Raw genomic sequence first — 72,089 nt, forward strand, 5'->3', positions numbered from 1 at the left:
GGTACTCCCTCCCACCCCCTAGGCTCGCCGCCAGGGAGCTCGCCGCTCATCGGAGACGACGACGTTCACACGCCGTCGGATCTCGTTCTAATCCTACGGCTTATATTCTGCGTACCGTTTCGCTGGTTAAAACGCCGCTGACAGGTGGCCCCCACCTCGTCAGGGCAGCCCACTCGCACCCGTGGCTTGTTGGGCTGCGCAGTGAATTTAAATCCCGTTTCGGCCCAGTAACTCTTCCCGCCTAAGCCCACGATTCAAATATGGATTTATTCATATTTCAAATTGTTCTGCAGATAGTTTAGTAATTTGTGAATAGTTTGAAATCTACCAAACAAAATTTAGCAAACTTTATACCGTTGGAAAGCCCATGAAATTATCAAACTAATGCCACTGGTCCCACCTCCAAATTCAAAGTAGAATTAATCTGATAAAAATAACAAGACAGGGACTTTTGTACATTCAAACTTTATTTAAAATTTAACCATAATAGATTTTGAATTGATTCCAACTCTAATAAATCACAAATGATGTCCTCTAATTGATTATGCAATAATATAGACATGTTATTTGTAGGATCATGGACTAGATCAAATTAGTGGCTATGTAGCCATTACTAGTGCATTAAATCTTGGAATTCAAACTCAACAAGTAATATGAGAGCTACTCTCTCATTTAAATCTTGATCCTAAGTAATATAACCAGGGGAAATGACTTAGGCTAATGAACCCCTGATAATTATTACTTAGAGATTTTAATTCATTTAAATGTTAGTATTAAACTATGTGAAGTGTAGCACTTCAATTAAATTATACTCACATATAATAGATATGGAATGTTGACTTTGGTCAACCTATATTTCATACCTGATTATTATATGAAGAGATTAAATCTTAATAAGATGTAATGAGAAGAAATTAATTTCTCTAAGGATCTAAATACCAAATTAAAGAAATAGGAATAATGAGAGGAAATTATTTTTCTCCTAAATAAGAACTCATCAAATAATCCACCATGCCATGTTTGATTGATGATAGGATTAGTGGGTGGATTCTTTTGAGTGTTTCTAGTTTAGTATGTGAGCTTGGTTTAGTATTTATACCTCGTATTCGTATATAGACGCTAGTAACGAGGAGTACCAAGAGGAGGAGGCCTACTCTCAGGAAGAAGAAGAGAACTTCGATAACTACTCAGCTCAAGGCAAGCTAACCCTTGCTAAACACAAGTGCTTAGCTCTACAAGAGCAAAGGCACCATCACCCTTTATTTTTATGTATTACCTATCCCATGTTTTTACTTACATTTACTTTTGCTTATTTATTTCAAAGTACTTTTTGATTTATGATTCACTTGGTCTAAAGTAGAACAATACTTGAAGTTAGATTAGCACAACTCAAGGCTAGATAGCACCCCTCATATAGTTGCTAGTGCTAATGAATTAAAATTGACTACTCTAAATGGGAACATGGTGAAGTGAAATGACTTTGAAAGAAAGTAAAGTTGAAGGTGGATATGAACAAGAGAAGATGGTGATTTTTGATAAAATTGATGATTGGGTTTGAATGCGATACCCTTCCAATTATACAAGTACCCCCATAATACCTGATTATGGGTAGGGCTTAACTAGAAACTTGTGTATTTTAGTATGGGTTCCCTCTAAACAAGCATCATAGGGGTTACGCCGAGGCTGCCTCCGTTAAGTGTGGAATGATGTTAAAATGGGGTGAATGTACGGTCCAAGCCCTGTGCAGTTCCCGGGTTGACTGCAGTTTTCACCGGGAGGCCAAGCTCATGGGGAGAGGTGCTCATACTAGCATATATAAGTGAACGGTTATGGTTGATGATCCGCGTACTGTGTTACGATGATTCGGGGTTATCCTCGACGGATGTAATCAAAAGTTGTGGCACAAGAGTACAACCTCTGTAGAGTGTTAAACCTATTCGAATAGCCGTGTCCACGGTTACGGACGATTGGAAAGGCCATACTATCTCCGTTATCATAATTTTTGACCTTAAAAAGGAATGATGAATTGAAAGGTGATATTGAGGTGAATCAATATGAGTTGTGGGAATGACACTAATGTTCCCACTTGAGTTAGTCTAGCACATGATAAGGCTTTACTAAATGTTTATCAAACTAAAACTTGGCTTTATGCAAATGAACCTAGAGCTTAGCACCCCCTTACTACACTTAATAAGTAATTACTGTAGAGTTAGTTTGCGAGTACTTTAAAAGTACTCATGGCTTTGCCCTGGCTATTCAAATGCCAGACTATGAAGGAGAGCACCAGTATCAGGATGACGGACAGCAGGACGTCTACGATAACTAGGATCGTCTTCTAACGTCAAGCGTTGCCTGTGGAATAGATAGTCCACTACTACTTCGCTTCCGCTACTATTTGTGATGTTGAACAATATATTCGTGTAATATTGGATCATGTGATCTATGGTTGTAAGACAATATGTGTTGTAATAAATGATGACTCTATGCTACTTACTATTATGACTCGCAAAAACATTATTCCTGGGATTGCGATATACGGCATAATAGGCATCTGGACTTAAAAACCCGGGTGTTAACAATTTTGCTACAAGTTCGATGCACTTAGCGCTTTACCACTTAGCAGCCATGCCTAGGCATGATCGAATGAATATTCTTACAAGCGTGTGATGTAAAAACGTAATCCAAAGTCCAAACACGTTTAGTGTGTACATGTGCATCATGCAATGCATACACGTGCTTAGATTGTTCATAAATGGAAAAGACACTCTCACGGTGACCTAAGACTGTTCCAACTGGCGTAAAGTGCACGTCACATATTTTTCCGTTTTATGAGCATTTTAATGAGAGACATTTAAAGGACAAAGCGTTTTCTCATTAAAGGACTGTGTTTGGCTATATACTACTGGTTTTTAAAATGTGTTTTAAATGCTTTCTAAGATATCAAAAAATTCTGACAAAAAATGTCTCCCATAAAACTCAACTTTATATGTGTTCACAAAGTCATTTAAAGAAAAACCTATATTTTTTCTATATGCTCACAAAGTTGTTTAACGAAAAATCGATATTTTTGTGTCATTTGTAAAAATATAAAATTCCATACTTATAAAAAGTTCTTCAAGAGACATTTATTTATCTTTTTTTGCACAGTACATAAACGATGTTAGTTTTCCATAAAACTTGGCGTGCAAACAAAATATCAAGATGTATGTGCGAAATTTTGTGCTCGGTATTTGCTAGATATTTAAAGTGTTTTCTCGGGTGGAAGGAGCCTATGCACCCAACATCAAAAGTGAACTACAGGAAAATCGATATTTTTGTATCATTTGTAAAAAGATAAAATTCCGTGCTTATAAAAAGTTCTTCAAGAGAAATTTATTTATCTTTTTCTGCACGGGACATAAACGATGTTAGTTTTCCATAAAACTTGGCGTGGAAACAAAATGTCAAGATGTATGTGCGAAATTTTGTGCTCGGTATTTGCTAGATATATAAAGTGTTTTCTCGGGTGGAAGGAGCCTATGTACCCAACATCAAAAGTGAACTACAGATGACCCAAGGCAACTGGATCTCGGCTCGTGCCTCCTGTCGGCGCCGCCGTTGATCGCCTCGTCTTTGTGGCCTTTGGACCATGGAGGCGCGGTGGATCTCGGCCCTCGTCGATGGGAGGGCTCCGCTCCCTATTTCGAGGGATTCCTTCTTCGTTTTTAGGGTCAAGGTTTGTAGGGGCGGCGCTCAGGTGGTGGTGGGGGCGTCTCATGCAATAAGGTCTTTCCGGCTTCAACCCCATCTCGGCGGCAACATCGAGAGGCTTGTGGGAGTGGTGTGGTCTTTGAGGATTTCGTCTGGCTGTGGGGATCTTCGGATTGTCAAGGAGCTTCATCGGCAGTTCTTCCTTCTTCTTCGTCTCTGGGACGGATGTGATCTTTTTGACCCGTTCGGCGACTTCCCGTCCGCAACCAACAACGTCAGACCGACTCAGGGAGGAACGGCAGCGGCGGCGCACCGTCGACACGGTCTGGAGGTTGAAGATGAAAGGCTTCTCAAGAACCTCATTGTAATTTTCGTTTTTCTTGGGGTGCTTTGTACTGTTCGTTATTTCTTTTAATGCCAAAGTCCTATTCGCAAAAAAAAAGTGACAATAGGTGACTGGCTGGTGTCACAAATGGGCCAAAGAATGTTTTCACTGAGCCCAATATAACCTACACTTAAATCGCCCCGGATAACCAGGCCCAGGATCTATGTACCCAAAAACCAACATATTCGATCATGTAAGCATCCATCTATTAAAAAAAAGTACGTGCATCCATCTATTATCTACTACCGAGTAAATAACGAGCACAAACTTACGCAACCGAGCAACATGATTAACCGATTGAGTCCCGTATGCTCGACAAATTTCTCAACTCGCCGTAATAGTTCCCACGCCGGGCGCGTCGGGCTACCGCGGCCGGGCGAGTGGAGGAGTCGTGACTCCTTGGCCGTCAGGGCAGTCGGCATCGTGCATGACTGCTACGCAATTGCAGCATCCACAGGTTCGTGTGCCTCGCGCGGCCGTGATGAAGTTCGGCGCGTGTTCTTCGTATATTCGCATCATTCATCTGCTACAGGATGCGACGATTGTTTAGCCTTTGTGAGCCCATAAATAAACGATTATTTTGCTACAAGTTCGATGCACTTAGCGCTTTACCACTTAGCAGCCATGCCTAGGCATGATCGAACGAATATTCTTACAAGCGTGTGATGTAAAAACGTAATCCAAAGTCCAAACACGTTTAGTGTGTACATGTGCATCATGCAATGCATACACGTGCTTAGATTGTTCATAAATGGAAAAGACACTCTCATGGTGACCTAAGACTGTTCCAACTGGCGTAAAGTGCACGTCACATATTTTTCCGTTTTATGAGCATTTTAATGAGAGACATTTAAAGGACAAAGCGTTTTCTCATTAAAGGACTGTGTTTGGCTATATACTACTGGTTTTTAAAATGTGTTTTAAATGCTTTCTAAGATATCAAAAAAATCTGACAAAAAATGTCTCCCATAAAACTCAACTTTATATGTGTTCACAAAGTCATTTAAAGAAAAACCTATATTTTTTCTATATGCTCACAAAGTTGTTTAACAAAAAAACGATATTTTTGTGTCATTTGTAAAAATATAAAATTCCATGCTTATAAAAAGTTCTTCAAGAGACATTTATTTATCTTTTTTTGCACAGTACATAAACGATGTTAGTTTTCCATAAAACTTGGTGTGCAAACAAAATATCAAGATGTGTGTGCAAAATTTTGTGCTCGGTATTTGCTAGATATTTAAAGTGTTTTCTCAGGTGGAAGGAGCCTATGCACCCAACATCAAAAGTGAACTACAGGAAAATCGATATTTTTGTATCATTTGTAAAAAGATAAAATTCTGTGCTTATAAAAAGTTCTTCAAGAGAAATTTATTTATCTTTTTCTGCACGGGACATAAACGATGTTAGTTTTCCATAAAACTTGGCGTGGAAACAAAATGTCAAGATGTATGTGCGAAATTTTGTGCTCGGTATTTGCTAGATATATAAAGTGTTTTCTCGGGTGGAAGGAGCCTATGTACCCAACATCAAAAGTGAACTACAGATGACCCAAGGCAATTGGATCTCGGCTCGTGCCTCCTGTCGGCGCCGCCGTTGATCGCCTCGTCTGTGTGGCCTTTGGACCATGGAGGCGCGGTGGATCTCGGCCCTCGTCGATGGGAGGGCTCCGCTCCCTATTTCGAGGGATTCCTTCTTCGTTTTTAGGGTCAAGGTTTGTAGGGGCGGCGCTCAGGTGGTGGTGGGGGCGTCTCATGCAATAAGGTCTTTCCGGCTCAACCCCATCTCGGCGGCAACATCGAGAGGCTTGTGGGAGTGGTGTGGTCTTTGAGGATTTCGTCTGGCTGTGGGGATCTTCGGATTGTCAAGGAGCTTCATCGGCAGTTCTTCCTTCTTCTTCGTCTCTGGGACGGATGTGATCTTTTTGACCCGTTCGGCGACTTCCCGTCCGCAACCAACAACGTCAGACCGACTCAGGGAGGAACGGCAGCGGCGGAGCGCCGTCGACACGGTCTGGAGGTTGAAGATGAAGGGCTTCTCAAGAACCTCATTGTAATTTTCGTTTTTCTTGGGGTGCTTTGTACTGTTCGTTATTTCTTTTAATTTCTTTTAATGCCAAAGTCCTATTCGCAAAAAAAAGTGAAAGATAATTAACTTGGTTATTGCTTTATATGCATACAATAAATCATCAAATTACAATTCAATAAAAGTGTATTTTTGAAGTTTTTCCAATGTAATGACTTTTTTTGAATAGTCGTGGCAACGCACGGGCATTCAACTAGTAACTATAGAAAACTAGCAGATATTGAAATATAATCAAACTCCATGCATAGGTTACATATAGAAGTGCCATAAATCACACTAGCAACTTCAAGTGAAGCTACAGTAAAAAAGGACTTCCCTTTCACTTAGCTAGTTAAATTGATAATTTAGCTAAGTAATAAAAGTGAAATAAATTGTATCAAAACATCTTGCTCCATATAGCATCCAGGGTTCCTAAATTCTGAACCTCTCTACCATATGAACAATCTTTAAATTACTTGTATTAATCATAGTATAATGCAAGTGTATATATCACTAGTAAGCATACACACATGTGTTGCTTTACTCCTATACCCGGGTGGTATGCAAATAACTCAAAATGAATCTCCTAAGAGCAATCAGTACTACCGATTTTGGTACTGAAAGAAATATAAAAGGCTAACTATATGGGCTTAGCAATGCATGCATATAGAAAACCCTCATGCGTGACCTTTGCTCCATGCTCTATACACTATTTGAGATGCCTTTCTAGTCAGCTGACTACAAACGAAACAACCTTACAAATAATTTAAGAACATGATTAATCAGCTGATCGAATATATGATGCATCCAACACATGCACGTTGGCTTGTACTTATCATACTAGTACAATTCTAATTCTGATAGATATGATATGATAATTCAAAGAAGACGACGGCGAGGAGGAATTAGTCTTTTGTATATTTTTCAATAGTCATATGATGTAATCCTTTGTAACGGATACGATGGAATTCTTAATTAGGGGTTTTCTCTCCGGAGATATAATTAACAATTAACGGTGCTTTTATTTAAATGTAAAATTTCTGAAAATAAAGTACCTGCAATGTTGATCCCTTTTATTTGTCTCATGCATTTACGCATTTAAATTATACTATCTGCCTCTATGACATGGACGCGTACATTAGTTATTTTTGTTGCCGCTATTTTCCCGTCATCATTGTACAAAAGGAAAGATGGCACCATTGATCTGGATGGGCCGCTCGCAACATCGGCAAGGCGCCCTATCGGCAATAAGGCTGCGAAAGCCGCCTTGCAGGACGAAACGGCGAGCGAGAAGACGCAATCGTCGATCAACAAGCGCCCCGGCGAGGTCCCCTCGACTCTACTCATCCTTGATAAAAAAAGACCGAAGAAAGGTGGGTGACGCTGCTCAAGAGGCAAGAAGAGAAGATGGAGCTCAAGAAAGCAAAGAGGACTTCTCCCTGTTGACTGCGTCGACAGTTGGAATGGATCCCCGAATGCTGGCGGGGCACAACTACTACAACGTCATGATCCTCGATGAAATCGACGCCAAAATTGTGGCGGTCGAAGCAGCGGCAGAAAACCCCACCTCCGGAGGCAGCGGCGGCACCAGCAGGCGCGTCCACAACAGCGTCGATCAGTACACCTGCATCGACAACAGCAGGCGCGTCCGCGACAGCGTTAGCCAGTACACCTACGTCGGCAACGGCATTGACATCGCCATCACCGACGGAGTAGCTAGACGTCATGCTTGACGAGCCAGCGTCGACTCAGGATGTGCCATCGTCGTCACCAAACTGCTTCTTCTAGTTATGTTCAATTGATCGCTGCTACTTTGATCGCGACGACTTCAGCGGAAATAATTGCTTTTGAATGTCAACTATTTGGATTTATGTTTGGGGCGGTTTTAGGGGATGCGGCTGGGAACGGACGCGCCCCAAATGCGGCACGAGGCCGCGGTGTCCCCCATTCGATCAATCTGTCGCGTTTTGAGGTCCACTTTGGGGGCTCATGTGGTAGGGTTTTCTTCGGATAGGTCGAGGATGTGGCGAATTAGAGCATATCCACTCGCCTCCCATAGCTCCCCAGCACATCTTTTTTTCAAATCGGCGGAAATTGTTTCTCCCACCCATTCTCCAGTAGCTCAATTTTCGTTGGATTGGGCATGTTATTCGCCCGATCCCAGGCTGAACCCAGCACGTCGGGTGCGTTCGGGGAAAGCGGCGATAGGAGAAAGGGCATGTGGGCCAGCACTGTCGGCGACGCGGAGCCTGTTTCCCTCCATTTTTATTTGGCGCCCTCCATTTCTTTCCTCCATAACCACCCTCCCCGGCCTGCTCCCGCCATTTCTCGCATGCCCTCCCGCGAACACCTCCTAGATCCGCCCCCGATGCCACCCAAAAATTTCACCGGCCCAAGGTCTGTCGCCGCTGGCGGCGCGGAGAAGCCGCCGAAGCAGAGGAATCCCGGTGAGCGCAAGGAGAAGCCGGAAGGCATGACCAACATCACATGGGCGGCTGAACTGAAGCACCTGGAGGTGGTCACGTCTGACCAGAGGGTGAGGGCCCTGAAGGCCAATGCTAGGAACGTGGCACAGGATGAGGAGGAGGCAAAGGCACGGGGCCAAGCAGCGGGCGGCGTGGGCGGCCTTACTGCACGTCGTCGCCGGGTGGGCTAGCCAAACCACCGGCGCGTCTCCGTCGAGCTATTCGTCGTTGTCCCCGGCTTTCTTCCAAGAAAACTACAACCATGCGACGCCGAGGTCAAGGTACGCCATCTCGCCTGACTACCACGACGGACGATTTCGACTGTAACGTCTTCTTCCTAGCGCACTGCCCTACGCACTTCAGGCCCTCCCATGGATCTCCGGCCTTCGACACTTCGCTGGTGATACACCGTGAACGTCCCCCTTTTGACGTGTGCAATTGTTCACCGGAGTGTAGGTGAGACGCTCATGCATCAGATAATCGCGTCCGGCTGTACGGCGGTGTTCCACGGCCCTAGCTTCTTCACCTAGGAACACGCCCGAGTCTCCGCCGAGTCTGGCCTGGATTCACAAGATCTGGAGGCCAACCCGGAAGAGGAAGACAAAGCCGAAGAGGAGGAAGAGGAAGCCAAAGAGGAGGAGGAGGAAGTGGCGCCGACGAAGGGCAATGGGAAGAGGAAGAGGAAGCCGAAGTCCGCAACTCCCCTCGAGCCTCGATTCAAGTGGACGGACAAAGAAGACGTGTGCCTCGCCAAAGCATGGAAGGTCGTGAGCAATTGAGCATGGACCCGATCACCGGCGCTAACCAGAACTCCGAGAACTATTGGGCGAGGAGGAAGGCAGCGTTCGATGAGCGCAAGCTTTGCGACCCCTACTTCGTCGGCATCCACATGGATCGGGTGAGAAGGCCATGGCGACCCACTGGGGCAACGTCTAACACGCGTGCAACAAATTGCATGGGATCCAAGAGGAGATCGGTGCCCAGCCAGAGAGCGGCGCCAACTTCAAGCGCACGGTGAGCAACATTTCGCCCAAACCTCGCCTAGTTCTTTGTTGATTCATTCGTCGAGATTCATCTCTTTGCTGCAGATGATCTGCATGTTCCAGGCCTACCGCGACGACAGCAAAGGTGTCGATTTCAAGTTCCTCATTGTTTTCTCGAGGATTGAAATGAGTGAGAAGTGGAAGAAGACTCGCCTGAACCTCGCCAAGAACAAGGACGGCATGTACAAGCCGGATGTGGCCGTCGCCCCCGTGTCCGAGGGGAGGCTGGAGCTCAGCAACAAGAAGTCCAAGGTGGCGAAAGCCATGGGACCTCCGGGCGAGCAGCTGCAGGCTTCGATCGACGTGCCAATAGCAGACGTCAGGGCCCACGTCGAGCAGAGGCAGGCGAGAGCCGACGAGAGGTGGAAGTTGCATTTCCAGAAACAGAACGTGAAGATCGAGCTGCTCAAGGCCACTGCCGCAGTGACGAAGAGGAACACATAGCTGCCGTTTCTTCTGTGGGGGGTGGGGAACACGGCGAACATGAACAACGCGGTGAAGGTGTGGTACATGGCCGAGCGCATCAACATCCTGGCACCGTAGCCCAGCCATGATCCCGCGGCGAGTGCCGAGCCCATAGCAATGCCGAGCTATGTGCATCCCACGGCATCGTCAAGCTCCGGCGCGCCGGTACCTTCTTCCACGCCGAGCCCGGAGGAGGCAATGCATGGCCGGACGCCGACACCTTCTATCACGCCGACACCTTCTATCACGCCGAGCCCGGAGGAAGGAATGCATGTCGCGACGCCGGTTGCAGAAGCGTACTAGAGCGAGGCTACGCCCACCATGATCGTGTAGGCTACCTTTCGTCGTCCGTGTAATTTGATCGCTAAACTATTGCTCTGATTGGGTAGTGTTTGCCAAATTCGTGATGTTTTTTGCCTAGCGGGAATCCGAACTTTCAAAAAAAAAAAGTGTCCTGTTTGTGATGTGTTGGGGCCGAAGCTGGGGGCGGCTGGGAATTTCGTCCACCCAAGCCAAAATTAGCGTTGGCGTGAACGCCGAAATGCTATCGTTGCGCCCTGGAGGGGCAAACGGCTGGAGACGCTCCTAGTACACGGAACCGGCGGGAGAAGATGAGACCAGCCCTCCTTAGCTAGCCCGTCGCTGCCTCCATCTAGAGGACACTGCCAGAGACTAGTGTTGGACATCTTCAGATAACACCCCCTATGACTTCCACAGGGCCACGCAGAGAGCTCTAGCACAGTGACCAGGAGAAACGAGGAAAAAGAGTTGAGACCAAGGCTCCACCACGCCGTTACTCTCCATGGGAAGGAGAGAAAGGCACCAACCTTCCATGGGTCCAGCCGCCAAGCAAAGGCCAAGGCACCAAGCAGGGAGAGAAGAGCTTGGGAAGGAGAGCAGTCAATTCCTCTTTTCGGCTCGATGGAAGGCCCCTCCACGTCGCTTTAACCATCCCACGCCAGGAAACAAATGAGAATCTGAAGACTAGGGATCATGGGGATAAAAGAGAAATAAAGCAAGTAAGGAGAGTCAGAGAGGTAACCAAAAGCGATAAAGAATAATACCGGAAAGAGCCGGTCAGCACAGATTTTCCACGCGAAAGAAAAGGAACATAAATCCTAGCCGCAGTAGCACGGAGCACATCTACACGAAAAATGCCAAACGCATCGCCAAATGATTGGCGCAAATTGCCATCTACAGTTGCCCAAAACTATCTGGTAAAAGCAAACTTTTGTAACTTTTAAAATGGTAATAATACAATCATAGGGGTTACATTACATGATACACAGCACGGTGGCAGCTTAATAAGACATCAGACCAGCACCTACACATTTAACTGCGGAGGACAGGGGCAGAATTTAATTCACGAGCGACGAAGTTGGAACGTATATATCGATCTCATCCAAGGATGGGTGGTCGCACAGCTTCAAGCTGTGTTCATTTGCCAGATGCAAGAGACAGATGAAATAAAGGTGTGGCGAGATATCGGTTGTTGTTACATCTGGGTTACTGCACGGAAGATCATGCAGTACCTTCGTCAGGCACAGGGATGGTTCCGTGCCCTCTCTTTCCTGCTGGACCAACCAGGAAAATGAAGTTAAAACAATTCTGTGCCCAAAGACAGGATAACAATTCTGACGAATCAGCAAAGCCTGCTGCAACGAAGGAAATTATATTACCAGTGACAAATGTAATATAATGTGCACACGTGATCATGCTTTTACACAGCTTTTTGCACACGTGTTCTATTTCCCTTAATGAAATGTACGTGTGTTCTAACATGTTACTCCCTCCATCCACAAATAAGTGTACTTATACCTCTTGTCTTAAGTCAAATGTTTTAAAGCTTGACCAACTTTATAGGAAAAAGTGACAACATTTATGGCACCAATTTAGTATCACTAGGATCATCTTAGAAATCCATGCAGAATATGTTATATATGTTGCTACTTTTTTAAATAAAGTTGGTCAGAGTTTTAAAACTTGACTTAGGACAAGAATTAGAAGTATACTTATTTGAGGACAGAGGGAGTATGTAACTAGGGTTATTTTGCTCTCAAAAAGAACTAGGATTATTTTGAAGCAATTTAAATGATGTAAGGTGATATTTCAGTATGCAACTTTCTAAGTATTATGTGCATATAAACATAGATTGGTCAATCTAAGTTCCTTTTTTCAAAGTCCCATGGTTGGTTGCAACTCAAATTCCTCAACGTTTTTTTAAGTGAACTTTCCAAGGCAAATGAAAGATATGTGGCACTTGAAAGTATGTAAAACCATGACAAACTTATTTTCATTGTAGTTCTACAGGTATCTAAATTTCTGTACTTAAAATGTTGAACCCACCCAAATCAGTTTGCAACATCCACTGGTGAGCGGTAAAATAATGCAGGGGTATTACTTGTTACAGAAAGCCAGAAACAAAAAGAATATCCTCTCTTGTTTAGAAATATAAAAGATACATACATGTCAATGCTAAAGCTCAGATCCAAATTGTCACCTAAGTCAAAGAACTTGGGTTTCAGAAAACTTTTTGGACCAAGAAAGTCAGTAAATGGTGATAGCATGATGGGGATAGCATGGTTGTTACTTAGTATACATTAGATTAAGTGGGGTTGCTAGAAATGGCATCATGCTAATCGAAGAGAAAAGGGTTGTAATCATGACAGGCACTTGTCATCAATAAAACTGACAGGAATTGTTGTGGTACGCAAATACTTCCAAAAGGGGATGTCACAGCTAATCTGTATACAAAAATGACAAGTAATCGTAGTATTTTATGACCGTAATCAAAGTTTATAGCTTACCAGATCATCAGTCTCAGCAGATGTATGAATGTGATTCCAGAGCACCTCCTTTAAGGCATGAACATCGACTTGTTTCGATACCTTGTCATATTTTATATCTATCTTATTGACCTATGATTCAGAAAGGAAATAGACATCAGCTCAGATCTGCAAACACAGGCCCAAAGTACCAGACATGAATAATCATTGATTTGTGAAAGTGAAAATATCAAAATACAATTGAATGATACAGAAAATATGTCCATACTAAGAACAATCTGGGACTGTATCTAAAGAACAAGAGGAAAACATGGACAACATCAGCACAGGTTCGTGTTTTTACTATATAGACACATAACATGTCATTTTCTTGTCTAGGGGACTATTAAGCAGCACAAAGCAAAGCTTATGCGCAGGTTCATTATGAGGTGAACAAGTTAGCTCATCAGGATCATAGATAAATCATCCCAATTCCTTAAATGGGATCATTTGGCCTTCAACCCACCTCCTCTTTTGCACAACGCAAGTCCACTAAGTGTTGTTTTACAATGTAAGACGTGAGGAAAAGTAGCATAGATGCCACAATTGTTTCACTTCCTGCCCCTGCTTTAATGCAGTATAAGAGACCAAATGGTTCTTATATGTGAAATAGGGTGGTCCAATATAATATATATTTTCTTCAATTATGTTCCCCTTTGTTTAGTGCATACTATGGCATGGACATATATTATGAAATCGAGTACTTCAGTAACGTCTGGCTGCAGTTTACACTTCTGTGTATATACTCTAATTCAAACAACATGCATCTACCAACACACAAATCAGATCCAGATTCAGATTCAATCCACACCAAGAAATAAGAAAGAAGATTTTAATGGTGCATAGTACTCCTTCCATCCGAAGAAACATGTCTGAGATTTGTTAATATTCAGATGTATCTAGATACTGTTTAATGTCCAGATACAACTAAATTTAGACAAATCTTCGACATGTTTCATGGGGCGGAGGGAGTACTAAATATTGCAGCACGAAAACACTGTTCATTTCAGATTTGTTAGAGTATAGACTTAATGGTTAGTGCACAAAGTGGACCAAGTCACCGTCTTGCACCTCAAACAATTAATTGAAGTGAAATGGAACTGCATAGCTTGAAGGTTCAAGCCATGAAGCAAACTTCCAACATATTATTTCAATATTGTTTGGTCTAGATGTATTCACCTTTGATCATTATATCACAGTAAAGTTATATCATATAATAAGGCAAGCTACACAAGCATTACATACAGTAGAATCATAAAGCTGCATCTTATGAACAAACAAGTCAGACAGCCAATGATAGTATTGCTCAGTCGAGATCAGAAACAAAATATTGGAAACCACTATCTACCAATTATTAAGTCTATAGTAGTGCAACAAATTTAAGATCCTTGTTAAAATATTAAGCCTGAGTGAAAGGTGCTGTTATTGCATTGCTCATCAATAATCATGAAGGTAGGAGGGCTGTATATAGCCATATCAACTGAACTTTCTTCATATGCACATAGAAAGATAAAAAGACAGAAGCACATCCCAATATAGTATACAAAAACGAATGTCTTAAAAGCAGAGAGGAACAAGGATGAACACCTGTCTTGGTTTAGCAATAAGATTTACTGACTCTTCTACATCACTAGCCGCATTTCCTTCATCAAGATGATCATTGCACAAATTATCATCATCCCAAGGTCCAGATGCCATAAAGTCATCATTGTTGTCCCTTGAATCATCTACAAGGATGGGGCAAAGGTGCCATGGTTACCATCATATCAAAAAGAGATAGGTGAGCATTGTTTTAGCAGAATCATATCAACAGGAATATAGGCAGTCCACAGTTGGTACTCTGAAGACATAACCTAGTATGAGACCTAGCTCTGTTGACATTACAGTGGATTATGATAATGCCATTCATCTATCCAGCTTTTGCCTATTTTACCTTCTTAGCCAAGTTTTTTACCTCTGTTCCGGCAGCAGATTATAGTTCAGCACAGCACAGTTCGTCAACTGCAAACAGAGCCCTAGTTCTAATAGGATCCTACCTAAAATCTGTCATTGTCTAAGAGATTAAATCTTGCTTGGATTATGCAAAATAAAAGATTAAAACCTAAAATCAAAACCAGTGATTTCAGACTGAAACATAAATAATACAATATGATCGACAGCACAGTTTATTTAGGAAACAACTTGAACTTGAAAAGATATCAGAAACAAAAAGGAACTAGAGGAAAGCAACACCAATAGTGAAAATTAAAGCTATATTGTTTTAGAACAGCAATGTCTACCAAGGACCTCTAACAAATACCAGGAAGGGAAATACTCAATTTAAATAAATAAAGCGAGAATGTAGCAAAATTTACCAAGTGGTTTTCTTCTTTTCCGAGCCAGGCACTATAAAAAGATCAATAAGTTATTACAATAAACCTTAGATCCATATTAAGAACATTTTTCATGAAAAGTTAGAATTACCAGAACATCTGGAAGAAGAAATAATTTAACAAGACTTTCAGGTTGGTAATGACAATCCACTGGAAGTTTATTGTTGCAGCTACCCTTATTTGCAGGCAGCAGCAAAGATTTCGGGTTCTTGGGAGGTGCAAACACATTTTCCATCTCATATTCCAATGCATTGGTGAAATCGATATCAGGTTCCTCTTTGCCTCGTTTCTTCTTTGTCTTTTTTGCTACATCCAAATCACCAGATGAAGTCCGGGCAGTCTCGAGATCTAGATGAAGGTAAACTCCAACATTAAGCAAGCCAGTCTGAAATGGAACAACAAAAGAAAACAGGACTAACTGCACAGATTTACCTTTAGCTTTTCGATATTTCCAATGCTCAGGTCCAGCCCAAGCATTTGTTTTTGACGAAAAGCCCATGCCAAGTGACAATAGATCTGTAATTTTCTCGAACCTTCGGTCTACATCAGGACCATCGGGGTCCTGAAAAGTGTACTCATCGGTTCCCTGATACACCAATACAGTCAAGACAACCAGAGAATCAGGTTTGGAGCTCTAAGGTTGTAACAAACTTTAAATGTTATTCAACAGAATAATTGCCTCTGCACAACCCTAAGGCCATCTACAATGCAAGGTGTTTAGAAAAGTAAACCAGTTTTAAATTAGGCACCACTGCTTATTTATGCAAGGAAAGTGCTTAATTAGGCACCTCCACTGTAGAAATATGCACTGGTGCTTGAGAAAAGAACTGGTTTATATTGTAAGCACCTTGCGCTGTAGATGGCCTGGAAGTGGGTATTTTCACCAGAAGAGGAATAATCATTTGTAGGCATAAGATTTAACAACAAAAGAAATGCTTGTGTGCAAGCTACAAAATATATGAATCAATAATTCTACTGGATGACAATGGACTTAGCTCACATATTTTCAAATGCTCTTTCTGTTTCAAAATACTAGATGCCTCATTAGAGTTGGGAAACAATAATTAACAGTTTGAGTGAGATGTACATATTCCCATTCAATTATCGCCATGTCCATCTCTATTGTCTACCAAGGAATTAAATTACCCTGTGTCATCTTAAAAGCAACACATGCAATGCAAGTAGAAGAAACTAAAATGGAATCTAGTTTGAAACCGAGGACGTACATAACACACAAGTAGACAACAGATGTTCCCCTCAGAAATGTAGCTATGTTCTGTATGTAATTTTGTCAAGTTTACAAGTACCTCTTCGTAGTTTGTTGAGTTGAAATTCATCGAATTGCCGTTTTCATCATATGCAACATCCTGATCATTGCCGCCACCAAAATCCCATGTTTCACAATCAGGTTGCATGTTGTCATCATTCTCGCTGTTATTACTGTCAACCATCTGATCTTCCATCACTGGCATTTGCCCGGAAGATGCATCATGTGATGGCCTTTTATTTTCTTCATCAAAATGAGCCACAATATCCCTCAAGGTAGGAGAGATATCATTGCACAGAGGCATGTGAACTATCATTTGCTCAATTTGTTCTATCAAAAAAGTAGCAACTTAGTGAAAACGCATTGGGAGCAAGATGTAAAGATCATTCGCAGCAGAATGACAGACTGATATTACCTTTTGCAAATGAAAGATCAATCACCTCAGCCTTCTCTTGGATATCAGATAAGATAAAATTGTCTGGTGCTTCAAACGAATCAAAAAGCACACGACAACTGCCATACACTCCAAGATTGTACAATAAGAGACCCTTCGCTCCACCTTCATCAAACTGAGCCGTGGTCTGGTGGTATAAAGGATCCACCGTGAAGGCAACTAGAAGTGCAAATAAAAGATCTTATGATTTCAGCCCAATGATCAAATAAATATGACCTATAGAAGCATAAAGAGAAAAGACTTGGAACATACCATCAAACTTCTTCACATTAAGAGCCTCAAAAGAGGACTCCAATGTCGAAGCAGGTGAAATCTGCAGAGACAAAAACATCGTAAGCAAAATAACAAATAAGTAAAATAAAAGAAAGTCAATAATCAGCTCAAAGATATGTACCCTCTTATCCGCATCCTTTTTGTTGATGCCTTCCTGTGCAGGCTCTGCATCGCCACCCTCTCCCAAATCTTCAATGATAATTATCGAATCAGGACATTGGGATGTAGAAATGTAACTTATATTTTCAACATTTAATTGTGAACATGAAGTTAAAAGTTCACGGTAAGCAGCTAAGGAATTCCCCAAATACTGCCGTGAGAATATAAAAGCAACAAGATGTACAAAATTCAACCAATGCCCTTCTCGGAAGGTTGATACCCATCTAAAGTGCACACTCCTTGTAAACCAGTGTAATATAGTAATGTAAAGCTGAGCAATTTCCCAAGAAAATGGTAACGTGACACTATTTTATTGCCTTTGGACAACAAAAAAAGATGAGCTAAAATCCTGACACTGCAGTTTTTTAATAGAAAACTTAAAAGATGTTTCTATTTTCCTTTGGATTTAGAACACGGTCTTCTTCAGTAAACCCCAAAATCCTTGTATTGCAACTTACTTCTGAGTTTCGTTTTACGATGTCTAGTGGTTTACAGTATAAAAGGGACAAATTACACTCCAAATTAGTTGTAAGATATTAGCAATGATAGTGGGTACGTACCAGCCTCTTCCCCCCTTCCTGCACGGTTGATCCCACCGAGCACCTTGTATGCCTCAGAGTGCACCGAATCCACACGCAGCGAATATATCTTCACACCCGCCTCCAGCGTGCAGCTAGCCTGGAACGAAAACCATGATTTTTTTCCGCCAAACATATCTCTACTATTAAGAGCAAATTGGTGAATGCCTGGTGTCACATTTTCAGGATGGATAATAATACCCCCCACGTCCTCAATTCATATTTCCTCCCTCAAACCACCCGGTCCGCACTCCTCAAAAATAGCTAACCATCTTATCTTATCTTATCTTATCTTGCTAATAGGAACAACTACCATGATGGAGTTATCACAGTTTGACTCAATTTACCACACGCATATCATCATGGCAACCCATCGTTTCCGACTCTGGTGGCGTGGCATCGCCGCACCGATGGGTGGGACTGCCATGCGCAAATCTGGAAGGTGTAGCAGTGCGAGTCGGCTTTCCCATGGTGCGTGCACGTCGCGGCCGCCGGTAGCTCTTTGGATGAACGGGGCGACTGAATTTTTTCGGCTCTTTGGATGGAGGAGGGAGGGAGTAGATCGAGGGTTAAGCAGCGACCATGGCGTGTGGTCTACCGCGTACGCCTTATTTGCCGTGCGCAAGAGAAATTGAGAAAAGAGATGAGAATAGCTGGAGACATAGATTTGGCTTGTGTGTTTACTGCTGCTGCCGCTGACTGCTAGCGCGCGTGTTTGCCTGCCAATTGCAAATGTGTGTTTCCGCTTCGTCAATTTTTTATGGGTAATATCAGAAATTAATTTTGTATCATATAAAAAATATGGCAATGTCAGAAATAAATTTCTATCATATGAATTTTTTTGTTGTGCCATGAGAATGGGAAAGAGCGGAGAAAAATGAATGGTAAAGTTTGTGTATTATAAACCAATTTTACGGTTCAAACTGATCTATTGAATGATTCTGGTTCATGCCATATTAATTTCCCATTCTATCCTGGACAGAACTACATCGAGGTCGACCTTGTTTTTGCTTATAGTCAGGTCACCGAAACTATCCATTTGTGGTAAAGGAATATTTCCAAAAATAGTAATAGTGGGCCCGCATGGGAACCAAAGGAAAGCACAGGCAACTCTTCAACGGCGGAGTAACAACCGTGCGGCTGATGGAGGAGTGGTTTAGCTCCGGAGGGCGGGGAGGTCGGCAGCCTGAACCGTCCGCCGAATGGCAGGGAGGCCGGCAGCCGAAACCGTGCGCCGGGGGGTGTGGAGGCCGACGGTGAGTGGCTCACGGGAGGATGGGATGGACGTGAGAGAGCTAGCCGTGGAAGGGCGCCAAACAGCGAGTGACCTTGGCGGCGTGTGTGGCCACAGGCGGCATGAGTAACCCATGCGGTGGTGTCGGGAGAATGTGAAATTGGGAAAAGTTTGTTATTTTAAAATTAAAATTAGGGAAATTTGGGTGAGGAAGAAAGCAGGATTGTCCGACTTTTCTCAGTACTCCAATACCAACAAGCACTGACATGTGGTTTTCATTGGTTATCATTACAAAAAAAGTATTATCATCCTAATGACCAAGAGATAATAATATTTTCCATTTATTTGCAAAAAATTGTTTGGTTACTTAGTATTTTCTTTTATGCTTTCATGCAATAAATGATTTGTTCATCCAATTTGCACCGGGAGTACTTTATGTTCACATCCTTATATTTTTATGAAAATAAAACTTCATGCTAACTCGATAGATTGATTGTGCAGGATGGCTACGAGTTGACAAAGAGATTTTTGATACACATACTCAAGTACCTTGCTAATGACATTGAAAATAACATACAGGATGTTGTGCGAGCATATGTTATTCACGATCAAGAGAGCATGGATTTAATAAATAATATAAGAAATAATATGTCGGTCTCGTTGCCTTTTATAATTATTACACTAAATTATGTGATATGATCTTATGATATTTTAAATATTATGTGGTTATTTTTATGTACTTAAATGTTTTTGCGCATCATTTACACTTGTAATATTTGTGAAACTACATAAAGTAGAGATCGATGTAATATTGTGACTGGCATAAGGTAGGGAGCCGTGGCGAAGCACGGGCATTCCACTAGTTTTAGAAGAAAAGAACAATAAATCTCCTCCCGATTTGATAAAGACTGGAAATGGAACATCTCAGCACACAACGCACTTTCTGGAAGTTAGTCTCGTCGTCATCCTCTTCCCCCGCCTGGATGATCTCGCTGAGGTGGTCGATGAGCCCCAGCTCCCACGTGTTCTTCTGGTTGATTTTCTACCAAATTTCGCGGAGGAGAGAAAAAACAGAAGTTTAGTAAGAGCGAGGGAACGACCTAGGGTTTTGAAGGTGGGGAATACGTACGTTCTCCGAGGCGAGCTTGATGCAGTTATGTAATAGGTCCATGACCTCGTCCCGGTTGAGGAGGTTGGGGTGTGGGGCCTTGGGCGCTAGCGTGGCGGCGAGGGAGCGCCGGCGTACGGAGGCCGCGCGGGCCATAGCGCGCGCGCGGGCGCGCTCTTGCTGGTCGTCATTGGAGCCGAGCGGGAACGCCGGCGGCGGCGACTGCAGCAGCAGCCGCGAACCGGCCGCCGTCCCACGGCCGAGAGGCGGGGTCGGCGCCGGCGGGGGGGCGGTAGCGGCGGCGTCCTCGGCTGGCGGCATCTCGGGATGGACGGCGGCAAGGGAAAGGGGATCGGATTTGGGGAAATTGCGGGGCCTTCTGCTTCGCGTGGAGTGGGTTGCCCTGGCGGGGGTGATTTCAAATTTTTTGGGATGCCGCTAAAAGAGGATCTCAGCCCATCTAACGGGGCCACCCGTCCCAACCCAGCGTGTCCAAATGGGTTCAAACCGGCCAAAAAGGTGATCCAGCCTGAATCCATCCAAAAACAGATGGCCGCGGTATCCAAGATGATTGAAAGTCGACAAAAATCTGGGCATCGTTTGCGTGGCCGTGGATGCCGGGCGCTGGCCGCTCGCGTTCTTCCCTTGCTCCACGTGTCATAGAGACATAACTTCACTTTTTATTAAAATTAAATATATTACATTTTTTAATACTACATACTAATAGCCTAGCTACCGAGGCCTCGCTGCCGCGGCTGTGGATTTCACTCAACGTCGGCGGACTCTATGCGTGAGGATTCAACTCCAGCTTACCAGCTGGGTGGCCCGGCGGCGGCCTTCCTCCGACGTTCCTTCGCGGCCGCCCTCCTCTTGTCTGCCCTTGCAGCTTGGGCGCGGCCGCCCTCCTCTTGCCTCCTGCGACGTCATGGTCTGCTTCTCGCTCAACTCGCGTGCGGCGGCGCGTTCCACAACGTCCCATGCCTCGAGGCGGATGAGGCCGGTGTCCCGAGCCTCCTTGTTCCCATGCTAGCGTAGTTGCCACTCTTGTCGGCCTAGCTCCGCTTCCACACCCGCCTCATGGGCGCGTCGGTCGGGCAAGGGTATCTGGAGGAGGCGACGGGTAGCCTCCTGGGCGATGAGCTCGTTCTTCCGTCCGATGAGGTCGCCTAAACGGCGGCGACCGGCCCGGACGGAGGCCTCGTGCTCCCTTCTCTCGCGTGTGAGCTTGGCGAGACGCGCCTCGATGGTAGCATTGAGCTTCGCCATCTCGCGGTGGTGGACTGCGTCCGCCTCCTCCTCAGCGGCGTCCGCGACGGCATCCGCCTCCTCCTCGGTAGCGGGGTCGGGCGCCTCCTCCGTGGCCTCGTACCAGCCACCCACGTCTGCTTCGCGTCCTCTGCCTTCTTTGCCGCCCCCTCGGCCGCGACACGGATCGCCTCGTCGGCGGCGACCCAACGCACATCCGACCGCTCCTCCTCCACCGTCCGCGGGAACCTAGCGCAGGCGGTGAGGAAGAGCTTCGCCCACGTGGTCTGCAGCCTGCGCGGCATGGCGATGGAGGAGGAGAGGGCGCCGGAGAAGATAGAGGGTGAGAGGGAGGTGGAGTGGGTGAGCTCTGAGAGGCCGCGCGTGTCGTCTTTTATAGCCGGCGGCCTTGGCGGGAAACTTGGGGTGATCGCGCGCCCTAGGCCTTTTCGCGCGCGTGGGAAACCTGGTGCGCGCGGGAACTTTCCCGCGCCTTCTCCCGCCATTGTTGTCCCGTCGAGGCCTGCCATGGCGTAGGACCGTCCAGGGAAGAGGAACCACGTGGCGGCTTTTTGTGTCGCCGCGTTGGGCGCAACATGCGACCCAAACGGACACGCGGACGCGAGGTGCTATCCGCGTGTCCGCGTGCAGCCACGCAAACGGCCGAAACCGGACCGCGCGGGCACGCCCGGTTTGGGTACCAGCATTGGAGATGGCCTCACACAACTAACTGATAGATTTGCTAGCTCCCGTGCATCTCCAACAGAAACGCTATAAAAAACCGTCAATTTACCGCGCCAAGGCGTGTTTTAGCCGCTCCAGCAGACGCGCTAAAATCCGTGATGTGTAAATAATTTTTAAATGTGCGTTATTTTTACAATCGCGTGCACCAAATATGCCGCCCTCGCTCCAGCGCGCAGCAAAAGCCACAACGAGCGCGCGAAGAGCAACCGCTAGCTGAAAATTCCCCGCGTGCCCACCCGCCTCCACCCCTCGCTCTCGCCGGCCATGGACACCGAAGGCGCCGCTCCCTTGACCCCTCCGTACTCCATCCCCGGAGCGTCGTCGCCTCCTCCGCCGCTGGTGCCGTCGCTCCCACCCGCGGCCTCTTCACCACCCTACGATTGTCGGCCGCGCCGGGCGCCGCTCCGCCGCAGCCAGCCTCCCCCAAGGCCGGCAAACGGCAGACCTGCACAGCAACCGCCGGCGCTCCTCTGAAAAAGGGCAAGATGTCCTCCGTGAAAGCGGGCGCGGGCAGGTCGGGCTTGTCCAAAGTCGACGCCACGCGGCGGGCGAAGCTTCCTCCGCCGCCACCGCCTCCCCAATTTTAAGTGTCGTCGCCGCCACCGCCTCCCTAAGTGATGCGGGGTGGCCTTCGGACACCTCCACCTCAAGACCGTCAAGTGCAGCCCCGCCTATCGTCGACGCTACACCATGGCCAAGGAGTCCCCCAAGTGGACCAACAACACAAACCCCCGCCATATATGTCAAGGTGAACCCTTTCCTCTCTATGGTCGACCTCAACACCAACTTGAATGGTATGCTACCTCATGCCTATCATTATTGTGTCTATAGGTGTCGACATCGACAAGGACCAAGAGAGAAGGAACTCCCATGGTGCAAGGAAGAGAAGAAGAAGAAGGAAAGAAGAGAAGAAGGAAGAGGAAGAAGAGGCGGGAGGAAGAGGCCCAGCCTGGCCGGTCCAGGACCCGGTCAGACCGGACCCACAACCGGCCCGTCCGGTCCCAGCCCGGTCAACCGGGCGCCCAACCAGGCGCAGCTCCCTCGTACCGGACGAAGACCGGAAACCTCGCAGATTCCCGGTTGGCGCCCGGTCGACCGGACCCAGGACCGGACCACCCGGTCATAGGCCCGGTCAGACCGGATCCAAACCGGGTCTAACGGGAATGACCCACCAAACTGCCTTAAGTTATCCATTCGCGTACCTGTTCGCCCTTGCTGGCCATGTGTGCCTATATAAGTAGCTTGGACCCCTCCTTTACCCCTTAGACTTGTTTTGAACTCAAACCTACCTTTGAGCTTAGTCTCCCTTGGGTATTGATGCGTGCAGTTGACACGTCCGTTGGGAACCCCAAGAGGAAGGTGTGATGCGCACAGCGGCAAGTTTCCCTCAGTAAGAAACCAAGGTTTAATCGAACCAGTAGGAGTCAAGAAGCACGTTGAAGGTTGATGGCGGCGGGATGTAGTGCGGCGCAACACCAGAGATTCCGGCGCCAACGTGGAACCTGCACAACACAACCAAAGTACTTTGCCCCAACGAAACAGTGAGGTTGTCAATCTCACCGGCTTGCTGTAACAAAGGATTAACCATATTGTGTGGAAGATGATTGTTTGCGAAAACGAGAACAAAGATTGCAAGAGATTGTATTTCAGTATAGAGAATTGGACCGGGGTCCACAGTTCACTAGAGGTGTCTCTCCCATAAGATAAACAGCATGTTGGGTGAACAAATTACAGTTGGGCAATTGACAAATAGAGAGGGCATGACCATGCACATACATATTATGATGAGCATTGTGAGATTTAATTGGGCATTACGACAAAGTACATAGACCGCTATCCAGCATGCATCTATGCCTAAAAAGTCCACCTTCAGGTTATCATCTGAACCCCCTCCAGTATTAAGTTGCTAACAACAGACAATTGCATTAAGTATTGCGCGTAATGTAATCAGTAACTACATCCTTGAACATAGCACCAATGTTTTATCCCTAGTGGCAACAGCACATCCATAATCTTAGAGGTTTCGTCACTCCCCCATTCACGGAGACATGAACCCACTATCGAGCATAAATACTCCCTCTTGGAGTTACAAGCATCTACTTGGCCAGAGCATCTACTAGTAACGGAGAGCATGCAAGATCATAAACAACACATAGACATAACTTTGATAATCAACATAACATAGTATTCTCTATTCATCGGATCCCAACAAACGCAACATATAGAATTACAGATAGATGATCTTGATCATGTTAGGCAGCTCACAAGACCCGACAATTAAGCACAATGGGGAGAAGACAACCATCTAGCTACTGCTATGGACCCATAGTCCAGGGGTGAACTACTCACTCATCACTCCGGAGGCGACCATGGCGGCGTAGAGTCCTCCGGGAGATGATTCCCCTCTCCGGCGAGTGCGGAGGCGATCTCCTGAATCCCCGAGATGGGATTGGCGGCGTCGGCGTCTCGGAAGGTTTTCCGTATCGTGGCTCTCGGTGATCGGGGTTTCGCGACGGAGGCTTTAAGTAGGCGGAAGGGCAGGTCAAGAGGCGGCACGAGGGGCCCACACTACAGGCCGGCGCGGCCGGGTGGCTTGGGCCGCGCCGCCTGTAGTCTGGCCACCTCGTGGCCCCACTTCGTCTCCTCTTCGGTCTTCTGGAAGCTTCGTGGCAAAATAGGACCCTGGGCGTTGATTTCGTCCAATTCCAAGAATATTTCGTTACTAGGATTTCTGAAACCAAAAACAGCAGAAAACAGCAACTAGCACTTGGCATCTTGTTAATAGGTTAGTTCCAGAAAATGCACGAATATGACATAAAGTGTGCATAAAACATGTAGATATCATCAATAATGTGGCATGGAACATAAGAAATTATCGATACGTCGGAGACGTATCAGCATCCCCAAGCTTAGTTCTGCTCGTCCCGAGCAGGTAAAACGATAACAAAGATAATTTCTGGAGTGACATGCCATCATAACCTTGATCATACTATTTGTAAAGCATATGTAGTGAATGCAGCGATCAAAACAATGTATATGACATGAGTAAACAAGTGAATCATATAGCAAAGACTTTTCATGAATAGTACTTCAAGACAAACATCAATAAGTCTTGCATAAGAGTTAACTCATAAAGCAATAAATCAAAGTAAAGGTATTGAAGCAACACAAAGGAAGATTAAGTTTCAGCGGTTGCTTTCAACTTATAACATGTATATCTCATGGATAATTGTCAACATAGAGTAATATAATAAGTGCAATATGCAAGTATGTAGGAATCAATGCACAGTTCACACAAGTGTTTGCTTCTTGAGGTGGAGAGAAATAGGTGAACTGACTCAACATAAAAGAAAAAGAATGGTCCTCCATAGAGGAAAAGCATCGATTGCTATATTTGTGCTAGAGCTTTGATTTTGAAAACATGAAACAATTTTGTCAACGGTAGTAATAAAGCATATGTATCATGTAAATTATATCTTACAAGTTGCAAGCCTCATGCATAGTATACTAATAGTGCCCGCACCTTGTCCTAATTAGCTTGGACTACCGGATCATCGCAATACACATGTTTTAACCAAGTGTCACAATGGGGTACCTCCATGCCGCCTGTACAAAGGTCTAAGGAGAAAGCTCGCATTTTGGATTTCTCGCTTTTGATTATTCTCAACTTAGACATCCATACCGGGACAACATGGACAACAGATAATGGACTCCTCTTTAATGCATAAGCATGTGGCAACAATTATTATTCTCATATGAGATTGAGGATATATGTCCAAAACTGAAACTTCCACCATGAATCATGGCTTTAGTTAGCGGCCCAATGTTCTTCTCTAACAATATGCATGCTTAACCATAAGGTGGTAGATCTCTCTTACTTCAGACAAGACGGACATGCATAGCAACTCACATGATATTCAACAAAGAATAGTTGATGGCGTCCCCAGAAACATGGTTATCGCACAACAAGCAACTTAATAAGAGATAAAGTGCATAAGTACATATTCAATACCACAATAGTTTTTAAGCTATTTGTCCCATGAGCTATATATTGCAAAGGTGAATGATGGAATTTTAAAGGTAGCACTCAAGCAATTTACTTTGGAATGGCGGAGAAATACCATGTAGTAGGTAGGTATGGTGGACACAAATGGCATAGTGGTTGGCTCAAGTATTTTGGATGCATGAGAAGTAATCCCTCTCGATACAAGGTTTAGGCTAGCAAGGCTATTTGAAACAAACACAAGGATGAACCGGTGCAGCAAAACTCACATAAAAGACATATTGTAAACATTATAAGACTCTACACCGTCTTCCTTGTTGTTCAAACTCAATACTAGAAATTATCTAGACCTTAGAGAAACCAAATATGCAAACCAAATTTTAGCATGCTCCATGTATTTCTTCATTAATGGGTGCAAAGTATATGATGCAAGAGCTTAAACATGAGCACAACAATTGCCAAGTATCACATTATCCAAGATATTATAGCAAATTACTACATGTATCATTTTCCAATTCCAACCATATAACAATTTAACGAAGAAGAAACTTCGCCATGAATACTATGAGTAGAGCCTAAGGACATACTTGTCCATATGCAACAGCGGAGCATGTCTCTCTCCCACAAAGTGAATGCTAGGATCCATTTTATTCAAACAAAACAAAAACAAAAACAAACCGACGCTCCAAGCAAAGCACATAAGATGTGATGGAATAAAAATATAGTTTCAGGGGAGGAACCTGATAATGTTGTTGATGAAGAAGGGGATGCCTTGGGCATCCCCAAGCTTAGACGCTTGAGTCTTCTTAGAATATGCAGGGGTCAACCACCGGGGCATCCCCAAGCTTAGAGCTTTCACTCTCCTTGATCATGTTGTATCATCTCCCTCTCTTGATCCTTGAAAACTTCCTCCACACCAAACTTAGAACAACTCATTAGAGGGTTAGTGGACAATAAAAATTAACATGTTCAGAGGTGACACAATCATTCTTAACACTTCTGAACATTGCATAAAGCTACTGGACATTAATGGATCAAAGAAATTCATCCAACATAGCAAAACAGGCAATGCGAAATAAAAGGCAGAATCTGTCAAAACAGAACAGTTCGTATTGACGAATTTTATCGAGGCACCAGACTTGCTCAAATGAAAATGCTCAAATTGAATGAAAGTTGCGTACATATCTGAGGATCACTCACGTAAATTGGCATAATTTTCTGAGTTACCTACAGAGAAAACAGCCCAGATTCGTGACAGCAAAGAAATCTGTTTCTGCGCAGTAATCCAAATCTAGTATGAACTTTACTATCAACGACTTTACTTGGCACAATAAAACACTAAACTAAGATAAGGAGAGGTTGCTACGGTAGTAAACAACTTCCAAGACACAAAATAAAAACAAAGTACTGTAGTAAAAACCATGGGTTGTCTCCCATAAGCGCTTTTCTTTAACGCCTTTCAGCTAGGCGCAGAAAGTGTGTATCAAGTATTATCAAGAGACGAAGTGTCAACATCATAATTTGTTCTAATAATAGAATCAAAAGGTAACTTCATTCTCTTTCTAGGGAAGTGTTCCATACCTTTCTTGAGAGGAAATTGATATTTAATATTACCTTCCTTCATATCAATAGTAGCACCAACGGTTCGAAGAAAAGGTCTTCCCAATATAATGGGACAAGATGCATTGCATTCAATATCCAAGACAACAAAATCAACGGGGACAAGGTTATTGTTAACGGTAATGCGAACATTATCAACTTTCCCCAAAGGTTTCTTTGTAGAATGATCAGCAAGATTAACATCCAAATAACAATTTTTCAGCGGTGGCAAGTCAAGCATATTATAGATTTTCTTAGGCATAACGGAAATACTTGCACCAAGATCACATAAAGCATTACAATCAAAATCTTTAACCTTCATCTTAATGATGGGCTCCCAACCATCCTCTAGCTTTCTAGGAATAGAGGCTTCGCGCTCTAGTTTCTCTTCTCTAGCTTTTATGAGAGCATTTGTAATATGTCGCGTGAAAGCCAAATTTATAGCACTAGCATTAGGACTTTTAGCAAGTTTTTGCAAGAACTTTATAACTTCAGAGATGTGGCAATCATCAAAATCTAAATCATTATGAGCTACAGCAATGGGATCATCATCCCCAAGGTTGGAAAAAATTTCAGCAGTTTTATCATGAGCGATTTAAGCGGTTTTAGCGATTTCGAGCAGTTTTGTACGCTTTGCACTAGGAGTAGAAACATTGCCAACACCAATTATTTTACCATTAATAGTAGGAGGTGCAGCAACATGTGAAGAGTCAACATTACTTGTGGTGGTAATAGTCCAAACTTTTGCTACATTTTTCTCTTTAGCTAGTTTTTCATTTTCTTCTCTATCCCACCTAGCACGCAATTCAGCCATCAATCTTATATTCTCATTAATTCTAACTTGGATGGCATTTGCTGTAGTAACAATTTTATTTTCAATATCCCTATTAGGCATAACTTTCAATTTCAAAAGATCAACATCAGAGGCAAGACTATCAACCTTAGAAGCGAGAATATCAATTTTATTGAGTTTTTCCTCAACAGATTTGTTAAAGGCAGTTTGTGTACTAATAAATTCTTTAAGCATAGCTTCAAGTCCAGGGGGTACACTCCTATTATTGTTGTAAGAATTCCCATAAGAATTACCATAACCATTACCATATTATAAGGATATGGCCTATAGTTGTTACTAGAATTGTTCCGGTAAGCATTGTTGTTGAAATTATTATTTTTAATGAAGTTTACATCAACATGTTCTTCTTGTGCAACCAATGAAGCTAACGGAACATTATTAGGATCAATATTAGTCCTATCATTCACAAGCATAGACATAATAGCATCAATCTTATCACTCAAGGAAGAGGTTTCTTCGACAGAATTTACCTTCTTACCTTGTGGAGCTCTTTCCGTGTGCCATTCAGAGTAGTTGATCATCATATTATCAAGAAGCTTTGTTGCTTCACCAAGAGTGATGGACATAAAGGTACCTCCAGTAGCTGAATCCAATAGGTTCCGCGAAGAAAAATTCAGTCCTGCATAAAAGGTTTGGATGATCATCCAAGTAGTCAGTCCATGGGTTGGGCAATTTTTAACCAAAGATTTCATTCTTTCCCATGCTTGTGCAACATGCTCAGTATCTAATTGTTTAAAATTCATTATGCTACTCCTCAAAGATATAATTTTAGCAGGGGGATAATATCTACCAATAAAAGCATCCTTGCATTTAGTCCATGAATCAATACTATTCTTAGGCAGAGATAGCAACCAATCTTTAGCTCTTCCTCTTAATGAGAAAGGGAACAATTTTAATTTTATAATGTCACCATCTACATCCTTATACTTTTGCATTTCACACAATTCAACAAAATTATTGAGATGAGCAGCAGCATCATCAGAACTAACACCAGAAAATTGCTCTTGCATAACAAGATTCGATAAAGGTGTTTAATTTCAAAGAATTCTGCTGTAGTAGCAGGTGGAGCAATAGGTGTGCATAAGAAATCATTATTATTTGTGGTTGTGAAGGCTCACAACTTAGTATTTTCAGGGGTGGCCATTTTAGCAGTAGTAAATAAAGCAAACTAGATAAAGTAAATGCGAGTAACTAATTTTTTTTGTGTTTTTGATATAGCAAGCAAGATAGCAAATAAAGTAAAACTAGCAACTAATTTTTTTTGTATTTTGATTTAGTGCAGCAAACAAAGCAGTAAATATAAACTAAGCAAGACAAAAACAAAGTAAAGAGATTGGGAAGTGGAGACTCCCCTTGCAGCGTGTCTTGATCTCCCCGGCAACGGCGCCAGAAATTTGCTTGATGCGTGCAGTTGACACGTCCGTTGGGAACCCCAAGAGGAAGGTGTGATGCGCACAGCGGCAAGTTTCCCTCAGTAAGAAACCAAGGTTTAATCGAACCAGTAGGAGTCAAGAAGCACGTTGAAGGTTGATGGCGGCAGGATGTAGTGCGGCGCAACACCGAAGATTCGGCGCCAACGTGGAACTGCACAACACAACCAAAGTACTTTGCCCCAACGAAACAGTGAGGTTGTCAATCTCACCGGCTTGCTGTAACAAAGGATTAACCGTATTGTGTGGAAGATGATTGTTTGCGAGAAAATAGTAGAACAAGATTGGCAAGAGATTGTATTTCAGTATAGAGAATTGGACCGGGGTCCACAGTTCACTAGAGGTGTCTCTCCCATAAGATAAACAGCATGTTGGGTGAACAAATTACAGTTGGGCAATTGACAAATAGAGAGGGCATGACCATGCACATACATATTATGATGAGCATTGTGAGATTTAATTGGGCATTACGACAAAGTACATAGACCGCTATCCAGCATGCATCTATGCCTAAAAAGTCCACCTTCAGGTTATCATCCGAACCCCCTCCAGTATTAAGTTGCTAACAACAGACAATTGCATTAAGTATTGCGCGTAATGTAATCAGTAACTACATCCTTGAACATAGCACCAATGTTTTATCCCTAGTGGCAACATCACATCCATAATCTTAGAGGTTTCTGTCACTCCCCCAGATTCACGGAGACATGAACCCACTATCGAGCATAAATACTCCCTCTTGGAGTTACAAGCATCTACTAGTAACGGAGAGCATGCAAGATCATAAACAACACATAGACATAACTTTGATAATCAACATAACATAGTATTCTCTATTCATCGGATCCCAACAAACGCAACATATAGAATTACAGATAGATGATCTTGATCATGTTAGGCAGCTCACAAGACCCGACAATTAAGCACAATGGGGAGAAGACAACCATCTAGCTACTGCTATGGACCCATAGTCCAGGGGTGAACTACTCACTCATCACTCCGGAGGCGACCATGGCGGCGTAGAGTCCTCCGGGAGATGATTCCCCTCTCCGGCAGGGTGCCGGAGGCGATCTCCTGAATCCCCCGAGATGGGATTGGCGGCGGTGGCGTCTCTGGAAGGTTTTCCGTATCGTGGCTCTCGGTACTGGGGGTTTCGCAACGGAGGCTTTAAGTAGGCGGAAGGGCAGGTCAAGAGGCGGCACGAGGGGCCCACACTACAGGCCGGCGCGGCCAGGGCTTGGGCCGCGCCGCCCTGTAGTCTGGCCACCTCGTGGCCCCACTTCGTCTCCTCTTCGGTCTTCTGGAAGCTTCGTGGCAAAATAGGACCCTGGGCGTTGATTTCGTCCAATTCCGAGAATATTTCGTTACTAGGATTTCTGAAACCAAAAACAGCAGAAACAAAGAATCGGCACTTCGGCATCTTGTTAATAGGTTAGTTCCAGAAAATGCACGAATATGACATAAAGTGTGCATAAAACATGTAGATATCATCAATAATGTGGCATGGAACATAAGAAATTATCGATACGTCGGAGACGTATCAGGTATCATCCCTCTGTAATCAAGGCACCTTGGTTGTTGACTTTGATCTTGTTGAGTTAGATTCTAGTACAAGTTACTCTCTCTCTCCCTCACCAAGCTCTTCCTCTCCAACCCCAATCTCTCTCCGGGAATTCTGCCACGGCCTCTTCCTCGGAGATTCTATTGGTGTGGTCCATCGAGCCACGGAGGTAAGCATCGGGTGTATCGGGTTGGTGTGCGTGCGTGAGTCTCGGAGTTCCTCGTGTTCGTCGTGTTCTTCGTGTTCCTCGCGTTCTCCCATCTCTCCCCTTGGTTTCGAAGTCAATCCGCGAGATCGGGCCACACACGGGGTCTTAGACCTCATCATATGGTATCAGCAGCTCTTGGTTACCGCGGATTTGACCTTCCACCCACCCGATTTCGTTCCTAGAAAATTTTCCAAAAAAAATCCCCAAAAATAGCCCCAAATTGCCTCTTGACCGATCTGTGATTTGGTTGCGTTTTGAGTGGTTTTGGTCCGTGGATCTGGTGTTGTTGTGCTTGATCTACTATTTCCCCAACTTTGGGCCTCCAATTCCATCGTTTCTCTTCGTTTTGGTCGATTTGGATTTGGTTTGGGGAAGAACAGGAGAGAGAAAGCTCCAAATCGTGAAACCCGGTTTCGAACCCGGTCAACCGGGCCACAGACCGGACGAGCCAGCACAGAACCCGGTCGACCGGGCGGCAACCGGGCAGGCCGGTCCAGGATCTGGTCCAACAGGGCCCCAGACCGGGCGCCTCTTCGCGCCCTCCTTCGACCTCGACTTCCGGCGATCTCCACCACCACCACCACCACCATCGCAGGTATAACTTGCAGCTTTCACCTTGTAACCCCTCTTCCTTTTGCGATCTATCCCATCGAGCATTGCTTATCTAGTGTTGCGAGACATTGCACGTGGCCCCGCATTGTGAGGTGTGTGTGTCGCGTTGAGTAAGGCATCCAAGCAAACACTCGTGTGGCAAGATAGCAAAAGCGAGGCTAACGCTAACATAGTGCGTGAAAAAGCCCCAAAAACACAAAAAGAGTGCGAGTAGCACCATACATCCATACATCCATACGCCCATACATACAAAAGTGTCCACGTGCCACCAAAGATACAAACGAGTGCAAGTGCCACCATATACAAAAGAGAAAAGCTTTTAAGCAAAGAGAGATACGAGAAGAGAGGCCGCGTGTGAATCTTGTTGTCTCTTCCTTTGCAACCGAAGCTTTGATCTCTTCTTGTGTTAGTGTGACACCGAGCACCCTTGCTTAAGGGCTTCTTACACTTTTCCGCTCATTCCTTGGTCGCACTAACCCCGTTCATCTCGTGTGTGCGTTCCATATCTTTTCCGTGTTTATAGTGATCATCGCTTTGACATTTGAATTTTTGGATTTCACCCACTCTTAACAACAAACTTGATCTTGGATTTCGTCTTTTGGCTTTCCACCATACTCACCTAACACCATATTTGCTAGCTTTTGCGTGTGGTTTTGCGTGTGTGTACCCGATACACTTGATCTTGCTTTTGGCTTGGTTGATTACCTCAATACTATCTTACCTTGGTAAGAGTGCGAGGTAGTGTTCTTCCACTAACATACACCATATAGATCTTGTCATGCTAACATGTATAGCGACAAAGAAGATACGGAGGAGTACACGGAGCACTTCGAGGAGGATACCTCCTCAAGCACCGCGGATGTGGAGGAACATGTGGAGCTCGACACCGACTATGGCTCCACGAGCATCACCGACATGACCGACATCGAGGAGCTCTACATCGACAATGGCTCCTCAAGCATGGACGACATGGTGGAGCGCCACCTTGAGGACGACTTTGACGAGCTCTACATCGACAATAGCTCACCAAGCATGGATGACATGGTGGAACAACATCACGACTACTACATCGACGACATGGTGGAGCAACACCACGAGTACGACATCGACACCATGGTGGAGCCTCACCTACGCTCCACTATGAGCAAAGACGATGCTCCCAAGTACACCTACGTCGCCAATGGAGCTACATATGAAGATAGAGGACCTCCAAGATGGCACCATCATATGGATCATCAAGAGCGTCCTCATCATGATCGTCATCGACACTCGTCTTCGAGCTCCACAAAGCACCACCATGAGAGTGCTTATGCACAAGATCATCGACATCAAGGACATCATATGGAGCATCAAGAGCGTCCTCAACATGATCGCCATCGACACTCTTCTCCAAGCTCCACAAGGCGCCGCAAGCAACATGCCAAGTCGCAAGAGCCATCATCTCGGCGTGGCAAGGACCGTTATCGACATACGTCACCACATGAGCTTCGCCGCAACAAGCCACTTCATGATCGCTGATGGCGTGTAACTCACACGTTCGTTGGGAACCCCAAGAGGAAGGTATGATGAGCACAGCAGCAAGTTTTCCCTCAGAAAGAAACCAAGGTTTATCAAACCAGGAGGAGCCAAGAAGCACGTTGAAGGTTGATGGCGGCGGGATGTAGTGCGCGCAACACCAGGGATTCCGGCGCCAACGTGGAACCTGCACAACACAACCAAAGTACTTTGTCCCAACGAAACAGTGAGGTTGTCAATCTCACCGGCTTGCTGTAACAAAGGATTAACCGTATTGTGTGGAAGATGATTGTTTGCAGAAAACAGTAGAACAAGTATTGCAGTAGATTGTATTTCAGTAAAGAGAATTGGACCGGGGTCCACAGTTCACTAGAGGTGTCTCTCCCATAAGACAAACAGCATGTTGGGTGAACAAATTACAGTTGGGCAATTGACAAATAAAGAGAGCATGACCATGCACATACATATCATGATGAGTATAGTGAGATTTAATTGGGCATTACGACAAAGTACATAGACCGCCATCCAACTGCATCTATGCCTAAAAAGTCCACCTTCAGGTTATCATCCGAACCCCCTCCAGTATTAAGTTGCAAAGCAACAGACAATTGCATTAAGTATGGTGCGTAATGTAATCAACAACTACATCCTTAGACATAGCATCAATGTTTTATCCCTAGTGGCAACAGCACAACACAACCTTAGAACTTTCTCACACATCGTCCTGTGTCAATGCGAGGCATGAACCCACTATCGAGCATAAATACTCCCTCTTGGAGTTACAAGCATCTACTTGGCCAGAGCATCTACTAGTAACGGAGAGCATGCAAGATCATAAACAACACATAGATATAACTTTGATAATCAACATAACAAGTATTCTCTATTCATCGGATTCCAACTAACGCAACATATAGAATTACAGATAGATGATCTTGATCATGTTAGGCAGCTCACAAGATCCGACAATGATAGCACAATGGGGAGAAGACAACCATCTAGCTACTGCTATGGACCCATAGTCCAGGGGTAGACTAATCACACATCACACCGGAGGCGACCATGGCGGCGTAGAGTCCTCCGGGAGATGATTCCCCTCTCGGCAGGGTGCGGAGGCGATCTCTGGATCCCCGAGATGGGATCAGCGTTGGCGGCGTCTCTGGAAGGTTTTCCGTATCGTGGCTCTCGGTACTGGGGGTTTCGTCACGGAGGCTTTAAGTAGGCGGAAGGGTAGGTCAAGAGGCGGCGCGAGGGGCCCAGACCATAGGCCGGCGCGGCCAGGGGGGGCCGCGCCGCCCTAGGGTTTGGCCACCCCGTGGCCCCACTTCGTTTCGTCTTCGGACTTCTGGAAGCTTCGTGGCAAAATAGGCCCCTGGGCGTTGATTTCGTCCAATTCCGAGAATATTTCCTTACTAGGATTTCTGAAACCAAAAACAGCAGAAAAGCAAGAATCGGCACTTCGGCATCTTGTTAATAGGTTAGTTCCGGAAAATGCATAAATATGACATAAAGTGTGCATAAAACATGTAGATAACATCAATAATGTGGCATGGAACATAAGAAATTATCGATATGTCGGAGACGTATCAGCATCCCCAAGCTTAGTTCTGCTCGTCCCGAGCAGGTAAAACGATAACACAGATAATTTCTGGAGTGACATGCCATCATAATCTTGATCATACTATTTGTAAAGCATATGTAGTGAATGCAGCGATCAAAACAATGTATATGACATGAGTAAACAAGTGAATCATAAAGCAAAGACTTTTCATGAATAGCACTTCAAGACAAGCATCAATAAGTCTTGCATAAGAGTTAACTCATAAAGCAATAATTCAAAGTAAAGGCATTGAAGCAACACAAAAGAAGATTAAGTTTCAGCGGTTGCTTTCAACTTGTAACATGTATATCTCATGGATATTGTCAACATAGAGTAATATAATAAGTGCAATAAGCAAGTATGTAGGAATCAATGCACAGTTCACACAAGTGTTTGCTTCTTGAGGTGGAGAGAAATGGGTGAACTGACTCAACATTGAAAGTAAAAGAATGGTCCTCCATAGAGGAAAAGCATCGATTGCTATATTTGTGCTAGAGCTTTGATTTTGAAAACATGAAACAATTTTGTCAACGGTAGTAATAAAGCATATGTATCATGTAAATTATATCTTACAAGTTGCAAGCCTCATGCATAGTGTACTAATAGTGCCCGCACCTTGTCCTAATTAGCTTGGACTACCGGATCATCACAATGCACATGTTTTTACCAAGTGTCACAAAAAGATACCCAAAAGAGTTAATAGGGATTTCATTTTATCAACAACAAAGAATGGAGTTGCTTTTTTTTCACAAAAGAGACCCAAAATGAAAGGTAATACAAGAAATAGAATAGGATACTTTAGTACGTCCTTTGGGGCTAAAAACACTTTTGCTTATCCGCATGAAATGGGGAATACTATGTTATTTCCTCTTCTGATATTACTGCTTTTTACTTTATTCATTGGATTTATAGGATTCTCTTTTGATAATGGAGCAATGGATAATGGATAATGCCGCCTGTACAAAGGTCTAAGGAGAAAGCTCGCATTGGATTTCTCGCTATTGATTATTCTTCAACTTAGACATCCATACCGGGACAACATAGACAACAGATAATGGACTCCTCTTTTATGCATAAGCATGTAACAACAATTAATAATTTTCTCATTTGAGATTGAGGATATATGTCCAAAACTGAAACTTCCACCATGGATCATGGCTTTAGTTAGCGGCCCAATGTTCTTCTCTAACAATATGCATGCTTAACCATAAGGTGGTAGATCGCTCTTACTTCAGACAAGACGGACATGCATAGCAACTCACATGAAATTCAACAATGAATAGTTGATGGCGTCCCCAGTGAACATGGTTATCGCACAACAAGCAACTTAATAAGAGATAAAGTGCATAATTACATATTCAATACCACAATAGTTTTTAAGCTATTTATCCCATGAGCTATATATTGCAAAGGTGAATGATGGAATTTTAAAGGTAGCACTCAAGCAATTTACTTTGGAATGGCGGAAAATACCATGTAGTAGGTAGGTATGGTGGACACAAATGGCATAGTGGTTGGCTCAAGTATTTTGGATGCATGAGAAGTATTCCCTCTCGATACAAGGTTTAGGCTAGCAAGGCTTATTTGAAACAAACACAAGGATGAACCGGTGCAGCAAAACTCACATAAAAGACATATTGAAAGCATTATAAGACTCTACACCATCTTCCTTGTTGTTCAAACTCAATACTAGAAATTATCTAGACCTTAGAGAAACCAAATATGCAAACCAAATTTTAGCATGCTCTATGTATTTCTTCATTAATGGGTGCAAAGCATATGATGCAAGAGCTTAATCATGAGCACAACAATTGCCAAGTATCACATTACCCAAGACATTAATAGCAATTACTACATGTATCATTTTCCAATTCCAACCATATAACAATTTAACGAAGAAGAAACTTCGCCATGAATACTATGAGTAGAAACCAAAGACATACTTGTCCATATGCTACAGCGGAGCGTGTCTCTCTCCCATAAAGTGAATGCTAGGATCCATTTTATTCAAACAAAACAAAAAACAAAAACAAACTGACGCTCCAAGAAAAGCACATAAGATGTGATGGAATAAAAATATAGTTTCAGGGGAAGAACCTGATAATGTTGTCGATGAAGAAGGGGATGCCTTGGGCATCCCCAAGCTTAGACGCTTGAGTCTTCTTAATATATGCAGGGGTGAACCACCGGGGCATCCCCAAGCTTAGAGCTTTCACTCTCCTTGATCATGTTGCATCATACTCCTCTCTTGATCCTTGAAAACTTCCTCCACACCAAACTCGAAACAACTCATTAGAGGGTTAGTGCACAATAAAAATTAACATATTCAGAGGTGACACAATCATTCTTAACACTTCTGGACATTGCATAATGCTACTGGACATTAATGGATCAAAGAAATTCATCCAACATAGCAAAAGAGGCAATGCGAAATAAAAGGCAGAATCTGTCAAAACAGAACAGTTCGTATTGACGAATTTTAAAATGGCACCAGACTTGCTCAAATGAAAATGCTCAAATTGAATGAAAGTTGCGTACATATCTGAGGATCATGCACGTAAATTGGCTTAATTTTCTGAGCTACCTACAGGGAGGTGGACCCAGATTCGTGACAGCAAAGAAATCTGGAACTGCGCAGTAATCCAAATCTAGTACTTACTTTTCTATCAACGGCTTAACTTGGCACAACAAAACACAAAACTAAGATAAGGAGAGGTTGCTACAGTAGTAAACAACTTCCAAGACACAAAATAAAAACAAAGTACTGTAGGTAAAAACATGGGTTGTCTCCCATAAGCGTTTTTCTTTAACGCCTTTCAGCTAGGCGCAGAAAGTGTGTATCAAGTATTATCAAAGGGTGGTGCATCGTTATTATGAGCTCCCCCATCCGCAGTGGTACTAAGGGCTTTGACAATTTTAGGCCTATAATAATACTTCTTTAGTTTAGGCACTTTAGAGACATACATAAACTTTTGCTTCTTACCCACATAAGCTTTCTCCTTATATTTAAGAGAAGAAAATGTTGAACCCAAGGTTCCCATAGCCTTTTCAAGTTCATCAATCCTATCGATTTGATCATCATGGACAACACAAGTTCCTAGGACACTAATTCTTTCATCAATTCCTCCTAAGGATTTATCAAGTTCATCAGTTTTATCAAGTAACATTTCCAATTTAGCTTCAATACTTGGAAAAATTTTCTCTATGGTTTCCAACTTTTTCATAACATCTTCAAGAGAGATTTCAGTTTTAACTTTATCAACAGGGGGTATTCCAAATAAACTCTCAATAATGCAACTAGCTTCTAATGTAGGAGTACTTAGGAAGTCACCTTTTGCGAGACTATCAAGAACATATCTATTCCAGCTAGAGATACCAACATAAAAGTTCCTGAGTAAAATAATGGTGGAGTGTTTCTTAGTGCATCTATTATGGGCATCGCTAATTCTATACCAAGCATCTCTCAAACATTCTCCCCCTCGTTGCTTAAACGTACGAACTTCAACTTCAGGATTACTCATTTTAGTAGTAGTAAATAAAGCAAACTAGATAAAGTAAATGCAAGTAACTAATTTTTTGTGTTTTTGATATAGCAAACAAGATAACAAATAAAGTAAAACTAGCAACTAATTTTTTTGTATTTTGATTTAGTGCAGCAAACAAAGTAGTAAATAAAACTAAGCAAGACAAAAACAAAGTAAAGAGATTGAGAAGTGGAGACTCCCTTGCGGCGTGTCTTGATCTCCCGGCAACGGCGCCAGAAATTTAGCTTGATGGCGTGTAACTCACACGTTCGTTGGGAACCCCAAGAGGAAGGTATGATGAGCACAGCAGCAAGTTTTCCCTCAGAAAGAAACCAAGGTTTATCGAACCAGGAGGAGCCAAGAAGCACGTTGAAGGTTGATGGCGGCGGGATGTAGTGCGGCGCAACACCAGGGATTCCGGCGCCAACGTGGAACCTGCACAACACAACCAAAGTACTTTGTCCCAACGAAACAGTGAGGTTGTCAATCTCACCGGCTTGCTGTAACAAAGGATTAACCGTATTGTGTGGAAGATGATTGTTTGCAGAAAACAGTAGAACAAGTATTGGCAAGAGATTGTATTTCAGTAAAGAGAATTGGACCGGGGTCCACAGTTCACTAGAGGTGTCTCTCCCATAAGACAAACAGCATGTTGGGTGAACAAATTACAGTTGGGCAATTGACAAATAAAGAGAGCATGACCATGCACATACATATCATGATGAGTATAGTGAGATTTAATTGGGCATTACGACAAAGTACATAGACCGCCATCCAACTGCATCTATGCCTAAAAAGTCCACCTTCAGGTTATCATCCGAACCCCCTCCGGTATTAAGTTGCAAAGCAACAGACAATTGCATTAAGTATGGTGCGTAATGTAATCAACAACTACATCCTTAGACATAGCATCAATGTTTTATCCCTAGTGGCAACAGCACAACACAACCTTAGAACTTTCTGTCACTGTCCCAGGTGTCAATGCAGGCATGAACCCACTATCGAGCATAAATACTCCCTCTTGGAGTTACAAGCATCTACTTGGCCAGAGCATCTACTAGTAACGGAGAGCATGCAAGATCATAAACAACACATAGATATAACTTTGATAATCAACATAACAAGTATTCTCTATTCATCGGATCCCAACTAACGCAACATATAGAATTACAGATAGATGATCTTGATCATGTTAGGCAGCTCACAAGATCCGACAATGATAGCACAATGGGGAGAAGACAACCATCTAGCTACTGCTATGGACCCATAGTCCAGGGGTAGACTACTCACACATCACACCGGAGGCGACCATGGCGGCGTAGAGTCCTCCGGGAGATGATTCCCCTCTCCGGCAGGGTGCCGGAGGCGATCTCCTGGATCCCCCGAGATGGGATCGGCGTTGGCGGCGTCTCTGGAAGGTTTTCCGTATCGTGGCTCTCGGTACTGGAGGTTTCGTCATGGAGGCTTTAAGTAGGCGGAAGGGTAGGTCAAGAGGCGGCGCGAGGGGCCCAGACCATAGGCCGGCGCAGCCAGGGGGGGCCACGCCGCCCTAGGGTTTGGCCACCCCGTGGCCCCACTTCGTTTCGTCTTCGGACTTCTGGAAGCTTCGTGGCAAAATAGGCCCCTGGGCGTTGATTTCGTCCAATTCCGAGAATATTTCCTTACTAGGATTTCTGAAACCAAAAACAGCAGAAACAAAGAATCGGCACTTCGGCATCTTGTTAATAGGTTAGTTCCAGAAAATGCACGAATATGACATAAAGTGTGCATAAAACATGTAGATAACATCAATAATGTGGCATGGAACATAAGAAATTATCGATACGTCGGAGACGTATCAATCGCCATCGACCAACATCTTCCACGAGTCTTCGACGACACCACTCAAGCCATGGTGATGATGCACGAAGACGAGAGCCGCGACATGAAGGCGACAAACAACATCGTAGGGTGTCTACCACTCCAAGGATGGAGAGGGAACATCAAGAAGACCTTCCTCATAAGGCGACTTCTCCCTCTTGTGCCACCACCACAATGGCCCCTACCTCGTCACATGCCTATGGACTCCGATGCTACAAGTGCAAGCAACAAGGCCACCCTCCACGGGAATGTCCCAATCTCCTATGCGAGGTGTGCAAGGTCAAGGGTCACGTGGCATGGCAATGCACAACGCCAAGTGCCAAGACGCTCTACTTCGACAAGCTACAAGCACAAGTCCCCAAGACGCCTATTGCACCCACACTTCAAGATGGAGATCTACAAGGTCAACTCAAGGATGATGTGGATCAGCGCCTCGCTCTCTACGACACTATGGCGCCACCGCGTAAGGATGACTTGGGAGGCGATGGAGTTGAGATGGTTGAGCATGGGAATTTCCCTTCAACCAAGGAGGCGCATGGAGATGAGAAAGCCGAGCCTACTCCCCTATGCTTCATTGATGAGTTGGTACCAATCCCATGTGAGCATGAGAGCCACTTAGCCCACTTGAGTGAGAGTGATAGTGAGTTGAGTGACTTCCACCCCATATGTGAGTTTGAGTGCTTCCGTTTGGAGGACATGAGTGATACACAAAGTGAGTTGAGAGAGGTAGATGATAGGTCCACGGAGGACATCGCTTTGGCTAACACATTAACCTCTCCCTCTTTGGTGTCTTCTTATGTTGCACTAGGTTCCACGGAGGACGAGTTCCCGCTCATGGAGACGATGTACATGGTGCATGAAGATGATGATATCTCACTATGCTTGCTTCAAGACGGACATGTCGACCACATGGATCCTCCTACCTCCACAACACCTACCTCAAATGAGTCGGCCTACAAAGGTAACAACATAGGTGTTCATGATGCCATGATCCCACTAGTGGACATGATGCCTTTTGAGTGCATGCATGATCTCGATGATCCATTTGCTACTTCACATGCTACTTTCATTTTCCCATGCAATACTTTGCTTGTTAACATTGTTGATCATGTGGAAATGACTGCTTGTGATACAATGACCATGCCATGCTATGAGAGTTTCACTTTTTCCCCGCTTGCTTGCAATGATAATGATAATGATAATACTTGTGTTGTGCCACCCTTGATGAACACTTGCTCTTTACATAGGGTTGTCGACAACAATGATAACATGTTCCGCATGCTTTGCCCCAAATGTTTACACCATTCCATGATCCTTGCATCCAAGATTGTGAACAATTGCTCTTTCTTATGCTTGATATGCAAGAATGCTTATTTCATTGTCCACGAGATGGCCCCCATAGCCTTCTCACTTTTTGATGATCATGAGTTACCACATGCCATGAATGCACCTTCTTGCCATATGCACCATCGCCATGCATTTCATACTATCTTGATTGACATTAATGGTGATGTGCACAAGACATGGAACATCATGATGGATGATGTGTTCCTCTACCATGCACACACGCTTTTTGTTTTCTCTTTTGTGTGTATAGGTACCCGAATGACAACTTCCACCGCTACGGAGCATGAGCTCATGAAACGCGCAATTGAGAGCTACCCCAACAAGGACGAGATACATGATCCAACCCATGGGATTCACGCCAAAGGGTATGTTCCCAAACGCCTTCGCCCTCATGTGTTTCCGGCTTGTCTTGTCGAGCTTCCGGTTTGGACCAATGCCTCGTCACCTCTTTTGCCTCTTATGCAACATATCTTGACAACCATTGTTGGCACAATGGTTGTTGTATGTCTTGATGTTATCATCATACACTCCGAGAATCTCAAGGACCATGTCATACATGTGAGAGACACCTTATGCATCTTGTGCCACATGTCACTCATAAAGTTGCTCTTCTTTGGATTTCTCATTTCATCTTTGGCAATTGACATGGATTCTTTGACACTTGAGGATACCCATACTTGGCTCACGCCAACCATACTTTCCCAAGCTAGAAGTTTCCATCTCTTTGCCATTGCACATAACAATTTTGCACAAAATTTTGCCGCCGATACTTGCCTTTTGATTGTTCCATTTGTGTGGGACAATGCTACACATCACATTTTTGACACTTTACAAACCAAACTTTTACATGCACAAATTTTTGCCCTACCAAATTTTGGATACATCGACACTCTTTTGGTTCCCATTTTTGCCAAATGCCTCTTGGAGAAACGACTTGATGCTTCGTATTTGATTGAGAGCCTCTTGTTCGCCGATCACCAAATTGGCATCCACAAGCTTTCCGTTCGCAAGTTGTTTTTCCTCAAGTTCTTCTTCGACCGCTTCATCGACAAACAAACTCCCAAGTACTTGGTGAGCAAGACGTCCATCATCTCGGACCTCTCGCCACAACATGGAGATGAGGAGGAACAAGAGTCGAGGGCGACTCTTCCCCAAGGGGGGGGGGAGATGATGCGGGGTGGCCTTCGGACACCTCCACCTCAAGACCGTCAAGTGCAGCCCCGCCTATCGTCGACGCTACACCATGGCCAAGGAGTCCCCCAAGTGGACCAACAACACAAACCCCCGCCATATATGTCAAGGTGAACCCTTTCCTCTCTATGGTCGACCTCAACACCAACTTGAATGGTATGCTACCTCATGCCTATCATCATTGTGTCTATAGGTGCCGACATCGACAAGGACCAAGAGAGAAGGAACTCCCATGGTGCAAGGAAGAGAAGAAGAAGAAGGAAAGAAGAGAAGAAGGAAGAGGAAGAAGAGGCGGGAGGAAGAGGCCCAGCCTGGCCGGTCCAGGACCCGGTAAGACCGGACCCACAACCGGCCCGTCCGGTCCCAGGCCTGGTCAACCGGGCGCCCAACCGGGCGCAGCTCCCTCGTACCGGACGAAGACCGGAAACCTCGCAGATTCCCGGTTGGCGCCCGGTCGACCGGACCCAGGACCGGACCACCCGGTCATAGGCCCGGTCAGACCGGATCCAAACCGGGTCTGACGGGAATGACCCACCAAACTGCCTTAAGTTATCCATTCGCGTACATGTTCGCCCTTGCTCGCCATGTGTGCCTATATAAGTAGCTTGGACCCCTCCTTTACCCCTTAGACTTGTTTTGAACTCAAACCTACCTTTGAGCTTAGTCTCCCTTGGGTATCATCCCTCTGTAATCAAGGCACCTTGGTTGTTGACTTTGGTCTTGTTGAGTGAGATTCTAGTACAAGTTACTCTCTCTCCCTCACCAAGCTCTTCCTCTCCAACCCCAATCTCTCTCCGGGAATTCTGCCACGGCCTCCTCCTCGGAGATTCTACTGGTGTGGTCCATCGAGCCACGGAGGTAAGCATCGGGTGTATCGGGTTGGTGTGCGTGCGTGAGTCTCGGAGTTCCTCGTGTTCGTCGTGTTCTTCGTGTTCCTCGCATTCTCCCATCTCTCCCCTTGGTTTCGAAGTCAATCCGCGAGATCGGGCCACACACGGGGTCTTAGACCTCATCACTAAGTCTAAAATGGAGAAGAAGACAATGAAGATGAAATTGACATAGAAAGTGTTGATGTTTGAGAAGTTCATGGTGATAATGTTGATTGGTGATGATGTTTGTGAGAACTTTTATTTTGTGTTGAACTTGCTTGTGTGTTGGTGATGAATTTGATGTTGCTAACTTGCTATGTCATGTTGATTTTTTTTATATCTCATGTGATGAATTCTAGTTTAATTTACATGTATTTGTTTGATATTTTGTTTGCAAAACTAGTTGAATGCCCGTACGTTGCTATAGATTCTTAAATTTCTTTTCTCACTACACACCTAAACATAATTCACAAAAATATTATGTGTGATATATGAAGGAATAGACCTTATTAATCGGCATTTCAACATCAACATTCTTAGCGGGGGTTACTTTTGATCTCTTTCACAAGTCACAACACACAGTTATATTTTGTATTGCTTTTGCTAGCCACGCCCGTGGTGTAACATCTGAACAGTAATGGCAGAGTTGTTTGTATGCTGATCTTTTTGCAAAGGTTGAAGCGAACGGGGCAGATAATATGATAGGCAAAAGCGATGCAGTTGTAGCATTAGTAGCATACATATGTATAATACATTACATGGTGGAGGCCAAGCAGATAACTTAATCAGGAATTCACACATGTAATACTATACCTGTTGTAGGAGGAAAGCTGGAAAATATGCAAAAGGTAAACTGTTTTCATTCTCATAATCAATTCAAAACATAGGTTGTATACAGTTTTTTTTTGCGAGATAGGTTGTATACAGTTTCACTGCATAAGCTCAAGTAAAAAAACAAAGACAAGCATAAGCTGAAAACTATGTACAAGGATCATTTTTTGTAGTTGTATCTCCTATTGGAAGAGCCTCGTAATGCAACTTTGATGGTTTGTGTGGTTGTAGATTCGAAGGGCTCTATAGCCGGTATTGATCTGGATAGTTCGTAAAAATAAGCTAAGCTAGGTACCACTCAAGACCGCCAGTGACCAACTAAACCGTCATGTGCACATGTTTGAAACTATTACAATATAATGGTCTGGATTCTAAACAAACAAAGACACATGTTTGAAACTATCACACCTATAACTGTGGGGACCCCGGACTAACGGTCCAAAATACCCTGTTATGTATATAGTTCACGATCCCATGATCAGTGCGCCGTGAACACATAACCGAACTGATATCAAATTACACCATCCATTACAAAGCGGAATAAGAAAATTACAACAAGGTCACATGACCATTCTTACATAATAGCCTCGAATGGCCTATCTAAACATCAGAGTAGCATCACACTCAACAGCGCAGAGCCCAAGTCATCTACCATGACCCTACAGGCAACTGACTGGGAAGACGTTCCTAGCTCGCATAGACGTCGCCAACTCCTTCTTCATCCGTCGTGTTCCTCCAAGTCTGGCCAAGTAAATAGCCAGGGACAAAGCCGTAAGTACATTTGGAATTGTACTCGCAAACCATCACGAAGGTATTGACAAGATCTAATTATTGAGACAAGGTAGAGAGAACAGTTTCTCTTGTGGATATAGCATGCACAAGAGTATTAGTTTCTCTTGTGGTTATAGCATCCCGACATCGCAATTGATGGAGACACTAAAGTGGTACTATGACACCTCTATATCTTTATTGAAGAAGATACTTCAAAAGATAGTTATGACATATCTATATCTTTATTGAAGAAGAGTTAGCATACCGCCATCTCAGGTGATGGGGATACTAGGGAAGTCCTATGACATCTCTATATCTTTATTGAAGAAGAGTTCCTCTACATGAAACACTAGGAGAAGTCCCCCACTTTGTTTTATTTTCACACGACCATCTCCCTATGGTCGACACACGCCTTTCCCGTACCCTTCCGGTACATCCAACACACATTTCCTTTGTAAAGCATTTAACAAAACAAAGCTCAAGCCCAGGTTAAGTATGGTCATTTCAACTTGTCCATGACAGCGGATGCGGCTATTCGAATAGTTTTGACTCTGTAGAGTTTGCGCACTTTCCCCACAAGAAACGATAAATCCGCCGGGATCATCCCCGGATCGTCATACGAAAGTATGCGAGTCTCGGATAATCATTCATAGCCTTTCGCCTGTCTCCCTTGTCATGAGTCCTTCCCTGCGGGCTTACCCCTTCCCGGCACCCCGGCAGCATACCTCCTTTTGAGCGTATCTCCGGCGCCATGACAGAAGACCCTCAGTAATCATCCGGCTGCAAGTTAATGCAGTGTATTGCCTCCTTCAGAGCGCAACCCGGTGTCAGAGGTCATCGTGACCCTCTCTAGAAAGTTGTGAAGGTGTCTCATGTCAATTTCAACAAACTACGGACTAAGCCCGTGCCCACTTTGGATAGTGTGGTTGCGCTAGTAAAGTTGGGACGACGAACACTTATACGCAGTGCTCTTTTCTGAAAACATTTCACCCACACTTCCTTTGCTTATCAGCAAACAACCATACACCACTTTTCCGAACACCTTTACCAAGACCCTTTGCTTTCTTAAACCATACACTTGGGTTGACTCACCCAAGGTTTTTATAAACATTTACAACAAGGTAAACCTTGAGGGGTTCCCAACCTATAGTTTCATGAGATGGAACTAAAACAACACCATGGCCGGGATGATAGTCATCATGCCATGAGGGGTATGTGTGAGTGGCACAAAGAGGATCATACTTGCTTAAGGTAAGCATGTATAATGACAACATAGGAGGGATCATACTTTCAGATTTGTAGTGCTATCTTACCAACACTAATAGAAAGGGTGTGAAACTTAACCAACACAATTGTAACCAAGAGGATTGGCATACTCTTCTCATTTTGAGAGTACACCAAGAATTTTGAAAACACTACCATTATGCTATCAAGGGGGTGTGGTGTGAATAGTGTCCCAAGACGAATCATGCTCAAGCTAAGCATAGAGGACAACCAAGTAGGATAGCATGTAATATCGTAGCTAGTGCATTAAACACCTCTTTCCTATAATGAACTTGTTGAGTACGCTCGTACTCATCCCACTCTTAAATCCCCTGCTTAGATATGGAGGCATCGAAGGAGGATCTACAGTGCAACTCGAAGGCTGAGGAGTCAACAACTACTTCACGGAACAAGACCCTGTCAGAAGAGTCAGATACCACATCCAACAAGGAGAATACCTATATTAGCAATAGAAAGGAACTAGCTTCCTAAACCTAGCTCCTATTTAGCTAGAATCTATTCATAGCCTCTATAGCTAGTTAAATACTCTACAAATAGAGTTCGTGATAGAATTAGAGTACGAGTCGTTCTTCTGGAGTTTATTTGCAATTTTACCTCATTGTAAAGTAGGAGGCTGTGATGATCTTATGTAACAGAGTCTGTGTGTAATTCTATAGACATGCCTTGGACCCGCATATGTTTTTGTTGTACCACTTTGAGCGATATAATACTAGTGGAATGGTATTTCATTGGTGTTATATCAGACTTGCATACTACACCATGAAGTGGTATGCCGGGTCACCACAGTTGGTATCAGAGCAAATGCTTTGACCCTAGGATTAAAACTCTTTAATGGAAACCTATAGGTTAGTTTGTTAGTGTCTATAGGAACTTGTATTAGCTAAGTCAACTATGCTAAACCAAATACTTCTCATGACTTGAGATGGATATTCACTTGAGAATAATCCTGACACACTCGAGTCAACCCTTCTTACCTACCTTTCTTAAGTGAAGTTAGTTAGCTAATCCCAAGTATGTAGCATACCATTAAGTTCTCAAAACAATAGATGAGTAGATCACAGTTGGTATACAATACATGGTAGTCCAAAGAGAGGATACAACCATAAGGAAGATATCCTATTGGAAGAGGTGTATCAACACATGTTATGGTTAAGTACGAATTATCTAGACATGTAATAGGGGTGATATCAAGTGATAAAGATAAGTATACTAGGAAGATATCCTACTAGAAGGGTATACCGAGACAAGTAGTGGGTAAGTAAAATTTATCCAAACTTGTGAAACAACTGATAGTAAGGGATAGATATGAGTTATATAAGGTATTATAGACCATGATGAGTCAATCATGGGAAGTAAGGAAGAGTGATAGGAATAAAATATGTCTACATGATAGAGTTACTAATCATATATGATTCATGTGAGAATCATTATGTGATGGACTAGAACATCATAAAGACCTAGGAGGAGTATGTTAAGCAGCCAGTTGTTCAAATAATAGTGCAAGAATTGTGTTCCAAAACCATTGGAAGTGTGCCAAGCACATCATGACCATAGTCTTATGATAGAAACACTTCGAAGTATAGGAGCTATATTCCAACAATTATATATATAGAGTAGCCATATTAGAATCTAATATCATGTGAGGTAGTCCTCAACAAAATAGAAGTTAAGCTAGTACTTCCAAAGGAAATTAGGCCAGCCACAACCATTCTGGACCAATTTGTTTCAAGTTTATCTCATTGCAATTGTGCAATTAAGGTAAATGTTGAGACAAATAGTAGTACTTCATATATACGTGCTAAGTATCACGATATAAACCTATCTTATTTGGTGTTATATACTACACATCTCAGCCTGATGTTTCGAGATGTCTTACTCAACTAATATATTCAGGCTTATGATGGTGTGTAATATATGCACAAAGCTGAATCTTCTTGGATTTTATTGGATTTTCATTGTTTGACTAGATCCATACATGAAGTTTGACTTCGATATGCAAGTGCATGTTGCAATATCAAGTTCTTACTTGATGCTATAGATCTAGAGGGTAATGGTATTCATGTGAGGAAGTGGCGAATTCTGAAGATTCTGAAGACAGGATGAAGGTTCATCACAAAAGAAAGTAAAGTTGTGGGAAGCAACCACAATATTCAGAAGGAAGTACCAATCAAAATTCATGCTTTACCTCAACAGATGAGTACTTTAGTACGGAAGAAGCATGAAGGTGAGAAATCTGGTGATTATGGTAAAGCTGAAGCAGATCCATAGTCAACATAGAAGAGGGAATGCATGGGAAATCACTTAGGATACTATATTCATAGTGTCAGCTAGTGGTTTTCTTGCAACAATAAACCCTCGAAAAAGGAAGATGACCTATGGAATCATAGAAGATATAAGAAGACCACAGTTGGTATCAGAAGACCACAGTTGGTATAGGATCAATACTGCGAGATAAAGTAGAAGATGTCCCGACCAATTGGTCAAAACCTATAATAGAGTACACTTTTGATAAAAAAAAATAGCCACAAATGGTATCAAGTAGTCCATAATTGGATCATTCGTACCAAGAAGTGGTGAACAAATAAAATCTTGTCAGCCAAATAGCTATGATCTATAAACATTCAGTCAAAGGATTCATGTTGGATGTCCCGAATTGAGTGGATACATCACAAATATTCTTCGCGAAACCTTAGAAGAAGTACAAACCATAAGTTAGATCTAGACCAATTTTCTAACCATAAGTCCTAAGGATGGAAGAAAAGGAGTTGAAAGCCATAAGAAAAACTCTAAGGGGTAGAGTAAAGATTGAGTTGGATGTACAATGACTCAACACTCTGAGTAAAATAGAAGAAGAAGGTCTGAACTGAAAGGAAGTTCGATCTTATTTTCATAAGATTGTTGGACACTACTTTCAGAAGGATGTCAGACCAGAAGCCGAGGTTTATACCTCGAGGAAGTAAGAAGTGGACTATAACTTGAGAAAGTGAGTAATATTTACTCAAAAGTACGATAGCTCAAGTAAACTAAGGTTAATGAAGTTGGATGAAGGAAATATCAGAGACGGAATGAAGCTTAAGGAAGTCAAAGACCAAAGAAGATTGACAATATCAAAACCAAAGACTAATTAATAGATTCCTTTCATGGAACCTAAAGGAGCCAAAATAGTTAGAAGTATCAATCATAATCCATGATTGGATGGACTAAATGAGTCTAATCCATTCTTAGGGAAATAAACCATCAAGATCATTTCCATGGTAAGTACCTTACTAAGTACCATTATTGCAGTTTTGGTAGTAAGGGAAAACAAAGACCTATTTTACCAATTAGGAGAATGTCATCCAATTAGTCATCAATTAAGACTAGCAGCACCAGAAGAAGTCCCAATCATTGAATCTTCAATGAGAAAGGAAACAAGATTAGGATAGTGGAGGAAATCATGGAAGTGAAGGACGTAATAGTTGTTTAATGAGGAAGAAACTGGACAAGGGGTATATTCAATGGTATCCCGTAAGATCAATACGGAGTTCGAGAAAAGTCGTAGTCTGCACAAGTCAGATCCACACTCCGAAAAGTGAGAAAGTTCAAACTTCGAGGACGAAGTTTAGTTTAAGGGGTAGAGACTGTAATATCCCAATATTTGGGGTTAGAAAAATAGAGGAAAAAGGTGTGTGCATTGCATTCATGCATAGAAAATCCGGGGAATTTTCGCGCTTTTGTTTAAAACCTCCAAAGTGATCGAGTTTTCTCTTACATCAGTGGAATTAAGTTAGTCATCGATGTGGGTGCGACAAATTTCGACATAACCTTTCTGAATTCATGTGTTCTGGGGGGAAACAGTTTGAACTCAAATTCAAATATGAAGGATAGAAATTCAAATAAGAATTTGAATTGGAATTTAAACAAGTAATATGTAAAAGTAAACACATTTAATAATTCCAAATGAATAAATAATTTAAACTTTATTATAAATAACATTGTCCAATTATTTACAATTCAAATAAATAGAAATAGAGAAAGATTACAAAAACAAAATAAAAGAAGTCCTCAATCTCAATCTTCCAATCTTCTTGTTCTTCTTTTCCTGCAAAAGACACAACAAAGGCAAGAAAATAGTTGGTTAATGTTAAAATGTTGACATCATCAATGATGAGGCATTTTAATGTGTTGGAGCTTAACTATTGGACATTAGAAACTTGTTCTAATACCCAATTGGTGGTTAGAGGGATCAATCTGAATCTAAAGGCATCATTGGATCAAGAGAACCATCTTTGGATCATAAAAGGGACAACTGGATCATCTCGGATCATAATCAGCAAGTAGGCAATATGGGTAAATGGCATCATTGGATCAATAACACAGAAAGGACAAGACAAATCATATTTGATCCATTTATCTATGTTAACAAGGCAATATATCAGTCCCTCTAAACCTAGACAAGCTCCTAATCGGAAAAGTCACTATGGAATTTAAATTAGTTTACTACTGGTATTGATTACCAACAGAAACTGAAATCACTAATCCATCTTATTATTCTAGTAATCAAGCATCATCTTAATTACTTATCAAAACAACCAGTAATCATGCCCATTGGCAAACAACTAAAGTCCACTGGTATTACACACTTGACAGTATCAAAAATAAAGGCCCAACTAGGATAAGAGCAAACTGACGTTGCTTGCACTAGGAAGAGGAGAAAACCAAATTGTCAATCTGCACAAGAGATGGGGCCACACCCCAGCAGCTCACACATATGCATTGATGTGTGCTGTCAATGCCACAATCAGTAGTTCAGAAGTACAAAAGCAAAACAACAACAGCTAGCCAAACCATAGTATGCACACACGAGCAAACCATTCCTGCAGCTTCTCTGTACGCCAACACATATCATTTAGCCATCTCTAGTTCACCAAGAATAATCACTGAGCTCAGCAGCTGGAAATGGGAGGAGCTCGGAGAGGAAAGCATGTCACCAGGTTGGATATATCAAAAATCAGAAGGACAAGCTACCAAGGGCATCAACACTTAGATCCAACCACCCTGCAACTGGATCCAGTCTAGGAGGATTAGAAGGAATTATTTCTCTCAGACATGCATAGAAGTGCTATGCATGATCATCATAGAGAAATTAGGGAGGCACATGCAAGTATCTGTTCTTATTACCATTTTGTGCCTCAGCCTTTGCATCATTGGCAAGGCTAGAAGATCAAGCCATATCTGTTCTTATCAGCTTAAGATTATCCAAAAAGGGACAACAAGATCCACCAATAAAATTCAACCCTAAAAAAATCATTTCTAGTTGCTACTTTGCAACTAGATCATAGACAAGAAACTCAAAGCTCATTTTGTGTTTTCCCACAACATACTTGTGAAGCTCATGCATATTCATAATAGATCATCACTTAATCATTTACTCCAATAGCAAGATCATTTTCAGCATGCTTATAAGCTCACAACAACCATCAAGTAAATCATCAATCAACAATACCTTTATCTTGTTGCATAAACTTAATCATGAGTTAAATGGAGCATCAAATTATCACAGTAAGACAATATGCCTGGATGAATGAATCATCCAAACAGGGGCATAAAATCTGCAAAGCCACAATAGAGCAACTAGACCCGTACATGTAAGCTTCAGAGAATTACTTAGGGACCAGGAATTATTCCCAGGCCAACCAAGTAAGAACCCTAGCAGCAAACAGACGGATTATAGGCATATCAGCTTAGCATACAATCTCACAAGTTAACGAACTACAAAGATTTAGTTTCATCAGTATAACCACACTACAAGTCATAAATGAAGCAAGTTATCCAAAGAGAGGCACCACACATAGCACAAGGCAATGATCAATTAAATCAGAACATGGTCAGCTCAAACCACACCTCACAGAAAGCCATAACACTTGCATCAACTACCAGGACATAGTTCATTCAGCACTAGAGTATTAAGCAATACCGTCACAGGCTTACAGGACATGCTCACATCAATATAGGCCATAGACAGAGAGGAGAGGGGGTTAACTCACATTGCAGTAGTAGCAGTACTAGGAGGTGTTGACGCCGGGGTTGCATCCGAGGCACCGTTCTGCCAGCGTCGAGGTCGAGGATGCAGTGGGAACAGCGACATCACCACCACGACCACCATAGCGCCAGAACGCCATCGCAGCGACAAGCAGCATCAGCATCATACCTCACCAAAACCACCATAGTAGCAGTATCGAAGAGCAGTAGATCAGGGGACACCGGGGGTGCATATTACTGCCGTCCTACCGGTGGTCGAGATCGAGGTAAACAGCGTGGTAGAGGAGTAGGAGTTAATCGAGCAGGACAATAGCCAGGCACAGCAGGAGCTCACGCCGGCAACGGAGAAGGCCGGTAGTGCAGAGTGGTAGTATTAACCAACATCATGAGCAGGGGCGGCGAACAGTAGGAGGGTCACCGAGATCGATCAGGGGCCCGAGGAGGAGGAGAGCTCCGCGCGGGAGAGTGCGGCGGCGCCGGAAACCATCGGCGACCAAGACCAGAAAGACGATAGGGTTTCGGGGCCGGGGCGACCGCGAGAGGCAACGAAAATCAAATCAACCTAGGGGAGGTTGTTGAGCACGTCGAGGCGAGCAGGAACCCCCGGCTCGCCGGCGCCGGAGTTTGCCTGGAGCCGCCGTGGAGAGCGGCGATGCTGCAGAGTCAGGGAGGCCACGAGAGAGAGAGAGTGGGAGAGAGAGAGGGGTCGTGTGCGTGCGAGGATGAGAGGTGAGTGAGAGGGGTGATACGTCTCCGACGTATCGATAATTTCTTATGTTCCATGCCACATTATTGATGTTATCTACATGTTTTATGCACACTTTATGTCATATTCGTGCATTTTCTGGAACTAACCTATTAACAAGATGCCGAAGTGCCGATTCTTTGTCACTGTTTTTGGTTTCAGAAATCCTAGTAAGGAAATATTCTCGGAATTGGACGAAATCAAAGCCCAGGGGCCTATTTTCTCACGAAGCTTCCAGAAGTCCGAAGGAGAGACGAAGAGGGGCCACGGAGGGGCCACACCCTAGGCGCGCGGCCCCCCTTGGCCGCGCGGCCTGTGGTGTGGGGCCCCTGTGCCGCCTCTTGACCTGCCCTTCCGCCTACAAATAGCCTCCGTGACGAAACCCCCGCATCGAGAGCCACGATACGGAAAACCTTCCAGACGCCGCCACCGCCGATCCCATCTCGGGGATCCAGGAGATCGCCTCCAGGCACCTGCCGGAGAGGGGAATCATCTCCTGGAGGACTCTACGCTGCCATGGTCGCCTCCGGTGTGATGTGTGAGTAGTCTACCCCTGGACTATGGGTCCATAGCAGTAGCTAGATGGTTGTCTTCTCCCCATTGTGCTATCATTGTCGGATCTTGTGAGCTGCCTAACATGATCAAGATCATCTATCTGTAATTCTATATGTTGCGTTTGTTGGGATCCGATGAATAGAGAATACTTGTTATGTTGATTATCAAAGTTATATCTACGTGTTATTTATGATCTTGCATGCTTTCCGTTACTAGTAGATGCTCGGCCAAGTAGATGCTTGTAACTCCAAGAGGGAGTACTTATGCTCGATAGTGGGTTCATGCTCGCATTGACACCGGGACAAAGGATGTAAAGTTCTAAGGTTGTGTTGTCTGTTGCCACTAGGGATAAAACATTAGTGCTATGTTCAAGGATGTAGTCACTAGTTACATTACGCGCCATACTTAATGCAATTGTCTGTTGTTAGCAACTTAATACGGAGGGGGTTCGGATGATAACCCGAAGGTGGACTTTTTAGGCATAGATGCGGTTGGATGACGGTCTATGTACTTTGTCGTAATGCCCAATTAAATCTCACTATACTCATCATGATATGTATGTGCATGGTCATGCTCTCTTTATTTGTCAATTGCCCAACTGTAATTTGTTCACCCAACATGCTGCTTGTCTTATGGGAGAGACACCTCTAGTGAACTGTGGACCCCGGTCCAATTCTCTATCTTGAAATACAATCTCTTGTAATACTTGTTCTACTGTTTTCTGCAAACAATCATCTTCCACACAATACGGTTAATCCTTTGTTACAAGAAGCTTCTAGGTGAGATTGACAACCTCACTGTTTCGTTGGGGCAAAGTACTTTGGTTGTGTTGTGCAGGTTCCACGTTGGCGCCGGAATCCCTGGTGTTGCGCCGCACTACATCCCGCCGCCATCAACCTTCAACGTGCTTCTTGGCTCCTCCTGGTTCGATAAACCTTGGTTTCTTTCTCGAGGGAAAACTTGCTGCTGTGCGCATCATACCTTCCTCTTGGGGTTCCCAACGAACGTGTGAGTTACACGCCATCAAGCATATTTTCTCGGCGCTCGTTGTCGGGAGATCAAGACACGCCGCAAGGGGAGTCTCCACTTCTCAATCTCTTTACTTTGTTTTTGTCTTGCTTAGTTTTATTTACTACTTTGTTTGCTGCACTAAATCAAAATACAAAAAAATTAGTTGCTAGTTTTACTTTATTTGCTATCTTGTTTACTATATCAAAAACACAAAAAAATTAGTTTACTTGCATTTACTTTATCTAGTTTGCTTTATTTACTGTTGCTAAAATGGCCAACGCTGAAAACACTAAGTTGCGTGACTTCACAACCACAAATAATAATGATTTCTTATGCACACCTATTGCTCCACCTGCTACTACAGCAGAATTCTTTGAAATTAAACCTGCTTTCTTGAATCTTGTTATGCGAGAGCAATTTTCAGTGTTAGTTCTGATGATGCTGCTGCCCATCTTAATAATTTTGTTGAACTATGTGAAATGCAAAAATATAAAGATGTAGATGGTGATATTATTAAACTAAAATTGTTCCCTTTCTCATTAAGAGGAAGAGCTAAAGATTGGTTGCTATCTCTGCCTAAAAATAGTATTGATTCATGGACTAAATGCAAGGATGCTTTTATTGGTAGATATTATCCCCCTGCTAAAATTATATCTTTGAGGAGTAGCATAATGAATTTTAAACAATTAGATACTGAACATGTTGCTCAAGCTTGGGAAAGAATGAAATCTCTTGTTAAAAATTGCCCAACTCATGGACTGACTACTTGGATGATCATCCAAACCTTCTATGCAGGACTAAATTTTTCTTCACGGAATTTATTGGATTCAGCTGCTGGAGGTACTTTTATGTCCATCACTCTTGGTGAAGCAACAAAGCTTCTTGATAATATGATGATCAACTACTCTGAATGGCACACGGAAAGAGCTCCACAAGGTAAGAAGGTAAATTAAATGAAGAAACCTCTTCCTTGAGTGATAAGATCGATGCTATTACGTCTATGCTTGTGAATGATAGGACTAATATTGATCCTAATAATGTTCCATTAGCTTCATTGGTTGCACAAGAAGAACATGTTGATGTAAACTTCATTAAAAATAATAATTTCAACAACAATGCTTACCGGAACAATTCTAGTAACAACTATAGGCCATATCCTTATAATAATGGCAACGGCTATGGTAATTCTTATGGGAATTCTTACAACAATAATAGGAAATCACCCCCTGGACTTGAAGCCATGCTTAAGGAATTTATTAGTACACAAACTGCTTTTAACAAATCTGTTGAAGAAAAGCTTGGGAAAATTGATATACTTGCTTCTAAAGTCGATAGTCTTGCTGCTGATGTTGATCTTTTGAAATCAAAAGTTTTGCCTAATGAGAATCATCATAATAAAATTGTTACTACAGCAAATGCCATTCAAGTTAGAATTAATGAGAATATACGATTAATGGCTGAACTGCGTGCTAGGTGGGATAGAGAAGAAAATGAAAAACTAGCTAAAGAGAAGAATGTAGCTAAAGTTTGGACTATTACCACCACTTGTAATGCTAATGCTACACATGTTGCTGCACCTCCTACTACTACTAATAAAAGAATTGGTGTTAGCAATGTTTCCACTTCTAATGCAAAGCGCGAAAAACTGCTGAAACTGCCTGTGATAAAGCTGCTGAAATTTTTTCCAACATTGGGGATGATGATCCCATTGCTTTAGATTATAATGGTTTGAATTTTGATGATTGCCACATCTCTGAAGTTATAAAGTTCTTGCAAAAACTTGCTACAAGTCCTAATGCTAGTGCTATAAATTTGGCTTTCACGCATCATATTACAAATGCTCTCATAAAAGCTAGAGAAGAGAAACTAGAGCGTGAAGCCTCTATTCCTAAAAAGCTAGAAGATGGTTGGGAGCCCATCATTAAGATGAAGGTTAAAGATTTTGATTGTAATGCTTTATGTGATCTTGGTGCAAGTATTTCTGTTATGCCTAAGAAAATTTATAATATGCTTGACTTGCCACCACTGAAAAATTGTTATTTGGATGTTAATCTTGCTGATCATTCTACAAAGAAACCTTTGGGTAAAGTTGATAATGTTCATATTACCGTTAACAATAACCTTATCCCCGTTGATTTTGTTGTCTTGGATATTGAATGCAATGCATCTTGTCCCATTATATTGGGAAGACCTTTTCTTCGAACTGTTGGTGCTATTATTGATATGAAGGAAGGTAATATAAAATATCAATTTCCTCTCAAGAAAGGTATGGAACACTTCCCTAGAAAGAGAATGAAGGTACCTTTTGATTCTATTATGAGAACAAATTATGATGTTGACACTTCGTCTCTTGATAATACTTGATACACACTTTCTGCGCCTAGCTGAAAGGCGTTAAAGAAAAGCGCTTATGGGAGACAACCCATGTTTTTACCTACAGTACTTTGTTTTTATTTTGTGTCTTGGAAGTTGTTTACTACTGTAGCAACCTCTCCTTATCTTAGTTTTGTGTTTTGTTGTGCCAAGTTAAGCCGTTGATAGAAAAGTAAGTACTAGATTTGGATTACTGCACAGTTCCAGATTTCTTTGCTGTCACGAATCTGGGTCCACCTCCCTGTAGGTAGCTCGGAAAATTAAGCCAATTTACGTGCATGATCCTCAGATATGTACGCAACTTTCATTAAATTTGAGCATTTTCATTTGAGCAAGTCTGGTGCCATTTTAAAATTCGTCAATACGAACTGTTCTGTTTTGACAGATTCTGCCTTTTATTTCGTATTGCCTCTTTCGCTATGTTGGATGAATTTCTTTGATCCACTAATGTCCAGTAGCATTATGCAATGTCCAGAAGTGTTAAGAATGATTGTGTCACCTCTGAATATGTCAATTTATATTGTGCACTAACCCTCTAATGAGTTGTTTCGAGTTTGGTGTGGAGGAAGTTTTCAAGGATCAAGAGAGGAGTATGATGCAACATGATCAAGGAGAGTGAAAGCTCTAAGCTTGGGGATGCCCCGGTGGTGCACCCCTGCATATATCAAGAAGACTCAAGCGTCTAAGCTTGGGGATGCCCAAGGCATCCCCTTCTTCATCGACAACATTATCAGGTTCCTCCCCTGAAACTATATTTTTATTCCATCACATCTTATGTGCTTTTTCTTGGAGCGTCGGTTTGTTTTTGTTTTTGTTTTGTTTGAATAAAATGGATCCTAGCATTCACTTTATGGGAGAGAGACACGCTCCGCTGTAGCATATGGACAAGTATGTCCTTGGTTTCTACTCATAGTATTCATGGCGAAGTTTCTCCTTCGTTAAATTGTTATATGGTTGGAATTGGAAAATGATACATGTAGTAATTGCTATAAATGTCTTGGGTAATGTGATACTTGGCAATTGTTGTGCTCATGTTTAAGCTCTTGCATCATATGCTTTGCACCCATTAATGAAGAAATACATAGAGCATGCTTAAATTTGGTTTGCATATTTGGTTTCTCTAAGGTCTAGATAATTTCTAGTATTGAGTTTGAACAACAAGGAAGACGGTGTAGAGTCTTATAATGTTTTCAATATGTTTTTTATGTGAGTTTTGCTGCACCGGTTCATCCTTGTGTTTGTTTCAAATAAGCCTTGCTAGCCTAAACCTTGTATCGAGAGGGATTACTTCTCATGCATCCAAAATACTTGAGCCAACCACTATGCCATTTGTGTCCACCATACCTACCTATACTACAGGGTATTTTCCCGCCATTCCAAAGTAAATTGCTTGAGTGCTACCTTTAAAATTCCATCATCACCTTTGCAATATATAGCTCATGGGACAAATAGCTTAAAAACTATTGTGGTATTGAATATGTAATTATGCACTTTATCTCTTATTAAGTTGCTTGTTGCGCGATAACCATGTTTACTGGGGACGCCATCAATTATTCATTGTTGAATTTCATGTGAGTTGCTATGCATGTCCATCTTGTCTGAAGTAAGAGAGATCTACCACCTTATGGTTAAGCATGCATATGTTAGAGAAGAACATTGGGCCGCTAACTAAAGCCATGATCCATGGTGGAAGTTTCAGTTTTGGACAACAATCCTCAATCTCAAATGAGAAAATTATTAATTGTTGTTACATGCTTATGCATAAAAGAGGAGTCCATTATCTGTTGTCTATGTTGTCCTGGTATGGATGTCTAAGTTGAAGAATAATCAATAGCGAGAAATCCAATGCGAGCTTTCTCCTTAGACCTTTGTACAAAGGCATAGAGGTACCCCTTTGTGACACTTGGTAAAAACAATGCATTGTGATGATCCGGTAGTCCAAGCTAATTAGGACAAGGTGCGGGCACTATTAGTATACTATGCATGAGGCTTGCAACTTATAAGATATAATTTACATGATGCATATGCTTTATTACTACCATTGACAAAATTGTTTCATGTTTTCAAAATCAAAGCTCTAGCACAAATATAGCAATCGATGCTTTTCCTCTATGGAGGACCATTCTTTTACTTTCAATGTTGAGTCAGTTCACCTATTTCTTTCCACCTCAAGAAGCAAACACTTGTGTGAACTATGCATTGATTCCTACATACTTGCTTATTGCACTTATTATATTACTCTATGTTGACAATATCCATGAGATATACATGTTATAAGTTGAAAGCAACCGCTGAAACTTAATCTTCTTTTGTGTTGCTTCAATGCCTTTACTTTGAATTATTGCTTTATGAGTTAACTCTTATGCAAGACTTATTGATGCTTGTCTTGAAGTGCTATTAATGAAAAGTCTTTGCTTTATGATTCACTTGTTTACTCATGTCATATATATTGTTTTGATCGCTGCATTCACTACATATGCTTTACAAATAGTATGATCAAGATTATGATGGCATGTCACTCCAGAAATTATATGTGTTATCGTTTTACCTGCTCGGGACGAGCAGAACTAAGCTTGGGGATGCTGATACGTCTCCGACGTATCGATAATTTCTTATGTTCCATGCCACATTATTGATGTTATCTACATGTTTTATGCACACTTTATGTCATATTCGTGCATTTTATGGAACTAACCTATTAACAAGATGCCGAAGTGCCAGTTGCTGTTTTCTGCTGTTTTTGGTTTCAGAAATCCTAGTAAGGAAATATTCTCGGAATTGGACGAAATCAAAGCCCAGGGGCCTATTTTCTCACGAAGCTTCCAGAAGTCCGAAGGAGAGACGAAGAGGGGCCACGGAGGGGCCACACCCTAGGGCGGCGCGGCCCCCCCCCTTGGCCGCGCGGCCCTGTGGTGTGGGGCCCCCGTGCCGCCTCTTGACCTGCCCTTCCGCCTACAAATAGCCTCCGTGACGAAACCCCGGTGCATCGAGAGCCACGATACGGAAAACCTTCCAGAGACACCGCCACCGCCGATCCCATCTCGGGGGATCCAGAGATCGCCTCCGGCACCTGCCGGAGAGGGGAATCATCTCCCGGAGGACTCTACGCCGCCATGGTCGCCTCCGGTGTGATGTGTGAGTAGTCTACCCCTGGACTATGGGTCCATAGCAGTAGCTAGATGGTTGTCTTCTCCCCATTGTGCTATCATTGTCGGATCTTGTGAGCTGCCTAACATGATCAAGATCATCTATCTGTAATTCTATATGTTGCGTTTGTTGGGATCCGATGAATAGAGAATACTTGTTATGTTGATTATCAAAGTTATATCTACGTGTTATTTATGATCTTGCATGCTTTCCGTTACTAGTAGATGCTCTGGCCAAGTAGATGCTTGTAACTCCAAGAGGGAGTACTTATGCTCGATAGTGGGTTCATGCCTGCATTGACACCGGGACAAAGGATGAAAGTTCTAAGGTTGTGTTGTGCTGTTGCCACTAGGGATAAAACATTAGTGCTATGTTCAAGGATGTAGTCACTAGTTACATTACGCGCCATACTTAATGCAATTGTCTGTTGTTAGCAACTTAATACTGGAGGGGGTTCGGATGATAACCTGAAGGTGGACTTTTTAGGCATAGATGCAGTTGGATGACGGTCTATGTACTTTGTCGTAATGCCCAATTAAATCTCACTATACTCATCATGATATGTATGTGCATGGTCATGCTCTCTTTATTTGTCAATTGCCCAACTGTAATTTGTTCACCCAACATGCTGCTTGTCTTATGGGAGAGACACCTCTAGTGAACTGTGGACCCCGGTCCAATTCTCTATACTGAAATACAATCTACTGCAATACTTGTTCTACTGTTTTCTGCAAACAATCATCTTCCACACAATACGGTTAATCCTTTGTTACAGCAAGCCGGTGAGATTGACAACCTCACTGTTTCGTTGGGGCAAAGTACTTTGGTTGTGTTGTGCAGGTTCCACGTTGGCGCCGGAATCCCTGGTGTTGCGCCGCACTACATCCCGCCGCCATCAACCTTCAACGTGCTTCTTGGCTCCTCCTGGTTCGATAAACCTTGGTTTCTTTCTGAGGGAAAACTTGCTGCTGTGCGCATCATACCTTCCTCTTGGGGTTCCCAACGAACGTGTGAGTTACACGCCATCAAGGGGTTGGGTCGGGTCGTGGTCTTGGACCAAGCCCGACCAGGCCGACTCGGTTGGACCAGACCATTGGGCCAGCCCAACAGACCACTTGGTCTATTTTTTTTAAGGAAAAACCTTTGAGACATTTAAATAAATAAAAACAATAAATCAAAGTGAGTATCAGAAAATGACATCTATAAATAAAAAAATAATAGAAAACCAATACTTAAAATTTAAAAGAACGATAATATGAATTTTCCTTTAAAATTTTAGAAGACCGATTTTAAATCTTAAACTATTAAGACCTAAATACTAAGAATATAGTTTTCTTGTTTCTATTTTCACATCAAGAAAGTATTAAATATTATTTTATATTAAAATTTCATATAATACAACAATTGTTTCTTTATGTTTTGTTTAATCATATGAAAACCCTAATTGAACATTAATTCAACTATTAATTAAAAAAACCTAAACCCTAATAGTTTTTATCTTATTTTATTAAGTCTTTTTAAAATAATATAATATTAAATTCATTATTGTTTCTATTTAAAAATTATTAATGACTTCAAACCTAATTGTTATTTTAAGAATTGTATCACAAATTAGAAACCCGGTTCTAATATGAGTAAAAACCTTGATCTCATTATTTTATGTGAAAACCCTAAAATTAATTTCAACTCTAAAACCCTAGGGGTTTATGAAATGTGATCATGATACTTTGTTTTCATTCATAGATCCCTAATTAGCCACTAAGTGCATATTTATATCCACATAAAATATAGGAGCCTATCACTAATAAATTAGTATTTCATCCTAATAAAACCTAGTTGATCAAGTAGGATCAACCAAGTCTAAACCCTAGCTCCTACTGCCAAAACCATAATCCTTACTTAGCATCACATCATGGTGATGAACCCTAATAGCAATCATGCCAATATTGTGCATCATATTCCATACACACTAAACCTTACTAGTGTTAGATACTTATGAACCATCTTAGTTAGGAACTAACTATTCCTTACTTAGTGAATCTAATAGCAAAACCTAGATAATCTCAACCTTACTATAGATACTTCTTATAACTTAAGAAGTGTGTTCTTCAAAAGTTATTCTTTTGAAGAAAATAGAGAGTATTCAACCACCGTACTTAATAGGATCTATAAACCCTAGCCAGCTATCATCAGCAAGGTATACCGACCTTGATAGCAACCTTGTATAAGTAATTGCTTAGGATGCCTAGGCTTAACTCAACCTTACAATCCCTAGGTGTCGATGAATCCAACATTGTTGTGATCCATCTAATACTTACTCCATAAACTACTTGGAACCATAATAAACTATAGAAACCCACAAACCCAATTGTCATACTTGTTCTTTATTAACAAACATGTTCTTCAAAAGTTATTCTTTTGAAGAATATAACAAGCAATCATTAACCATGCTATATAGTATTAAAACTGACAACTGTTCTTTACATATTAACATTATACCAATTATAATTCCTTGTGTGTGCTCAATTGAGTACTATGCTTTATTATATAACTTGTACATGATACCAAGTATTAATAAGAACCTTGTTTGTGAATCACTCTAAAAGTGCAACACACCCTGAACTAATCATCACAACTCACTAATCCTAAATCATCGGGGTTAGGTCACGCTTAGAGCGACTGCATCTCATACTTATGCATTATTTCATCCTTGCCAATCTTTTAAACATCGTCCTTACCGGACGATGATGATATTTCAGAATTTGGAGTTATTGTGTATCGAAGACCTTGTCTGCATAATCTTGCAGTCAAGAAAGGCAAGTTCATCGCTTGCTCATGTCATTTGAGTATTTTTACCAAATTACTTGCAAAGTACTATACTTATCACTCTTGCATAAAAAGCAAAAGTACTATTTTCATAACTATGAATATGACTATGTGGTGGGCAATGGAACCATGGTATGTGTTGATATGGTGGAGATTCCATTGCAAGGGTTTATATCCATCTAGGATTAAACAACAAATGTCGTCCAGTGATTCTTCTGCCGTAATACCCGTGTGAACCATAAGATCTAGAGTGGGATGGAGTAGTCAAAAGTGTTTCCACCTCTCGTTCATCAACGGATGCGCTTACCGTAGACACTTGATCCTGAGGGACAAGCGGTAGGGTGGGGAACCCGTTAAAGTCCCCACGGTAATGCGGTCTATGAGGGGTTGCAACGACCGGCGAAGGTATCAGGCCATGATGCCTGATATTAGTTGAGGTCGGATGGTATCCTTTGGATACGCTGGCCGGCGAGGACCCAAGGTCGGAATTGCAACAAAGGGTGGGTGTTCGAGGTAGCGGAGGAACATGATTGGCTAGACCTTATACCGGGCCTCACACCAAAGGAAGTGTGGATGAGAACATGACTCGGTTGGCACCAAGGATAAGATCTCTTATGGGTAAAGCAACACACCTCTGCAGAGTGTAATGAATCGTGACATGTCACTCCCTGTTCCGGGATATGGAACTGCGAACGCTGCCGAAAAGGAACTCCATGACGTTCTAGTAAACCGGTGAAGGCTGACGGACATAGTTCTTCTGAATAAAAGCAACCTTTTGAAGAAATGATTATGAAAACCTGCATTGATATTAAACTTTCTGGTCTAATATCGTAGCTAGTGCATTAAACACCTCTTTCCTATAATGAAACCACTCTTAAATCCCCTGCTTAGATATGGAGGCATCAAAGGAGGATCTACAGTGCAACTCGAAGGCCGAGGAGTCAACAACTACTTCACGGGACAAGACCCTGTCAGAAGAGTCAGATACCACATCCAACAAGGAGAATACCTATATTAGCAATAGAAAGGAACTAGCTTCCTAAACCTAGCTCCTATTTTGCTAGAATATATTCATAGCCTCTATAGCTAGTTAAATACTTTACAAATAGAGTTCGTGATAGAATTAGAGTACGAGTCATTCTTCTGGAGTTTATTTGCAATTTTACCTCATTGTAAAGTAGGAGACTATGATGATCTTATGTAACAGAGTCTGTGTGTAATTCTATAGACATGCCTTGGACCCGCATATGTTTCTGTTGTATCACTCTGAGCGATATAATACTAGTGGAACGGTGTTTCATTGGTGTTATATCAGACTTGCATACACTACACCATGCAGTGGTATGCCGGGTCACCACAAGAGTCCTCGGGACGGTGGTACGCGATTTACCCAGCTTCGGATCACCTGCACGATGGCAAGGCCTACTGCTGCTTGTCTGGAATTATCTGGGCGCTTTCGTGTTGTTACAATGAGTTGTGGTTGTGCCTCTAGGGCTCCCAGGATCTGGCTTATAAAGACGCACGGATCTAGGGTTTACATGGAGAGTCCTAGCCGGAATACAAGTTGCCTAACTATGGTACAATATCTTGCCGTGTACGTCAAGGATCCGCCTTCCATCAAGGCCATGCTGGATCCGGATACTTCATGGGCCTTCACGGATCCGGCCTCCTTCGTAGGTCGGTTGGGATCCGGCTCCTTGTTCCTGGGCTGGACTTCATCCTTCAGGATCTACAACAACTGGGCCACCCGATGGGCCACATGCCGCATCACCATCTGTGGGCCACCCGGGCTTGCCGGATCTAGGCCATGCCGTTGATGTAGGGATTCGTTGCATAGAAAACAAAAAAATTCTACCGCGAGAACGCAATCCAAGCCAAGATGCAATCTAGAAGACGGGAGCAACGAGGAGATGATCGAGACTCACCCTTGAAGATTTCCAAAGCCTACAAGATGAGGCTCTTGTTGCTGCGGTAGACGATCACTTACCGCTTGCAAAAGCGCGTAGAAGATCTTGATCACGGTGCCACGATCGGGCAGCACCTCTGTACTCGGTCACACGTTCGGTGTTGATGAAGACGACATCCTTCTCCCCGTTTCAGCGGGCAGCGGAAGTAGTAGTTCCTCCTTGAATCCGGCAGCACGACGTCATGGTGGCGGTGGCGGTGGAGAACTCCGGCGGAGCTTCGCTAAGCGTGCGGGAGTGGTGGAGGAGAGAGGGGGTGGCCGGCCTCAAGGGGTGTGGCCAGCTTGTGGCTTTGTGGTGGCCGGCCCCCTCCCCTATGCCCCTCATTATATAGGTGGATCCCCAAGTGTTGGACTACAAGTCTTCGAATAAGACCCCAACACAAGAACCTTCCATGTAGTAGGGAAACCTACCCAAGGTGGGACTCCCACCTCAAGTGGGATTCCCCCCTTCCATGTGGGGGGGGGGGGGTGGCCGACCCCTTAGGTGGAGTCCACCTTGGACTCTCCCCTCTAGGGTTTTGGCCGGCCATGGGGAGGTGGAGTCCCTCCTGGACTCCTCCTTCCTTAGTGATTCCTTCCGGACTTTTCTAGAACCTTCTAGAACCTTCCGTAAAATCACTGGATCATTTTCAAACATATAAAATGACTTCCTATATATGAATCTTATTCTCCGGACCATTCCGGAACTCCTCGTGATGTCCGGGATCCCATCCGAGACTTCGAACAATACTTCGAACTCCATTCCATATTCAAGTTCTACCATTTCAACATCAAACCTTAAGTGTGTCACCCTACGGTTCGCGAACTATGTGGACATGGGTGAGAACTCTCTCCGACCAATAACCAATAGCGGGATCTAGAGATCCATAATGGCTCCCACATATTCAACGATGACTTTAGTGATCGAATGAACCATTCACATACGATACCAATTCCCTTTGTCACGCGATATTTTACTTGTCCGAGGTTTGATCATCGGTATCACTCTATACCATGTTCAACCTCGTCTTCTGACAAGTACTCTTTACTCGTACCGTGGTATGTGGTCTCTTATGAAATTATTCATATGCTTGCAAGACATTAGACGACATTCCACCGAGAGGGCCCAGAGTATATCTATCCGTCATCGGGATGGACAAATCCCACTGTTGATCCATATGCCTCAACTCATACTTTCCGGATACTTAATCCCACCTTTATAACCACCCGATTCTGTGAAAGGCGTTTGATGTAATCAAAGTACCTTTCCGGTATAAGTGATTTACATGATCTCATGGTCATAAGGACTAGGTAAGTATATATCGAAAGCTTATAGCAAATAACTTAATGACGTGATCTTATGCTACGCTTAATTGGGTGTGTCCATTACATCATTCATATAATGATATAACCTTGTTATTAATAACATCCAATGTTCATGATTATGAAACTAATCATCCATTAATCAACAAGCTAGTTAAGAGGCATACTAGGGACTCTTTGTTGTTTACATATAACACATGTATCAATGTTTCGGTTAATACAATTATAGCATGGTATATAAACATTTATCATAAACATAAAGATATATAATAACCACTTTTATTATTGCCTCTTGGGCATATCTCCAACAGTCTCCCACTTGCACTAGAGTCAATAATCTAGATTACATTGTAATGTACCTAACACCCATGGCATTCTGGTGTTGGTCATGCTTTGCCCTAGGGAGAGCTTTAGTCAACGGATCTGCTACATTCAGATCAGTGTGTACTTTGCAAATCTTTACTTCTCCATCTTCGATGTACTCGCGAATCGAGTGATAACGTAGCTTGATATGCTTCAGCCTCTTGTGTGACCTTGGTTCTTGTGCATTGGCGATGGCACCCATGTTGTCACAGTAGATGACTAGTGGGTCCAATGCACTAGGAACCACACCGAGCTCTACAATGAACCTCTTCATCCATACCGCTTCTGATGAAGCCTCTGAAGCCGCTATATACTCTGATTCTGTTGAAGACTTCGCCACCGTGCACTGCTTCGAGCTTGTCCAGCTTACTGCGGCACCATTCAATATAAACACATACCCAGACTGTGACTTAGAGTCATCAGGATCAGTGTTCCAACTTGCATCGGTGTAACTTGTTACAACGAGCTCTTGGTCACCTCCATAACAAAGAAACATATCCTTAGTTCTTTTCAAGTACTTCAGGATATTCTTGACCGCTGTCCAGTGTTCCATTCCTGGATCACTTTGATATCTGCTAGTCAAACTAACAACATGTGCTATATACGGTCTAGTACATAGCATGGCATACATGATAGAGCCTACTGCCGAGGCATAGGGGATCTGACTCATCCTTTCTCTTTCTTCTGCCGTAGCCGGTCCTTGAGTCTTACTCAAGACCTTGCCTGGTAACATAGGTAAGTACCCTTTCTTACTTTCGTCCATTCTAAACTTCTTTAGAATCTTGTCCAGGTATGTACTCTGTGATAGCCCTATTAGGCGTCTTGATCTATCTCTATAGATCTTGATGCCTAATATATACGATGCTTCACCAAGGTCTTTCATTGAAAAACTATTATTCAAATAACCTTTTACACTGCTTAATAGTTCTATATCATTCCCAATCAATAATATGTCATCTACATATAATATCAGGAATGCTACAGAGCTCCCACTCACTTTCTTGTAAATACGGGCCTCTCCATGACACTGTATAAACTCGAAGTCTTTGATCACCTTATCAAAGCATCGGTTCCAACTTCTCGATGCTTGCTTCAGTCCATAAATTGAAAGCTGAAGTTTGCATACTTTGTCAGCATTTTTAGGATCGACAAAACCTTTGGGTTGTACCATATACAACTCTTCCTCAATGTCTCCATTAAGGAACGCCATTTTGACATCCATCTGCCAAATCTCATAATCTGTTTTTCTCTTGAAGATCCATTTATTCTCGACAGCCTTGCGGCTATCTGGTAACTCTACCAAAGTCCATACTTTGTTATCATACATGGATCCCATTTCGGATTTCATGGCTTCTTGCCATTTGTTGGAATCTGGGCTCATCATCGCTTCTTCATACATCGCAGGGTCTTCATCATTGTTGTCCACAATCATGACATTTAGACAAGGATTATACCAATCAGGAGTGGTAAGTTCCCTTGTCGATCTGCGAGGTTCAGTAGTTTCCTCGTTCGAAGTTTCATGATCATTATCATTTGCTTCCTCTGTTGCCGGTGTTGGTGGCATGGGAACAGTTTCCGGTACTGCGCTACTCTGATCAACGAGTAAAGATTCATCAATCTCATCGAGTTCTACTTTTCTTCCAGTCACTTCTTTAGTGAGAAATTCTTTCTCAAGAAAGGTTCCGTTCTTAGCAACAAAGATTTTGCCTTCGGATCTGTGATAGAAAGTGTACCCTATAGTTTCCTTAGGGTATCCTATGAAGACGCATTTCTCCGCTTTGGGTTCTAGCTTGTCCGGTTGTAACTTCTTTACATAGGCTTCGCAACCCCAAACTTTAAGGAACTACAGCTTAGGTTTCTTATTAAACCATAATTCATACGGTGTCGTTTCAACGGATTTTGATGGTGCTCTATTTAAAGTGAATGCGGCTGTCTCTAATGCATAACTCCAAAATGATAACGGCAAATCAGTAAGAGACATCATAGAACGAACCATATCTAAGAGAGTTCGATTATGACGTTCGGACACACCGTTTCGTTGTGGTGTTCCCGGCGGTGTCAATTGTGAAAGTATTCCGCATTTCTTTAAATGCATGCCAAACTCATAACTCAGATATTCACCTCCGCGATCAGATCGTAGAAATTTAATCTCCTTGTTACGTTGATTTTCTACTTCACTTTGGAATTCCTTAAACTTCTCGAAAGTTTCGGATTTATGTTTCATGAAATAGATATACCCATATCTACTCAGATCATCTGTGAAGGTTAGAACATAACGATAACCACCGCGCGATGCTACACTCATTGGTCCGCACACATCGGTATGTATGATTTCCAACAAGTCTGTAGCTCGCTCCATCATACTAGAAAATGGAGTCTTAGTCATTTTTCCCATTAGACATGCTTCACATCTATCAAGTGACTCAAAGTCAAGTGATTCAAGTAATCCATCGGTATGGAGTTTCTTCATGCGTTTCACTCCAATATGACCAAGACGACAGTGCCACATATAAGTAGAATTATCATTCAATTTAATTCATTTAGCATCAATGTTATGTATATGTGTATCACTACTATCGAGATCTAACAGAAATAAGCCATTCTTTTTAGGTGCTCGACCATAAAAGATATTATTCATAAAAATAGAACAACCATTATTCTCAGACTTGAATGAATAACCGTCTTGCATTAAACAAGATCCTGATATAATGTTCATGCTCAACGCGGGTACAAAATAACAATTATTTAGGCTTAAAACTAATCCCGAAGGTAGATGTAGAGGAAGTGTGCCGACAGCGATCACATCGACTTTGGATCCATTTCCAACGCGCATCGCCACTTCATCCTTTAGTAGTCTTCGTTTATTCTTTAGTTCCTATTTCGAGTTACAAATATGAGCAACCGAACCAGTATCAAATACCCAGGTACTAGTACGAGAACCAGTAAGATAAACATCTATAACATTTATATCAGATATACCTTCTTTCTTCTTCTTGACAAGGCCGCTCTTCAGATCAGCCAGATACTTGGAGCAATTACGCTTCCAGTGTCCCTTCTCCTTGCAGTAATAGCACTCAGCATCAGGCTTAGGGCCGTTCTTAGGTTTCATAGGAGGCGTGGCAGCTTTCTTGCCACCCTTCTTGAATTTTCCCTTCGACTTGCCCTGTTTCTTGAAACTGGTGGTCTTGTTGACCATCAACACTTGGTGCTCTTTCTTGATCTCAATCTCAATAGCTTTTAGCATGCCAAAAAGTTCAGGTAACTCTTTGTTCATGTTCTGCATATTGTAGTTCATCACAAAGTTCTTGTAACTTGGTGGCAGTGATTGAAGGACACGATTAATCCCCAGTCTGTTAGGAATCACTATTCCCAAGTCACTGAGTTTCTTCGCATGCCCGGTCATGGCGAGCATGTGCTCACAAACGGAGCTGCCTTCTTCCATCATGCAGCTGAAGAAGTGTTTCGATGCTTCATAGCATTCCACGGCCGCATGAGTTTCAAAGATAGCTTTCAGCTCATTGACCAACTCATGAGGATCGTGGTGCTCAAAACATTTTTGAAGATCGGCTTCCAGACTGCACAGGATGGCACACTGAACTTGAGAGTACCGAGCTTTCCGAGTTGCGTAAACATTCTTTACTTCATCGGTTTCAGTTTCTGTAGGAGGGTCACCTAGCGGTGCATCAAGCACATATTGCAGATTTCCGCCAGCGAGGAAGATCCTCACATGACGGAACCAGTCGGTGAAGTTGCTACCGTTGCTCTTAAGCTTTTCTTTCTCTAGGAACTGGTTAAAATTGATTGGGGACGCCATATCTACAACATATATTTGCAATAGTTTAGACTAAGTTTATGACAAATTGAGTTCAAATTTTAATTCAACTTAATTAAAAAACTAGGTGAACTCCCAACCAAAACAATATCTTTCGCATTGTCTTAGTGATCACACGAACCAAATCCACCACACCTAAGTCCGATCATCACGAGACAAGATGTAATTTCAATAGCGAACACTCAAAGTGTTCATCATATCAATCATATGATTCATGCTCTACCTTTCGGTATCACATGTTCCGAGACCATGTCTGTACATGCTAGGCTCGTCAAGGCCATCTTAGTATCCGCATGTGCAAAACTGGCTTGCACCCGTTGTATGCACTTGTTGATTCTATCACACCCGATCATCACGAGATGCTTCGAAACGACAAGTCTTGGCAACGGTGCTACTAAGGATGAACACTTTATTATCTTGATATTTTTAGTGAGGGATCATCTTATAATGCTACCGTCGCGATCTAAGCAAAATAAGATGCATAAAAGGATTAACATCACATGTAGTTCATATGTGATA

General features: G+C 42.9%; 1 protein-coding gene across 3 annotated transcripts; it reads right to left on the reverse strand.

Moving 5' to 3' along the window:
- Positions 1–11,327: 11,327 nt before the first annotated feature.
- LOC127323580 (condensin complex subunit 2) lies at positions 11,328–20,819 on the reverse strand. Of its 3 annotated transcripts, none has more exons than XM_051351703.2 (13): positions 20,404–20,819; positions 20,215–20,316; positions 18,023–18,140; positions 17,425–17,492; positions 17,283–17,343; positions 16,992–17,189; positions 16,617–16,906; positions 15,742–15,871; positions 15,401–15,657; positions 15,292–15,322; positions 14,525–14,664; positions 12,920–13,030; positions 11,328–11,686 (listed from the first exon to the last, which is right to left on the reverse strand). In XM_051351703.2, exons 1-13 carry the CDS (start codon positions 20,701–20,703, stop codon positions 11,471–11,473), a joined length of 2,022 nt encoding a protein of 673 aa, XP_051207663.1. In that variant the 5' UTR covers positions 20,704–20,819; the 3' UTR covers positions 11,328–11,470. The 3 variants fall into 3 exon arrangements, with proteins under 3 accessions (XP_051207663.1, XP_051207661.1, XP_051207662.1); XM_051351701.2 differs by having other exon boundaries at positions 15,742–15,895; XM_051351702.2 differs by having other exon boundaries at positions 11,328–11,683; positions 15,742–15,895; positions 20,404–20,818.
- Positions 20,820–72,089: the final 51,270 nt, after the last annotated feature.

Source organism: Lolium perenne, chromosome 3 (assembly GCF_019359855.2).
Source record: "Lolium perenne isolate Kyuss_39 chromosome 3, Kyuss_2.0, whole genome shotgun sequence".
Classification (NCBI taxonomy): domain Eukaryota; kingdom Viridiplantae; phylum Streptophyta; class Magnoliopsida; order Poales; family Poaceae; genus Lolium; species Lolium perenne.

What these genes read in the sequence shown, in the direction of transcription:
- LOC127323580 (XM_051351701.2), bottom strand. Translation starts at nt 20,703, where the DNA reads ATGCCGCCAGCCGAGGACGCCGCCGCTACCGCCCCCCCGCCGGCGCCG. An exon ending in AAAAGGATGCGGATAAGAGG is followed by an intron (nt 17,344 to 17,424) that starts GTACATATCTTT and finishes TTGTCTCTGCAG; the next exon opens with ATTTCACCTGCTTCGACATT. An exon ending in GAAATATCGAAAAGCTAAAG is followed by an intron (nt 15,658 to 15,741) that starts GTAAATCTGTGC and finishes ACCTTCATCTAG; the next exon opens with ATCTCGAGACTGCCCGGACT.